Source organism: Pongo pygmaeus, chromosome 19, assembly GCF_028885625.2.
Source record: "Pongo pygmaeus isolate AG05252 chromosome 19, NHGRI_mPonPyg2-v2.0_pri, whole genome shotgun sequence".
In the NCBI taxonomy this organism is placed as follows: domain Eukaryota; kingdom Metazoa; phylum Chordata; class Mammalia; order Primates; family Hominidae; genus Pongo; species Pongo pygmaeus.
Genome location: NC_072392.2, coordinates 43,781,375 through 43,852,948, shown reverse-complemented (window position 1 = coordinate 43,852,948; position 71,574 = coordinate 43,781,375). Strand labels below are relative to the sequence as shown.

Sequence of the window (71,574 nt, the reverse complement as noted above, 5' to 3'; positions counted from 1 at the left end):
GCCAAGATGGGAGGATCACTTGATACCAGGAGTTTGAGACCAACCTGGGCAATATAGCAAGATCCTACCTCTTAAAAAAAAAAAAGAAAAAGAAAATTAGCTGGGCATGATGGTGCATGCCTGTAGTCCCAGCTACCTGGAGGTGAGGTGGGAGGATCATTTGATTCCAGGAGTTCAAGGCTGCAGTGAGTTATGATCATGCCACCATGCTCCAGCCTGAGCAACAGAGTGAGACTCTGACACTAAAACCACCAAAACCAACCAACCAAACAAACAAAAAAAGAATGCTGATAATGAGATCCATATTGCAGAGTTATTGTAAAGATTATGATATTGTAAGTGAATCCTCCAGGCACAAAGTTGTTGTTTAATAAATGCCAGTTTCCTTCTGTCTGACTGTAGACTTAACTGTAATTTTGAGGCTCCTGGAGGAAAAAGAAAATGTTTCAGGGATAGTACAAAACTAGAAGATGAAACTATGGTGAACATTTATTATTCTCTTTGGTAGCCCAGCTCCTGAACGCCTTTCCCATGTTTGGTGTGTTTTCTACCTAATGAGTTTTGAAGGAAGCGAAGGCTGTTATTTTCCTCTGGAAGCTAAAAATACCAGCTCCCTGGTCATCTCAGGTCAGTCCCAGGGTGACTTGGAGTCTCTCTGTGTAGTCTTCAAGTCTGGTTTTCTAGCCCCCCGCTCCTCCAGAGATTCTGTGAACTATAAATATCCTTAAATAACTTTCTCTCCTGCTTAAATCACTTAGAGTTGGTTTCCGATGCAACTAAAAATATCAACTGATATGAGGTCCAAAAGATGGAATTTTAAGCACCAAAGACGCTCCCTTATGGGCAAAGTCTCAATAGGACATCTGCATGTTCAGTTGAGATTCTGCTTTCCCCTCAGATGATAGAATTATTGGCAACCAGTTAAGTTGACGCAATTGGAAACCCAGAAACATGATCAACAAAGATAAGGAGATGGAGATACCAGTCACCCCTATCAAAGTGGCAAGTGGGAGGGGGATGCTGGTTGGTCTGTCGGAGCTGACGAAGGAATGGGACTGGAATGTTTCTTTTACCAATTGCGTAAACACAGCCTGGAGTTCCGAGATGAGTCCATCTCACTTGCTCAGAACTTTGCCTGGTGAGAGCGGTTACAAGTGAACAAGGTGGAAATGAAAGAAACCTTGACTTTTCCACTAGGAAGGAAGAGACTGTTCCTTCTTGTGATGTACTCTGAAGAAAAATTCTAGGATTTGGACAGATTTCTCAGGTTATAAAACACGATTTTCTTCTCTGTTTCTTGGGCTTTTATAATGGGTACTGTTGTTTTCTTGCAAAGCTTTAACGATTCCATAAGGATTTGTATAAAGTTTATGGGAGAATTTTCAATGTAGATGTGAATGGCAGAAACCCAAGAATCTGTGTGAGGTTGAATAAGATCCTGTGTCTCCAGAGAGGTCTGGTGGGGAGACACAGATCTAAATTTTAAAGGTGGTTTGGGCCTTCTCAATCATATATTAAGGTCCTTTTATGTTATAGATAAGTAAATTGAGGCCCAGAAAGATTAATAGCCCAAGGTCCCAAGACCTGCTTGAGACCTGTGCCCCATTCCTGACTAATATTCTTCATGATATTATATCACTCTGTATCAAAACCAACCAACAAATAAAACCAACCAACCAACCAACAGAAAACATTCAGGAGAGTGAAAATGCCGTCTGTGCAGACAGATTTTCCTTATTTTAGGAAATGGTTGGAGTCAGTGCATTTGAAGTTCAATGAGTGAGCCTTATCCTAAAAAAGCTGCTTCCAGGCCTGGTATGTTCCCTGAAACATAAGGACATTCCTCATTCAAGGCTGTTTGCAAAGATCTAAATGCAGGCTGTTATTAAACAAACAAAACCCCAACCTTTCACTAATGTCAGAAATCAGAAAATGAATTATCTAAGTATTGTCTACTGACTAGCTAGCACTATGCAGGTATGAGTATCAGAGTTCTTCTCTGCTCTGTAAGCTATAATCCTCCAGGCTCTTTAGCCTAGGGGTAGAAAATGGAGTCCTCACCGGGCGGGGTGGCTCACGCCTGTAATCCCAGCACATTGGGAGGCCTAGGCGGGCAGATCATGAGGTCAGGAGTTTGAAACCATCCTGGTTAATATGGTGAAACCCTGTCTGTACTAAAAATACAAAAATTAGCCAGGCGTAGTGGCGCCTGCCTGTAGTCCCAGCTACTCGGGAGGCTGAGGCAGAAGAATCGCTTCAACCCAGGAGGCAGAGGCTGCAGTTAGCGCAGATCCTGGGTGACCAAAAAAAAAAAAAAAAAAAAAAAAGCAGTTCTCTTACCAAGCAGTACTTCTCTTCTTGCTTTGCTTCCACTTCCCCCATTGTGATGAGAGTCCTTGGCAGTGGTGTTGATAGGTGTCCCCTAGTCTGGTCCTCTTATCTGTACCCTCAAGCCTTCCATCTCCAAATTCCTGCTCTAAGACTTCAGCTTGTCACCAGGTACTTCCTGCTGATATCAGCAGAAGATGCATGGCTGCTGGTACCCGCCAGCATCCATGCTAAGGTGGCCAGTGCCCATTGCTGACAACTTTTCTATCTGTGCCAAGGGTACTGCTTCCAGTAGCAGCCAGCCCCATTTTGGAGTCATCACTGGTTGTGGTCTAAGCTTCTGGAACCCAGGCTGGGATATCTTAGGCAATAGCTTTGGTTGGCTTCCTTCAAAAGCCATTGCAGCCTACTTGGCCCAACTCACTTGATCCCCATTTAGACTTGGGACCTTCTAGGTTACCAATTGAAGGACAATCTTGAAGACAGAGATTTGATGGTGCTCATATCATCCCTCAACCTCTTTGTCTTGGCACCAAACTCGGTTGCCTTATACAAAGGTGTTCAATATTTTGGCTTCCCTGGGCCACATTGGAAGAAGAAGAATTGCCTTGGGCCAAACATAAAATATACTACCACTAACAGTGACTTATGAGCTAAAAAAAAAAAAATCACAAAAAACCTCATAATGTTTTAAGAAAGTTTATGAATTTGTGTTGGGCCACATTCAAAGCCATCCTGGCTGCATGTGGCCTGTGGGCTGCGGGTTGGACAAGCTTGCTCTGGAATGATCCAACTCTCATTTGCTGGGGGACTTTCAGCAAACAGCTTACCCATTCTAGATCTTATTTTCTTATCTGTAAAATGGAAATAATACTTGACTCATTGGGTGGTTTTGAGAGTTAAATAAGATCAAATATTCCATGTGACAGGCATGGAGTAAATATTCGGTGAGCACAAGTTATTCCTAGGAAAGTCCTCAGCCCCTTAACCAGCTTTTGAAACACATCTAACTCCTAGAATCATTTTACTGTTTTTTACATATTTGTTTGCCTTATTGAGTGCCTTCTGTGAGCCAGAGATAGTGCTGAGTACCTGGCATTCATTATTTCATTTATTTCTCACAATGGCTCTGTGAGATAGGTACTACTAAAGCCTTGTGTTAAGGACGAGTAAGGTGAAATCCACTGAGATCAAGTGGACTTGCCCAAGGATATCCCTCTCTCAAGTGGTAAAGTCAGAGTTTGAACCCAGAAAAAAATAAACTCCAAAGCTTGTGACCTTAACTGCCCTGATATATTATCATTCCAAGGTGAAAATAGCTTAGTCGCAAGCTAGTCCCTTGTGGCAAGGTTCTTGTGTGTGTGTGTGTGTGTGTGTGTGTGTGTTTGGACAATTATTACTGGCAAAAATTCTGAAATGCCATAACCAAGAAATCCCCAAAGCCAGGGCTGCGGTCCTTTAGCTGTCTGGTGTGTTCTGTTTGTTTGTCCAGGAATGCTGGGACCCAGGTGCCTCTCTCATTCCCTGATTCAAGCTGGGAAAGGCATGTGGCCCTGGGAGAAAGGGTGTTCTTTCTTTACGCTTTCACAAGACTGGCCTGGGCCCTTCTCTTTTATATCAAAGGTACCACACCTTATTTAAAAAATTTTTAAAAACTTTATAGAGATACAATGTTGTTTTTGTTTATTAAATTGTCATGCTTTGATTTGTTTGTTTGTTTTGAGACAGGGTCTTACTCTCTTGCCCCGGCTGGAGTGCAGTGACACTATTAGGGCTTATGGCAGCTTGGAGCTCCTGGGCTCAAGTGATCCTCCTGCCTCAGCGTCTGGAGTTGCTGGGACTACAGATGAGTGCCACCATGCTTGGCTAATTTTTAAATTTTTTGCAGAGAAGGGGTCTCACGTGCCCAGGGCTGGTCTCGAACTCCTGGGCTCAGCTGATCCTCTCACTCTGGCCTCCCAAAGTGCTGGAATTATAGGCAGGAACCACCATGTCTGGGGAGTATTGTTTATTTTTGATACTTTTTTGTTTCAATATGATTTCTGACTTATAGAAAAGTTGCAAGAATAGTACCAGGCATTCCCATATAACCTGCTCTCAAATTCACCGATTGTTCACATTTTGTCCCATTTGTTTTCTCTTTTTCACTCACTTGCTCTCTCTGCATTTTTTCTAAGCCATTAAAAAGTTAGTTGATGCCTGTAGTTCCAACTACTCGAGAGGCTGAGGGAGGAGTCTCACTTAAGCCCAGGAGTTTGAGTCCAGGCTGGAAAACATAGTGAGACCCCATCTCTTAAAAAAAAAAGTAAATTGAAGCCATCATGCCCCCTTATTCCCAAATACTTCAGTGTACGTTTCCTAAGGACAACCATATAACCATAGTAGTTATCAAAATCAAAAAAGTTTTACACTTGATACTAGACTATTATCTAATGTACAGTTCATATTTAATTATTTTTTCAATTATCACAATAATGTCCATTACAGACATTTTCTGGGTCCAAAAACCACTTCAGGAATACATACTGCTTTAAATTATCAGGTTTCTTTAATTTTCTTTAATCTGGAACAGTTTCTCAGCCTTTCTTTGTTTCTTTTTTTAGACAGAGCCTCATCCTGTTGCCCCGGCTGGAGTGCAATGGCACAATCTCGGCTCATTGCAACCTCTGCCTCCTGGGTTCAGGTGATTCTCCTGCCTCAGCCTCCTGAGTAGCTGGGATTACAGGTGCCCGCCACCATGCCCAGCTAATTTTTTGTATCTTTAGTAGAGACAGGGTTTCACCATGTTGGCCAGGCTGGTCTCAAACTCCTGACCTCAAGAGCCGCCTGCCTCGGCCTCCCAAAGTGCTGGGATTACAGGCGTGAGCCACTGCACCTGGCCCTCTTTGTATTTTTTTTATCTTGACATTTTGAAGATTAAGACCAGTTATATGGTATAATGTACCTAAATTTGGACTTGTCTATTACTTTCTCATGATAAAATTCAGGTTCTGTATTTTTGACAGAAATACCACTGAAATGATACTGTGTCCTTCCCAGTGCATCATATCAGTGGACACAGGATGTCAGTTTGCTCTAGTAGTGGTGAGATTAGCTTTGGTTTCTTGTTTTTTCTCTACTATAAAGTTACTGTTTGGGGCTGGGCACGGTGGTTCATGCCTGTAATCTCAGCACTTTGGGAGGCTGAAGTGGGAGGATCACTTGAGTCCAGGAGTTCAAGACCAGTCTGAGCAACAAAGTGAGACTTCGTCTCTACAGAAAAATTTAAAATTGGCTGGGCATGGTGGTGTGCACCTTTAGTCCCAGCTACTGAGGAGTCTGAGGTGGGAGGATCTCTTGAGCCTAGGAGTTCAAGGCTGCAATGAACCGTGATCGTGGCACTGTATTCCAGCCTGGGCGACAGAGCAAGACTGTCTCAAAAAATAAATAAATAAAGTTACCATTTTTCCCTTGTAATTCATACATAATTTGTGATAGTCTTTTTTTGTTGCAACTTTTTCTTCCGTGCCAAAATGTCCACAGCAGCTCTAACATTAGACCTAAAGCAGGAACTGAGCTGGTTCTAAAAGAAAGAACCAGTCTCCTCCTCAGCCAAATGTCTTCTTTCTCTCCTTTATTTTCTCAGTTTTTTTTTTTTTTTTTTTTTTTTGAGACGGAGATTCTCTCTGTCACCCAGGCTGGAGTACTGTGGCATGATCTCAGCTTACTGCAACCTCTGCCTCCTGGGTTGAAGTGATTCTCCTGCCTCAGTCTCCCAAGTAGTTGAGATTACAGGTGCCCACCACCATGCCCGGCTAATTTTCTGTATTTTTAGTAGAGATGGGGTTTTGCCATGTTGGCCAGGCTAGTCTCAAACTCTTGACCTCAGCCGGGCGTGGTGGCTCACGCCTGTAATCCCAGCAGTTTGGGAAGCCGAGGCTGGCGGATCACCTGAGGTCGGGAGTTCAAGACCAGCCTGATCAACACGGAGAAACCCCGTCTCTACTAAAAATACAAAATTAGCTGGGGTGGTGGCGCATGCCTGTAATCCTAGCTACTCAGGAGGCTGAGGCAGGAGAATCACTTGAACCTGGGAGGTGGAGGTTGCGGTGAGCCGAGATCATGCCATTACACTCCAGCCTGGGCAACAAGAGCGAAACTCCGTCTCATAAAAACAAAAACAAAAACAACAAAAAGAACGCCTGACCTCAAGTGATCCACCTGCCTCGGCCTCCCAGAGTGCTGGAATTATAGGCGTGAGCCACTGCGCCTGGCCTGTTTTCTCACCTTTTAATTGAGGTACTATACACACATCTTTTTTTTTTTCCCCTTCTCTGAGATGGAGTTTCACTCTTGTTGCCCAGGCTGAAGTGCAATGGTGCAACCTTGGCTCACTGCAACCTCTGCCTCTAGAGTTCAAGTGATTCTCCTGCCTCAGCCTCCCGAGTAGCTGGGATTACAGGCACATGCCACCATGCCCAGCTAATTTTCGTATTTTTAGTAGAGACGGGGTTTCTCCATGTTGGCCAGGCTGGTCTCAAACTCCTGACCTCAGGTGATCCACCCGCCTCAGCCTCCCAAAGTGCTGGGATTACAGGCATGAGCCACTGTGCCCAGCCATACACACATCTTATGTTTATATAAATCTTAAGTGTACAGCTTAAAGAATTTCTACATAGATATATACCCCTGGAACCACCACCCAAATCCAAGATACAGAGTATTTCCAGCTTCCTAGCTGAGTTCCTTGTGTACAAAAATTAGCTGGGTGTGGTGGTGCACACCTGTAGTCCCAACCTCACACAAGAGGCTAAGACAGGAGAATCACTTGAACCCTGGAGATGGAGGTTGCAGTGAGCCGAGATTACACCACTGCACTCCAGCCTGGGTGACAGAGTGAGACCTGCCTCAAAAATAAATAAATAAATAAACAAACAAACAAAGCTGGCTGGGCGCAGTGGCTCATACCTGTAATCCTAGCACTTTGAGAGGCTGAGGTTTGCAGATCACTTTAGGTCAGGAGTTCAAAACCAGTCTGGCCAACATGGTGAAACCCCATCTCTACTAAAAATACAAAAAAATTAGCCATGTGTGGTGGTGGGTGCCTGTAATCCCAGCTACTCAGGAGGCTGAGGCAGGAGAATCACTTGAACCCGGGAGGTGGAAGTTGCAGTGAGCCGAGATCGTGCCATTACACTCCAGCCTGGGTGACAGAGCAAGACTCTGTCTCAATAAATAAATAAATAAATAAATAAAGCTACTATCAACACAAGTACTCATTTCTGTTGCATATCCAGGATGAAATTACTGGGTCCCTGTCCTCTCCTTCACTGATGAACTTCTTGAAAGAATGGCCTATCCTCTTACTGTTGCCACATCCTCATTTTCCATGGATTTCTCATCAAATTGTGCCTGGCTTCTGTCTTCCACTCCCTTCCTGTTGACATTGCTCCTGCTCATGCCATCAACGAACTCCCTCTGGCTAAATCCAGGGATCCTTTTGGACTCCACTCCATTGGACCCATCTGCAGCATTTGATAATGCTGACTTCTTTGACTTCTGCACCATGACTCCTCTTGGGTTTACCCCACCTCTCTTCTTGCTCCTCATCAGTCTCATTTGGAAACTCTTTATTCTATGCCTGCTCATTAAATGTTGGTGTTCTCAGGGCCTAGTAGCTCAGGGAAACTTCTCATTCTACATTAAAGGCCTCACATTAGTGGCCCACACAAGACCTGTTTTGCTTGGTTCCCATAGTGTTTAAATAACGTTTACTATGAAAGTCTTTCAAGAAGGGAGATATTATTTTGAATTCTCACTGCACTAACCACCACTCTTTATAGTTTTGATCTGAGCTACTTCACTCATCTAAATTATTTTCTTGGTCCCTGAAAGCAATTTACTTCGCAAACTTTTCTCTGATGTTTTCCTCCAGTGATGTCATTCTATTCCACAGGCTCAACTGCACATTGCTGACCCCTTCCAGATTCAAATCTTTAGTTTCCTCCTTTCTCTGATGCTCCAGATCTATATTTTTAACCCTTTGCTGTACATCTCCATTTGGACATTTCATGGACTTCTCACACACATCATGTCCACATGAACTCACCATCTTTCCCTCCAGGCCTGGCCCTTTCCTGCAGTCACTGTTGTGGTGAATGGCATCCCTATCCCTGCAGGCTCTCGAGCTTGGTGTCAGCCTCCATTCCCTTACCTTCTACATCTAATTGGTCACCTGATATCACTGCTTCCCTTCCCTGTATATTTTCCCAGTTGATCTCTTCTTCTCCATTGCTATTGCCATTGTCTTAATTTCTCTTATTCTCTTGCTTGGATCATTCTTCATTCCACAAACATTTATCAAGTGCCTACTATGTGTTGGGCAATGTTCTAGGCACCAGGGTCAGAACAAGAGGCATAAAATTAACACGTCAACAAATACATACCAAAGAGAGCTTTAGGTAGTCATCAGTGTTGAAGACTAACTGGGCAGGGGGTTGAGAACAGAGCTATTTGAGATTGGGTAGTCAGAAAAGGCTTCTTGGAGGAGGTGATTTTTGAGCTGACACTTGAATAACATTGACAAGGAGTGAGCCACCCAGAGATCTAAGTGCAGAGGAGTTCTCCAGGAAGGGGAAAAGCAGGCACACGAGACTGAAGGCAGGAAAGAACTCAGTGTTTGAAGGACAGCGAGATGGCCATTGTGGCTGGAGCAGAGGGAGTGAAGGGAGAGGTAGAGCAGGGGCCAGATCACAGAGGTTGCACAGAACCTCACAGTCCATAGGAAGTGTTTTGCATTTTTATTCTTGGAAAGTTTTGAGGAAGGATATGATCTGCCCTGATTGATGTTATCAAAGGACACTCAGGGCCGGGCACGGAGATTCATGCCTGTAATTCCAGCACTTTGGGAGACCAAGGCAGGACAATTGCTTGAGCTCAGGAGTTCAAGACCAGCCTGGGCAATATAGTGAGAGCCTGTCTCTATTCTATTTTCATATAAATAAATAAATAAATAAATAAATAAATAAATAACAAAGACCACTCAGGCTGCCGTGTGAAGAATCAACAGTAGGAGGTCAGAGAGATAGGCTGGAAATGTTTTAGACTGTCACAGCCAAAGTCAAGCATTCAAGTGCAAGTAATTTATTGGGAAACACCAGTAAAGACATAGGAAAGTGGGACAGGGAAGGAAAAGCAGCCATTAAGACATGCATTATCAAGCAAGTTACCACTGTGGTCAACTGGAGCTTAGTTTTCCTGGGGAAACTTGAAGGCCCATGTAGAAATGTTCCTTCAATTGACCTTGTCTTAGGGATGAGGAAGGTGGGGTATTTATAGCAACTCCTTCAGTCATTGGCTGGGGGCTGCTGCTGGGGCAGCTAGAGGGGGTGTTAATTCTCCTGCATCCTGCTGTGTGAAGAGGGGGTGGGGTCCCATCATCACAGAAAGCCCGCAGGCAGAGAGATATAGACATGGCCTGCAGTGGGAAGGCCTGGGAGAGATGGTGAGCATGGCAGAGGGTACTGCAGCCATCCGGGCACATGGCACCTTGCCTGGGTGCATAGGAGGCAGGTGGTGCATGGAGAGGCAAGCAGTGCCGAAGCATGTGTTCGTTGGGGCCACAGCAGCCATCTGTGAGGCCATCCCTTGAGAATCCCTCCGGATGCCTGGAAGTGACTGGAAGGTGGGGCAGGAGTGGCTGCAGGGGCCTTGTGGCTCTGAAGGAGTTGACAGGGATAAGAACCAATGAATGAAATGTGTGTGACTATTATTCATATGCTGCATTTTTTTTTCCATCTTCAGGCCTGGGAGTTGCATTTTGATTCTGTTCCTCTCTGTGACTGGCCTGTCTGTCATGCTCAGACCACACCATCATACCCAGTATGGATTTCTGAACACGGACTCCAATTCACCTCCCCAACTTCTGACCTTAGCTCAGTCCTCTGAACCCAAAGTTCCATGTATGTCCCTGCAGACACCTCATTTCTCTATCGTCTGACCCAGTCGTGACCTGCTAGCACATTGCCCTGTCTGCCTCATCTTGCCAGCCTGGCATAACTCCCAGAAAGGCTGCCCTTGGCTTGTCCTATTTTGTTTCTCTCCCTAATTTGATGCTGACATTGACAGATAAAGACAAGGGAGACAGCCAAACCCCAGGGCGTAACCGGTAGATATCACTCAAACACCACCAAATTAATCCTCAGGATCTGGGATCATGCCTGGCTGAAATGTTAATCTCCACCACTTGGTACGGAATGGGGAATGGCTTTTGAAATTTGCCTTGTAGAGGAGCCATTGCCCAACCAGAAGATCCCAATCTCTAGACCTGGGGGCCCAGTTTCTGGGGAGGATAGAAAAAATTTGATATCAAGAAGGAGCAAGGAAAGATGGAAGGAAAAATCAAGCTCTAGCAAGTTTAGATTTTTGTACTTCACAGTTTTACCCTAGCACGCATGGCCCATGGCCTGTTTGAGATGTTCCTTATTATAAGAGGAAGTCCCACCTGGGGGTGTCTTCCTATATGTTTATGATCCCATACCTGTTACATTGGAATTATTTTCCACCCAAATAAAAGCAGTCACAGTTAGAAATTCCTTGACTCTTAATTTTATTTTATTAATTTTTTATTTTTTAAATTATTTTTTCATTTTTTGAGATGGGGTCTCACTCTGTTGTTGCCCAGGCTGGAGTACAGTGGTGCAATCATGGCTCACTACAGCCTCGACCTCCTAAGCTCAAGCAATCCTCCCACTTCAGGCTTCCCAGTAGCTGGGACTACAGGCAAGTGCCACCACGCCCAGCTAATTTTTGTATTCTTTTTATTTTATTTTTTTTGAGACAGAGTTTCGCTCTTGTTGTCCAGGATGGAGTGCAGTGGCGTGATCTTGGGTCACTGCAACTTCCACCTCCCAGGTTCAAGTGATTCTCCTGCCTCAGCCTCCTGAGTAGCTGGGATTACAGGCGCCCGCCACTGTGCCCGGCTAATTTTTGTATTTTTAGTAGAGACAGGGTTTCATTATGTTGGCCAAACTGGTCTCAACTCCTGAGCTCAGGTGATCCACCTGCCTCAGCCTCCCAAAGTGCTGGGATTACAGGTGTGAGCCACTGCGCCCTGCCTAATTTTTGCATTTTTTGTAGAGATGAGGTTTTGCCATGTTGTCCAGGCTGGTCTCAAACTCCTGGACTCAAGTGACCAGCCTGCCTTGGCCTCCCAAAGTGCTAGGATTATAGGCATGAGCCACTGCACCTGGCCAGATTTTAAACATTATCATGGCACTCTATTTTACTGAATATTAAATTTCCAGCATGGTTTTGAAAAGGAAAAAAGAACACCTGCTGTGGGAGAGGATTCCCGCTAACTGCAAACTGATATGGGAGCTGCCTGAATGCTCTTAGGTGGCCATGGTGTAAGTAGGATTTGGGGGCCCCTGAGAGAGCTAGTGGACACAAGGGGGCATCCCTGGAGTTCTGGACTTGACTAAAATTGGGCAACTTTCCACTTGCTGGCTGCCTGCCCTGAGCAGTAATGACTGGCCTTGGGAGAAGCACCCGTGGTCTTACGGCCTCCTTTTATTCTCATGTATTTTTCTAACAAGACTTTGTCTAAACGCAAATGTGATTCCAGCTTTTTGATTAGAATATTATATAGTCATCCGTTCCAGGAAAACCACAATTAGCACATGATTTTATTTCTGACTTGCTGTTTCTTTGTTTGGAAAGTTCGTTAGTTGTACGACGCTCCTGATAGAAGTGCGCAGAAGCAGCCATTCTTTATGTGTGGGGAGGGACCTCCGCCAAGTTTTCTTAGATGGAAAGGTGTTGGCTTTTTCTTATCATGGGGAGATGGTGGAGTGGAGGGGGGAGTGTGGTGGGGGTGTGATATTCTACCCTAAAATATTTTTCAAAAATATACTGGCAACTAAATCTGGCAATGTTTGTGGGATTGGGTGGAGTTTTCCTTAAAGTGACAGGGCAGGGCACACTTTATCTCAAGGTTTTAACTGGAGTTGACACTTGGGAAGACATTCTCTTGGGTAATACATGCTGCAGAGACCACTCATGGGCAGCCTGATTCAGAGAGGCAGTTACTTGCCTACTGGCATACCACAGGCTGGCTGTGTCACCTTCGGCAATTTACTTAACCTCTCTGTATCACTATTTCCTCATCTAAATAAGATTACCTAACTCTTAGGGTAGTTGGGGGATTAAATAAAATCAGTTAATATCAGTTAATATTTATAAAGTGCTTAGGATAGAGCCTGGTTTCCAGCACATTGCATGAATGCTATTATATTATCCTTTCCTGCCTCTGCTAATAGAAAAAGCCTTTCTAACAAAGGCTTGTTAGAAAACAGTCTACTGCCTATTGCATTCCTATAACTGGCAGGCACTGTGCTAAGTACTTTATAAGCATTTAGCTTGTTTAATACTCAGGGATACAAAGTAGTGTTATGATCTCTGTGACGATTAGTTTTCTTAGTCAACTCCGTTAGGCTATAGTACCTAGTTACGTAATCAAACATGAATCTAGGTGTTGCTGTGGAAGCATTTTGTAGATATGGTTACCATCTACAAGTCAGTTGACTTCAAGTAAAAGATTTCAGATTTACTGGCCCCCTGAATCATGTAAGCCAATTTCTTAAAACATATCTTTTATTTTAAAAATGTGGGCCGGGAGTGGTGGCTTATGCCTGTAATCCCAGCACTTTGGGAGGCCGAGGCAGGCGGATCACAAGGTCAAGAGATCGAGACCATCCTTGGCAACATGGTGAAACCCTGTCTTTACTAAAAATACAAAAATTAGCTGGGCGTGGTGTAGCGCACCTGTAGTCCCAGCTACTCAGGAGGCTGAAGCAGGAGAATCGCTTGAGCCTGAGAGATGGAGGTTGCAGCGAGCCGAGATTGTGCCATTGCATTCTAGCCTGGCAAAAGAGGGGAGACTCCGTCTCAAAAAAAAAAAAAAGTTTGTGTGTGTGTGTGTACACTTATGAGGAAACTGATGATCAGAGAAACTAAGTAATTGCACAAGGTCATACAGCAGGATTTTGAATCTGGATCTCTCTCATTACAAAGCCTGCTTTCTACCGTGGGATCTGTCTCTCTTGTAACATTTCAGTTGTGGCTGAAGGGACCTCGATTTCAGCCTGTTTATGGAGCACGTGCTGCTTTCTCACTTCAAACTCTATAGAAGTGCAATTCTTCTGACATGTGGTCTGTTCGGTATTCTGGTGGCATTTGGAGGAAAGCCTGGAGTGAGGAGCAGGGGAGAAAGGAAAGGAAGGAATAAGAATTTTATCAGTGGGGTTTTTCATTGCAAGCAACAGAAATGGACTCTCACCGACTTATAACCAAAGGAAAAAATTAGAAGAATATTGTTGACGTGGGGCAGCTCACAGCAAAAAGTGCTCTGAGGGCTGCCCCTGTCTATACTAGGACAGGCAGAGAGGAGCTGGGCTTATCCAGGGAGAGGAGCTAGGAGTTACCAACTGCAGAAAATGAGGGAGGCTTTATTTCCCAAAAGGAAATTAGGATGCTATTCTTTTTTCTTTGAGACAGAATCTTGCTCTGTTGCCCAGGCTGGAGTGTGATAGCACAAACACAACTCACTGCAGTCTTGCCTTCCTGGGCTCAAGCAGTCCTCCTGCCTCAGCCTCTAGTGCAGTTGGGACCATAGGTGTTCACCACCACACCAGGTGATATGGTTTGGCTCTGTGTCCCCACCCAAATCTCTTCTCTAATTGCAGTCCACATGTATTGAGGGAGGGACCTGTCATCCCTATATATAGAGGGAGGGAAGTGATTGGATTACGGGGATGGTTTCCCCCATGCTGTTCTCATGATAGTGAGTGAGTTCTCATGAGATCTGATGGTTTTATAAGGGGCTCTTCCCCCTTCACTCCTCACTCTTCTTTCTCCTGCCACCTTGTGAGGAAGGATTTTTTTGCTTCCCCCTCCACCATGATTGTAAGTTTCCTTAGGCCTCCCCAGTCATGTGAAACTGTGAGTCAATTAAACCTCTTTTCCTTTATAAATTACCCAGTCTCACGTAGTATGTCTTCATAGCAGTGTGAAAACAGACTAATACACCAAGTTATTATTATTTTTTTTGTAGAGACGAGATCTCACTATGTTGCCCAGGTTGGTCTTGAACTCCATGGCTTAAGTAATCCTCCTGCCTCAGCCTCTGAAAGTGCTGGGATGACAGGCATAAGCCAACATGCCCAGCCTGGGATACTATTTTGAAGGGAAATGGATGCTTGACAAATGCCAAAATGATAAATGACCACTATCACAGTAAAGATTCTTGGATTGGATCCTATTTTGCAAAATAATTCAGAACAAGCCCATGACCAGTACCCAGAAATGGCACTTAGGACTTGTGAGGCCATATGGAGCACATCTCTCAGCTTTAGCTTAAGATTTTTGGCTGTAGGCAAAGCCTCCTTTTATGCAGACATTCCCATGTGAAACATGAATAGCCATCATAATAACAAATCTCCATTGAACACTAGCTGTATGCTGGGCACTGTTATAAGTGCATGGCTTGATGCTCGTCTCGTTTTTCCACCAACTCCATGACGTAGGTACAATTTTCATCACCACGTTACGTATGAGAACACTGAGGGCCATGGAGGTTAACTTGGTTAACTCACTCATCCACATGGCCAGTGAGTGGCAAGCAGTACACAATAATGTCTTTTTACAATTTGAATTCTAGAATGTTAAATAGCACTGGGGACTGTCTATAATCACAAACAGCAAAGGTCCTAGAGGCAAGACTTCCTCCTAGCTGGAGAGCTCGCAGGGTCTGATGCTAGCTTTATAAAAATTCTGCCTTGATGTCTGATCTGAGATGTTCAATTCTATTTTCTTAATGACTGTCAATCAGTTCCCCACTGTGTCCCCTGAGGCTGGACCCAGCAGGGGTGTCGTCAGCACTTAGGAATAGCATTAAGAACAAAGCCTGATTCGGGCTGTTTGTTTTTCCCCAGTGAGATTGCCCACCCCTCAACACAGTCAGGAATGAGCTCAGATGTCGCTCAGTGCTAAATGAATTGCTTCTCAAAGCGCTGGGCTTTCCCGAGGCACCCAAGTCTACCAGAGCAAACAGAAATGACATGTGAGTTCCAATGTCTGCAATCACTTTTGCTTCCAGGTGCTTCACCTGCAATGTCTGATGGAAATATAACGTAAACTGCCTTTGTCATTTTAAATTCCTAGGAATCATATTTTTAAGAAGGTGAGATTAATTAAAAACATTTTTTTTTGAGACAGTCTTGCTATGTTGCCCAGGCTGGACTGGAGCCTCTGGGCTCAAGTGATTCTCCTGCCCTAACCTCCTGAGTGGCTGGGACTACAGGTGTGCACCACCACGGCCAGTGCTAATTTAAAAAATATATTTAGCCAGGTGCGGTGGCTCACGCCTGTAATCCCAACACTTTGGGAGGCTGAGGCGGGCGGATCATGAGGTCAGGAGTTCGACACCAGCCTGGGCAATATGGTGAAACCCCATCTCTACTAAAAAACACAAAAATTAGCCAGGCGTGGTGGCACACGCCTGTAGTCCCAGCTACTCAGGAGGCTGAGGCAGGAGAATTGCTGGAACCCAGGATGCGGAGGTTGCAGTAAGCCGACATTGTGCCATTGCTCTCCAGCCTGAGTGACAAAGTGAGACTCCATCTCAAAAAAATAAATTAATTAAATAAAAAATATATTTAATTTAACACAATAATCAGAATATTACCATTTCAACACGTAATCTATATAAAAATTTATTTGGGCCAGCTGCTGTGGCTCATGCCTGTAATGTCAGCACTTTGGGAGGCCCAGGCAGGCAGATTGCTTGAACTCAGGAGTTCAAGACCAGTTTGAACATCATAGTGAGACCTCATCTCTACAAAAAATACAAAAATTAGCTGGGCTTAATGGTGCATACCTGTGGTCCCAGCTACTTGGGAGGCTAAGGCAGGAGGACTGCTTGAGCCTGGGAGGTTGAGGCTATAGTTGAGGCCATCCAGGGATGGCACCACCGCACTCCAGCCTGGGTGAAAGAGTGAGACTCTGTCTCAAAAAAACAATTTTTTTTAAATTAAAGAGGTACTTCATATTCTTTTTTCATATGAAGTCTTTGAAATCCAGTATGCACTGAGCACACAGCTCGGTCTGGAGTGGCCCCCTGTGAGACAGTGCAGCTCTAGACTGTCACACTTCCAACAACTTTATTCCTTGCACCAATGACTGGGGAGCTGAGTAGGCAGAGGCCAGGTTGCCTACTCTGCGTTTTGGATTTTGGCCTAAACATGGAGAAAAGCCACTGACCCATTTTAAACAGGACAATAGCGGGATCTGACCTCAGTTTTAAGATGATGGCTCTGACTGGTAACAGGATAAGTAAGTTGGGCCAGTGGGGGACTCTTTTCCCTCCTCCTCTCCTAACTCCACCATAAACACATAGAAATGGCTTTCATTTTAAAAACTAAACTAGGCCAGGTGCGGTGGCTCACGCCTGTAATCCCAACACTTTGGGAGGCCGAGGCAGGTGGATCACCTGAGGTCGGGAGTTTGAGACCAGCCCGACCAACATGGAAAAACCCCGTCTCTATTAAAAAATACAAAATTAGCCAGGCATGGTGGCACATGCTTGTAATCCCAGCTACTCCAGAGGCTGAGGCAGGCAAATCGCTTGAACCTGGGAGGTGGAGGTTGCGGTGAGCCGAGATCAGGCCATTGCAATCCAGCCTGGGCAACAAGAGTGAAACTCCACCTCAAAAACAAACAAACAAACAAACAAACAACACTAAACTAAACTAAATCAAGCAATGGGTCTGAGTTTCATAGAAAGAAAGGCAAATAATCCTGGGGCAGAGATTAGGAGAGTTTAAAGACAGAGCAGAAAGATCCCAAGTGGATTCTGTGGCTGCTGAGAGGTGGGAGTGGGGTGGGGGGAGTTCCAGAATACAAACACTAATGGCTTGTGGCTGTAGTTTTCATGCCTAGGCTGGGACAGGGACAAGGCTTGGGCTCACTTGAAAAGGGGACTTGGAACTGAAACCCTTTCATAAATGCAGGACCCTGAAAAGAATCCCACAGCCTCCAGTGAAATGACCTAATATCTTCCCTCACCTACTCAAGGAGGAAACAAGAAATCTTGTCTTTATCTTGTGGATAAAATAATCTGTAAGAAATTAGAACAGCAATCCTGTGTCATGTAGAGAAGTACAGTGGAAAAATGGCACTATCTGAATAGTGTGGGAATTCTCAAGTTAAGAGGGCAAATTGAGGCTGGGCACGGTGGCTCATGCCTGTACTCCTAGCACTTTGGGAGACTGAGGCGGGCGGATTGCCTGAGCTCAGGAGTTCGAGACCAGCCTGGGCAACATGGTGAAACCCCGTCTCTACTAAAATACAAAAAATTAGCCAGGCATGGTAGCGTGCACCTGTAGTCCCAACTACTTGGGAGGCTGAGACAGGAGAATTGCTTGAACCCGGGAGGCAGAGGTTGCAGTCAAAAAATAAATAAATAAAAAGAGAGCAAATTAGTCCCAGACCAATGAGTTACTGTGAGGCAGCACTAGGAGGGGGAAACTGGTTAGGAGGCTCCTGCAGCATTCCCATTCTTGAACTTTGAAGTGCAAAAGAGTCACTGGGGATCTTGTTAAAATGCAGATTCTGATTCCTTACATCTAGGTCTGGGGTGGATTCACAGATTGCACTTCTGACAAGTTTCCAGTGATGCTGATCCCCAGTCTACTGTTTGAGTAGCAAGGCTCTTAGTGACAGACAATGGTGGCTTGGACTAGGTTGGTGGTGGGATGGAGAGAAGAGGATAGATTCAAGACAGAAGCTGGGGAGAGAATCAACACGCCACCGTTAAGGGGAAGGGAGCGTCAGGGATGGCTCCTGGGTTTCCAGATCAGGGCAGAAACAGGCTTTTTTAGGGGAAGGTACTCTGTGTGTGTGTGTGTGTGTGTGTGTGTGTGTGTGTGTGTGTGTGTGTGTGTCGGGACGGGAGGGATCAAAAATTCATGGAGAGGCAATTCCAAATATTGTGCCTTATCTCCTTTCTATGCAAAAATGTTATGAGCCATTCAGGACATAAATGATCTGTTTTCCCAGTTTGGGTTCCTGACAGCAATCTTTGCTTGGTGGCCCAATCTGGCAAGTCTTAAGGCTTAATGAATAGCCAACTTTGTAAATGAGGTCCAGAAATGGCCAGCACACTCCCCCCTCTGCCTCTCATGCATTCAACACGCACCTGCCCTGACTAGCAATGATCATGACACTTAAACTAGTTGAATGTGGGCTCTCTCTATTAGAGTCTTCCAAACTCCTCCTCATGCAGTCAACGTGAATGGGCAGAGGGCGTGAGCATTGCAGTTTCTAATAAATGATACAGCACCCAGAGTTAAGGACATGTTTTGACAAATATGAATTTTTTTTTTTTTTGAGACGGAGTCTCGCTCTGTCTCCCAGGCTGGAGTGCAGTGGCGAAATCTTGGCTCACTGCAACCTCGGTCTCCCAGGTTCAAGCGATTCTCCTGCCTCAGCCTCCCTAGTAGCTGGGACTACAGGCTCGTGCCACCACACCTGGCTAATTTTTTGTATTTTTAGTAGAGGGTTTCACCGTGTTAGCCAGGATGGTCTCAATCTCCTGACCTTGTGATCCACCTGCCTCAGCCTCCCAAAGTGCTGGGATTACAGGCGAGAGCTAATGCGCCTGGCCTAGCTTTCTCATTGTAAAATAGGAATAATCATGTTCACCTTATAGGATGGTGATGTTACTGGAAAGAGATCCTGATCCAGACCCCAGGAGAGGGTTCTTGGATCTTGTGCAAGAAAGAATTTGAGGCGAATCCATAGAGTAAAGTGAAAGCAAGTTTATCAAGAAAGCGAAGGAATAAAAAAAAAATGGTTACTCCATAGGCAGAGCAGCAGCTTAGACTGCTGGACTAAAGATACTTAAAGTTATTTCTTTATTTCTTTTTTTTTTTTTGAGACAAAATCTCGCTCTGTCGACCAGGCTGGTGTGCAGTGGCACAATCTCAGCTCACTGCAACCTCTGCCTCTGGGGTTCAAATAATTCTCCTGCCTCAGCCTCCTGAGTAGCTGGGATTACAGTCACATGTCACCATGCCTGGCTAATTTTTGTATTTTTAGTAGAGGCTGGGTTTTGCCATGTTGGCCAGGCTGGTCTTGAACTCCTGACTTGAAGTAACCCACCCGCCTTGGCCTTCCAAAGTGCTGAGATTACAGGTGTGAGCCACCACATCCAGCTAGTTATTTCTTGATTAAATGCTAAGCAAGGGGTGGATTATTTCTGAGTTTTCCTGGAAAGGGGTGGGCAATTCCCAGAACTGAGGGTTCCTTTCCCTTTTAGACCATATAGGGTAATTTCCTGACATTGCCGTGGCATTTCTAAACTGTCATGGCACTGGTGGGAGTGTCTTTTAGCATGCTAGTGCATTATAATTAGCATTTAATGAGCAGTGAGGACCACCAGAGGTCACTCTCATCGCCATCTTGGATTTGGTGGGATTTGACTGGTTTCTTTACCGCAGGCTGTTTTAGCAGCAAGGTCTTTGTGACCCCCTATCTCATCCTGTGACTTAGAATGCCTAACCTCCTGGGAATGCAGCCCAGTAAGTCTCAGCCTTATTTTACCCAGCACCTATTCAAGATGGAGTTGCTCTGGTTCGAACGCCTCTGACAGTGAGTACAGAATGAGAAAACAGTTGTGATTACGCCTGACATAGTGTCTGGCATACAAAAAGATGGCCAAAAGTGTTAGTGTCCTTTCTTCCCTTTCTTTTCTGGAGATGTCTAGACAGTTCCCCATAATATCCATATGATAATATGCTTGATCTATTTTTTTTCCTTCCGAGGTATAGTTGTTATTGAATTACTTGCAATTGTCGAATCATAGGTGGTCATCTTATCTTTCCTCTGAGAGTAAGAGTCCTTTCATGGCAGAGGCTGTATCTTGCACAACTTGGATCTTATAGCATGGCTTGTACACAGATGTTCAATCAATAGTTGCTAAATGAATACACGGGTGAAGAAGAGAAGAATCTTTTCATCATGCCATCACTGTGTCTCTATGGAGTGGGATTTATCAATTACACTGAGGCAACAACACGAATGTATTATCCAGGTTGTGGTCCCACAAAATGTTGGTGCAGTATGGAATATGCACACTCTTATCCCTGCCTTCTGGTGATGCACTGGAGCCAGGGAAGGGTCAGATCTGGGACAGGGTGACTCTCTTCCCAAAACACATGTCACAGCACAACTGCACCACAACCATCTTCTCCCTCTTTCCTCTGACTCTCCATCATAAGGAGAACTCACTCTCCCCTTCATAATTCCAGACATACTTCTTGAAAGTTAGAATGCAAGTATTTGGGGAAGAAGAAAATGGCCATGATGGTCAACATTTTATAGAGTCTTGAATCTGCTCTCCTGGCATCTTTCGGTCATCTGGTTTGGGTGTAGGGGGGAAACTGCCCCTCACCTTGTGAAACAGGGTTACAATTTGATGATGCCAAGCCAGCTGGCCCCAGAGAGATGTGTTACCATGACAAATGTAAGACCACCTAGTGGTTAGCCACTTGACCTGAGCTTGTTATGTCTGGACACTCATGCTGAGGGCGATTGCACCCCGGAAATCAGAGACTCATAGACCCGCCTTAGTTGCTGGTTTGTCCCATTTTCTTCAGTCTCCTAGACCTAGACAGGGTTATCAGCTCCTTTCCTATTCATGCCAGGCATTTCCTTGCTGTATGCTCTCCTGGGGCTGGGATGCTTTCAGCAGATCCTGCCCCTCCCTCCCCAAGCCAGGAGGGGCCCTGGCCTCTATGACAGCAAATCCATTGCACCACTTAAGTTTAATTAGAGCACAATGACGGATGATTAGTTTACACATCAAAGCACTGAAACAATTCAACAAATTGGCCCCATCCCAAAGCCCAGCGCAGGAGCTGGCCTTGAACTCAGAGGCTCTGCCTGCTGGGGCAGGGGAGCTAGCAGTGAAAGCTTGGGGGCCCCATGCAGAGGTGCACAGAAGGAGTTCTGCTTCTCCAGTGAAGAAATGGATCCCAGCTGTTTCCAACCCTAATTGTGCTCAGCATCTCTCTCACCTTGGCTTTCCACCTCCATGCCCTCCCTTGGCTGTTGCTTAAAGTTTATGTGTAGTTGACTCTCAATTATTTGGGGACTGATTATTCAGTCCATGGGTTATCCAAACCCTTTGCTAATCCTCTCTTTTTTTGCCCTGTTACTCTCCAAGTGGGATTTTTGACTGTTCATTAGGACACCTACCAGGGAATTAGAGCAAAACGCAAATGAGTTAATCTTCTTCAAACCAGGCCACTTGGCTACCAGCCATTTTTTTGTTTGAGGTTTGGTGGGGGAAGGAGATAGAAATTATAGGTTGCAATGAGGTAAATGGATTATTTCTGGGTCTCCTTCATGCATACTCTACCCATTCCACGTGGATGACCAAGAGGCAGCTGTACACATGAAAGCACTCTGCATTAGACTGTCTTTGCCTTTTATTACATTTTTCAGATTTCTTCTTGTCATGCTGGGGCCCCAGAGACGCTGCCTGTGTACTGGGAGAGGTAAGCAGTTTGGTTCCTCTGGCTCAGAAGAATAGTTTGTTCACACTAATGATCAGTGAAAAAGCAAACAAACAAAAGTCCCTAAAGGTTCACCCAGTATCTGGGCCAAATTGACCTTCATACCTGGTCCTGCACACATTCCCATCAAAACAATTGGTGTCCTGCTCCAAGGTCATACCGTCAAAGTCGATGGCAGAGGAGACTTAAATCTAGGTCTTCCTCGTAGCCCTTATCCCTCAGGACTATATGATCTTTCTCATTGTCGGAAGAGAACAGAGCTGTGGCTACATGAAAATCTCATGGAGCACAAAGGCTCAGGCCTCCTTCCTGAACAATTGATGGCGGCGTGGTGCATGGTGGGATTCCAGTTCCCTTGCTGTGGGCCTTGGGGGTGAGCAGGCATCAGCCTTACTGCTGTGATGTGGGCAGACAGATGAATGCTGGCTGCCTCTAGCACAGGACAGTGGGCAGGAGCTGAACTGGGTTTGGGCTGCAAAGCACTTCAGAAGGAGGGTGACTCTGTGTGATTAGCATAAACCAGGGGTCTATTGATCTGGATGATTAGAAAGTCTTCCAAGTCACCAGGGTAATTAGCACAATGTACAGAGTAGCAGTTATCAGCTTCATTGCTTAATTAACAATGTAAATATCTTTCTAAATGACATTTTATAATCCTGATTAGACCCTCTAGCATTTGCCCTGTTCACTGCTAATTCCTTCCCAGATGTACGGATAGTCAGATAGTCGTCTTTCTTCCATGCCTGACATCACATTTCTGCATCACATACAATAAAGCAATTGTACACGCCCCACATCTCCTCTTTTGTATCTAACTAAGGGGTCTGCTCTGCCTTCATCTCCCCAGCCCGAAATATACAGTCTGCCAGATGAATTGCCAATTAAAAGTACTTAATTAAATGTGAAAGGGGAGTTCTATCATGTTCTGGATTTTGAACTATTTTTTATTTATGTGCTTAGCAGGATAAGTCATCTTAAATTAGCATCACATTTTTTCCTCTGAAGAGCATGTGAGAAATGAGGCTATTAGGAGGAGAGGTTTAACACAATATTTGTGTATACTAGTCATGGGTGCAAAGACTCATCCCAAACGCATATGTTGCTTTGGCAAGCAGAGTTGTTCTTCATATTTATTTTATTTCCTTATCATTTCTGGTTGAATTAATGTTTCCCATAGAATATTTGGCCTGCCTAATCAGACATATGTGCAGGGAACTTGGTTGTTTTATTTAATTTTTACTTGAACGTCACCTATTATTTTCAGTATCAGAGCCATACTAAAAGATTATTGTTCCATGTCTAAGTTCCAAATGGCATACACACAAATCCTTATGGAGCTCTGGAGGTGGAAAGTTCAGAGTTCAGAGGCTCCTACTCTCACTGGAAAGAATGTCCCAAAGCTTTCCATTCCTGGAGGCCTGATGATTTCAGCTGGTGGATTATTCACTTGTGGTCTTGTTGCACCCACTAACTGCATGATGGCCAAGGCAGTTACACATCTATAAAGTCTGGGCGGAGAGTAAAAAATAAGGAATTTAGTATAAACCAGTGCATATTATACTGGTAAACTAGTAGGAAAGGCAAAAATGAATTTTGGAGGAATTTGCTGTAGGTTTTAATTAACCATCTTGCCCTTGTTCCCCATTATCATTGATTTGTGTGATAAGTGCCAATTATATGTGTCATAAGTATACTCCTTTCTGCTGAAGACAAGAGATCTTATGTGTGATGCAAATAAGGGTTCTCAGAATGCTAATTTTGTAATGAGCCAATGCATTCTTCAAGGAGTTTATAGTCTAGAGGGGGAATAAAACATGTGCATAAATAATTATAATGCAAAGTAGAAAACTGGCATGTCATGAGACAGCACAGAGAGAATTATGGCCAAAAAAAAGGGTGGAGAAATAAATTATAGTTGAGAGATGTGGGAAGGCCTGTTTGAAGGTTGAGGGAAATTGGCATAAAAGCAAATTGAGAGTATTAGGTGTGGTTTCCAAAAGAGGAGAACAGCAGGGAGAAAACACAGAGGTGGGACAGCAAGACATTTAAGTGAGGAACAAGAAGAGGTCTGCCAGGGCCATTGTGGGAGAGATGTGAAGCAGGAAAGCCCCGCAGGTAAGGCTGCAAAGGTAAGTCAGGATGCGGTCACCATCATGCAGACCCTGGAATCCAAGACTAAAACACCTGCACCGCTGGCTGCAGACCAGGGATCCACAAACATTTCTTTTGGAAACAGTCAGACAGTAAATCTTTTTTTTTTTTTTTTTTTGAGGCAGTCTCCCTCTGTCACCTAGGCTGGAGTGCAGTGATGGGATCTCTGCTCACTGCAGCCTCCGCCTCCTGGTTTCAAGTGATTCTTGTACCTCAGTCTCCTGGGTAGCTGGGATTACAGGCATGCACCACCATGCCCAGATAATTTTTGTAATTTTAGTAGAGACAGGGTTTCACCATGTTGACCAGGCTGGTCTTGAACTCCCGGGGTCAAGTGATCCTCCCACCTCGGCCTCCCAAAGTGCTGGGATTATAGGCATGAGCCACTGTGACTGGCCCAGAGAGTAAATCTTTTAGGCTGTGTGAGCCATATTGTCTCTGTCACAGTAACTCAGCTCTGCCATTGTAGCACAAATGCAGCTATAAACAATACACAAATAAATGGGCATTGCTATGATAAAATGTTATTTGTGGATACTGAGATATGAATTTTATATATTTCTCACATGTCACAAAATGTTCTTTTGATTTTACTGTCTTCTACTATTGGAGTAGGCAGGAGCATGAAGCTGTAACCATCTCTTAACGTCTGAGTTTTCTTTATCCTTGGCCATATCCCCATCACCACAGAGGGCCAAGTGTTGACTGAGCTTGGATCCAGTGGTTAAAGCTGCAAAGTCAATGCGTTGAGGGACTATGATGGTGCATGCATACATCAGTGGTTGTTACCAGGACCAAGCTTCAGTGCGCAGCACTAGGGTAACATTCAAGCTGCGTGCTCTTGACAGACTCTAATGCTATTTGATATTTAAAAAGAAATACCTGGCCAGGTGCATTGACTCACTCCTGCAATCCCAGCGCTTTGGGAGGCCGAGAAGGGGAGATCAATTGAGATCAGGAGTTTGAGAATAGCCCGGCCAACATGGTGAAACCCATCTCTACTAAAAATACAAAAATTAGCTGGGCGTGGTGGTGTACATTTGTTAATTCCAGCTACTTGGGAGGCTGAGGCAGGAGAATCGCTTGAACCCAGGAGGCGGAGTTTGCAGATTGTGTCACTGCACTCCAGCCTGGGCAACAGAGCAAGACTGTCTCAATTAAAAAAAAAAAAAAGAAAGAAAGAAAAAGAAAAGAAAAGAAATATGTAAGTCATGAGTTTTGACAATCCATGTGTAGTAAATGAGGTATGCAGCCCTCTATTTTATGAAACCCAAGCTTTGGTACAATACATACTGGCATCCCTAAACCACCTTCCCTGGGCTGAATTAGGTCTTTCTCTACATCAGTAGGCTAATAATAACTTCCATCCATTTCCTGGGTAAGGTTCTGTAGTTCCCAGCAAATGGTTTTCTTCTTCCTCACCTTCTCTACCCCCTCACTGCTCCAACCTGCTTTGCAGGGGAAAAAGGTGGAATGAGAGTGGGTTCAGGCTGGTGGGCCAGTGGGAAGCCTCTTAGCCCCCTCCAGCTCTCCTTCCAATTCAGATACCCTGAGAGTTAACACAGAGGTCAGGGAGGCCAGTTGACCTCCAGTTGAAATGTTGAACCAGCTTTTCCCTTGGTGAGCTGGATCAAAGCAGTTATCTCTCTCATTTCCAAATATACCTGAGGTAACAAAGGGTTTGTTAAAAACATCAAATAAAATGTATTTTTTACTAAATTTGAAATGATATATTTATGCTTGAGTAAAATTTATCTATCTCCTTCCCTTTCATCTTTCCTGCCACCTCTTCTCTTATCCAGAAAAGTCTTTTCTTTTCTTTCTTTTTTTTTCCTTGAGACAGAGTCTTGCTCTGTCACCCAGGCTGGAGTGCAATGGTGTGCTCTTGGCTCACTGCAACCTCCGCTTCCTGGGTCAAGCGATTCTCCTGCCTCAGCCTCCTGAGTAGCTGGGATACAGGTGTGCACCACCTAGCCCGGCTAATTTTTGTATTTTTAGTTGAGATGGGGTTTCACCATGTTGGCCAGGCTGGTCTCGAACTCCTGACCTCGTGATCTGCCAGAGGCCTCTCAAGGTGCTGGGATTACAGGAGGGAGCTACTGTGCCCGGCCTCTTTTTCTTTTTTTTGTTTTAAATTGAAGCGGGGTCTTCCTCTGTCACCCAGGTTGGAGTGCAGTGGTTCAATCACAGCTCACTGCAGCCTTGACTTCCTAGGTTCGAGTGATCCTCCTACCTCAGACTGCGGAGTAACTAGGACCACAGGCATATGCCACCACGCCCAGCTAAATATTTTAATTTTTTGTAGAGACAAGAGTCCCACTTGGTTGCCCAGGCTGGTCTTGAACTCCTGGGCTGAAGTGATCCTTCTGTCTCAGCCCCACAATGTGCCGGCATTACAGTCATAAGCCACCTCGCCCAGCCAGAAAAGTCTTTAATTTTAACATTGAACAATGTATGGCAAGTAAGAGGTTAATCAGGTGACTAACTCACTTTACAACACTTTAAGGGACAGAAAATGAGCTATTGCTTGTGACAACATGGAAGCCATTGAAAACCTTGTTAAGCAGTTTCAGTGGCACGAGATGGAAACCAACTGTATTGGCTGACGGGTAAATGGGGGAATGGTAAGTGAGAAATTAAGGCTTCCCGCGTAGACAACTCTAATGACGGCTTCTTGTCACTTAGATCTCAGTTTAAATGTCACCTCTTTGGAGTGATCTACAGTAGCCATCTGGTGAAGACCACATGGCCACATTTTATTTCTCTGCAAAGCACTCACTTATGACCTGATCATGTCTTCTTTTTTCTTTGTTTTCTCTGCCCCTAAGACACGACACATGCACACTGATCAAATGGGTTTTATTTATTCTGTCTCCCCAGAACCTAGAAAACTGCTTGGTACCTGGTAGGTGTTCGTTTTTTGAATGAAAGGATAAAAGCTTGGCTATAAGGGAGTGTAGAGAAATAGAAATCTATCTGGTAGGGGATATGGAGCAATCTCATATGGGTGTGGGATATGGGTATGTGTGCTTTTTGTTCATTTGTTTTAATGGGAACCCCTAGCCCATTGCTTGTCTGACTTTGATGTGCCTGGGAACCATCTTGGGATCTTGCTAAATGCAGATTTTGATTCTGCAGGCCCAGGTGGGAGACTCTGCATTTCTAACAAGCTCCCAGGTGAGGCCCAGGCTGCTGATCCATGAATCCCATTTTGAGTAGCAAGTCCCTGGATCACTTTGGTATGTTGCCTAGAATGAACAGGTGGAAAGGGGGTGGTTAATGAAGCAAGAGAGAGGGGATAACTCTAGGAGCAAAGATTTGACGAACACACAGGGATCGAATCCAGAGAACCAGCAGAAGGACCGGTTTTTTTTTCTTTCTTTTTTTTTTTTTTGAGACGGAGTTTTGTTGTTGTTGCCCAGGCTGAAGTGCAATGGCGTGATCTCAGCTCACCGCAACCTCTGCCCACTGCAACCTCCGCCCACTGCAACCTCTGCCTCCTGGGTTCAAGCGATTCTCCTGCCTCAGCCTGCCGAGTAGCTGGGATTAAAGGCATGCGCCACCATGCTCAGCTAATTTTGTATTTTTAGTAGAGATGGGTTATCTCCATGTTGGTCAGGCTGGTCTCAAACTCCTGACCTGAGGTTATCTGCCTGCCTTGGCCTCCCAAAGTCCTGAGATTACAGGCATGAGCCACCGCGCCCAGCCAAGGACCGGTTTTTCAAAGGCAGAAGGAAACTTTCCACAGCACATCAGGAAAGAAGGGGAAGGAGTGAGAAGAAGATCTGATGATGTCTATCTTTCAGTGAGGTCCTCAGCTGAGAGTGAGGGTGGAGGTGGGGTGTAGGAGTTCTGAGAAACAGAGTTATTTTCTTCCCAGGCAACATCCATTATGCCTTTGAGGATTGGATCATAAATTTAAAGTAAAACCCATCAGCTCTGTTGTGTAATTTTCTCAGCATTAATCTGCTTGGGTGCAGGTTGGAGAAGGAGGATGGTAGATTCACCCAGAGTGAGTGTGACAGAGGCCAGGAGGAACCAGGGAGTTGAGGGTATTGGTAAGAGAGTGATTTTAATGGTGGACCACAGGAAGTGAGGCCTAGGCACTGGGTGGGATACTGCTACTCAGTCCCAGCTCTCACTCATGGGGCTCTAGTGCAGGGAGAGATATGACTGATAAAATCACACAAATGCATATCTATCTACATGTACCCACACATATATATGTATGTATTATGTGTAAATGTCCATGTATATGTAACTACCACAACTGTCAGTGCCCCACCCTTGTGCCTTACCACTGCAGTATACCCAGCTGATTTCCAACTGCCAGCATCTGTATCTCTTTGCCTGAGATCATGGCAGGCCAGAAGTACCAGGGAGTTAGTGCCCCCGAGAGCATCGTTTGACCTGTAACAAACAGGAATTGGTGTATAAATACCCCAGGGTGGGATAACCAATGTGTGGGTTCCACACTGTTTCCCCAGCAGGATGAAGCTCAGTGGTCCCTGGTGGTAACTTGCTTGGGAAGGCTCTCTTTACAGGCTGCCTTCTTTTCCTTGCCTCACTTCCCCCATTCCTTCCTTCCTTCCTTCCTTCTTTCCTTCTTTCCTTCCTTTCTTTTTTTTTATGATGGAGTTTCACTCTTGTCGCTCAGGCTGGAGTGTAATGGCATACTCACTGCAACCTCTGCCTCCCGGGTTCAAACGATTCTCCTGACTTAGCCTCCTGAGTAGCTGGGATTACAAGCTATCACCACCCTGCCTGGCTAGTTAATTTTTGTATTTTTAGGAGAGATGGGGTCTCACCATGTTGACCAGGCTGGTCTTGAACTCCTGATCTCAGGTGATCCACCCACCTTGGCCTCCCAAACTGCTGGGATTACAGGTGTGAGCCACTGTACCCAGCCTCACTTCCCTATTTTCTCACGTAGTGTTTTCTAGAACCACCTTTCAAATAAACTAGTTGCTCTCAAATCCTTGCTTCAGGGGCTTCTCCGGGGGGAATCCAAATTGAGGTATATGTAACTATAAATTGTGATGCATGCCATGGAGAAATGTACAGTCTACTCTTTGGGTTGGGGGACCTGCTCCATTATGGGGTGGGAATGTGGATGTCAGGGAAGGCGAGGAAGAGATCTATTAGCTGGGATCTAAAGGAGGAGCAGGGCAGAAGGACATGATACGATGAGTGTCTGAAAGGCCACTGTGGCTGCCACAGAGGACGGGGACATGGATGGAAGCTTAAGAGGCCAGACCCTGGAGGACCTCATAGGACATGGTAAGGGGTTTCGCATATGTATTCAGAGAACACTGAGAAGTCATTAAGGGGACTACAGCAGGACAGCGTCAAGATTATACCTGTCTCTAACCATAGTGGAGAAGGACAGGAGAGCCCACATGGCAGGGATAGAGTTCAGAGGCTTCTGCTATGACCCAGGGTCTTGCATGGAGTTTTGCACATGAAGGAGTCTCAACAGATGTTTGCTGAAGTGGAAGGTAACTATTAACAATGTAGTTGACTGACCAGAACACCCAATTTCCTGGCCAAGCCGATAAATGATTTCCCTTCATTAATGTTGCCTTTTTTTTTTCTGGGCTGCTACACTTAAAACTCTATCATCCCTTTCTCTTGGGGACAGCATCAACAGGATAACTCCCTTCTACTTTTGCTTATTCTCCACTTCCCTCCTTTTCACTCTCTTCTTTCTCTCCTTCTCCTCTTCACCCCTTTGTCTCTCCTCTTTCTTCAAATAATCCTATTTAATAAAGTTGATTATTTCTTACAGTCTCCATTTCTATTAATGGTGGCATGTAATTCTTGTCTCTGGACATCTCAAGACACTGCAGATATAGTCAGTGGAAACAGAATTACACTTTGTGAGCGAGGTAATTTTAAGTGGATCTTTAGTCAAATGCTGTCAAAATGCAAAAAAGAAGAATGTTCCCAAGTACATTCACTCCTTTGGTAATATTGCCACATACACATCCAGCATGCACTTGAAATTTTTATGAAAAAGAAATTCCATTCCAAAGGTGATTCATACAAAACATTATGTGTATGTGTATGTATGTTATTTACAATTTGAAATCATGAGACATTGAACATATTTTCAAGAGATAAAAAAAGTGGGGACATATTCAGAGATAACATACATCTGATCACCAATGTGGTTTCACATGTGGTCACTGTTAATAAATTACTACAGAACACACTAGAAACAGAGAATGACATCTACCAGTCAGCAAAGTTGGATTTATGGTGCTGCAGAAAGTAACATAGTACGGAGGACCAGGAAGGCTGAAACCCAGCCCATAAATTAATCTCCAAGTGTATGTTGTAAATAGTCACAATTGTACCCTTTTTCCTCTTGTGTTCCTTTTTATAAAAATATTGAAATCCTTGCTCATCCCTTTCTTTCACCCAGCAATTAAAGAAAAACAAACTAGATGTCTGAGATTTCACATAACCTTTCATACCCAATATTTTTATTGTCTTAAAACAAATCTTGAGTAGTCAGCAAGAGTTGTGTTTTGCAATACGCTGGGGTAAGGAAGATCTGTTCACCCCATTTTCCATTTTCACCCCTGGTGTCCTCTTCTGGCATATTCACCCATCACCCCATGCCCCTCACCCTGTGTTCTGGCAGGATTTGAGACATGCAAATTGCAAACTGGTAAATAGCAACTTTGCATATTTTGAATAGAAGAGAACAACGTGGTACCACTCATTCTGTTCTCAGGGAAATCTGAGATAATGGGGAGCAAGATCGAGGGCAGATCGAGGGTCTTAAGTATTTTCTTCAAAGTGTTTATTATGCTTATTAAACCTATTGTACACTGATGAATTAATTTGAATTATTTACATGGTCAACCTTGGAGACAATAACCTGATTTAATCAGAGGATGCAAATGTTATCATTTCTTTTTGAAATCTAAAAACAGGTTTAAACTGGAAATGTCAGGACTTCTTGTATCTTTCCCTACAAATACTGGTTACAAATCTGCAGTTGTCAGGCTAAATGACATAATGTCAGAAATCAAGAGAATGTGGTGATGTATTTCTTAGGAAAGTCAATAAACTCCCCTGTGCGAACATGTCCCCTGGACAGTGGGTGACTAATTTCTCAAGTAAAAGGTCTTTCTATTTTGTTTATCTGTAAATATCATGTACTGTCTGACATAAGGGTGTTCATCTGCTAAAATTTCAGTGTATAGGAAAATGACATGGTAAAAATGGTTGGGGTTTTATTAGATTATGAGACTGGTGTCATTTTAAGTCAATGTTTGGACTAGTAAAAATTACTTCATTTTACTATTGAAGCTGTAAGAACTTAAGGTTGCTGTCAATTTAAAAGGTTCAAATTCAATTATTTTCAAATCTAGGTTTCCATTGTGACTTGGAAAAAAAATTAGAGATTATTGTTCAAATCTCTCCTACTTTGGATTTTTTTTTCTTAGTGTTGGGATGTTTATAAGAAATTTTGTGAAAGTTGAAATCTTGTGTGTTTGTAAAATTGGAAGAGGCACAAGTGATTCTGAAGGTGGAGCCTTTCAGAGGTAAAGCAAACAGCTTGCATCTTGAATATTTTATGAGATCTAGGTATTAGAACCATGTTTCTGATGCAGGAATACAGCGATCTAGGAACAAAAGGGAGATGAGACTACAGAACAGACTGTGAAATTTCTTAAAATTATTAAATGATCCTAAGACTGAGCACAGGAGTGGATGATGTTACTGCAGATTGTTCTTAATAAGGGCTTTAAAAGCTTAATGATTTATTGATTGGCTCTGCACTAATGACGTGCCCTTGATTATGCATGTGTAAATAAGAGGGCTGATTTATGAGGGTACAATTGTATCTTTCAGATATATTTGTCCAAGTCTACGTCTTTAAAATAAATGGAAGCAATTATCTGAATATTTCAAGGGAGGGAACCCCACCTTCCCATCCCCCACTCCCGATTTGAGGGAAGTCTAGTATGTTAGGTGAAGAGACAAAAAAAGAAAAGAGGAAGCTCTAAAGGGAGGTAGGAACAAAACAAAACTTCCGTTGAGAAATATCCCTGCTTCTCTTATCCTAAGAGAAGAAAAATAGATTCCCAGGTGACACCGGGGAGCAATGTTTTATTAAAAAAAAAAAGAAAAAGGAAAAAGAAAAAACTGTAAGAAGTTGTCCTGTTAAATCAACGACACATGGAGTCTGAAGGAAATCAGCCTTTTCGTTACAAATAGGTTTTAAAAGCCCTGGAGAAGAGAGACGTGAACAGAAGCAATATCCACTAACAACCTAACTCCCGCTTAGACATCAGCTGAGAGATCAGCAGCATCATTGAACAGGGGGTTTGTCTTAAGATAATGACTCATCTTTATTTCTTTCAGGATATAAAACTTGTATTTAAATCAATTCAGAGAAGCACTTGAGCTTTAAACGTTAGAGAGCAGGGAGAGCCTATTTAATAAAACAACATTATTTCATTTTCAAAGAATGATACTGGCAGTAGCTCTAAGTTTAAATTTTGTATTCTTTTCCTCAATTATAATTATAGATGGGTCTGAAAGGAAGCATGCTTATTACTGTCATATTTATTCTTTTGACAGGTGTTATGGGACTGTAATTTGGTGAAATGATTCAAAACGCAGATTCCTATCCAAACACAATTCTTGTCATCAACACAAGAGGTTCAGGAAAAGTCCTCCAGCAAGCCTTTCAGAGATCTTGAACACCCCATATTCATAGCACAATCCATATTCAGGAATAAGGAGGAGAGAGTGCCTTTAGGGCTTATATCCGGCGTAGCAACAGCCAGAAAGCAGAGTGGGTGTTTGAGGTAACAGGTAACGAAGGTTGTTAGTGGGGACAGCTTTCCTTTTCAACTGGGTGGGGTCGGATCTAGGAAGAGGCACCCAGTAGGACCCCGAGTCCCGCGCGCGGCCGGCAGAGGGCGCTGGGCTCACCGTCGCCGGGCAGGGGTGGTGCCGCTCAGTCCCCGGAGCGCAGGCGCACTCGTCGCCGCGGCGGCGTCCGGGGCTGGCGTTTCCCTGGAGGCTGGTGGTGAGCCGTGCTGCGCAGGCCGAGGGCGGGGGCGCGGGGGCAGCGGCGGCCAGAGCCACTGGGTGGCGGGGGCGGGCTAGGGATGTGGAGGCCTCGAGCGTCCTCGGACCTATAGAAGACCTAGGGGCGACCCGCGCCGGCACCTTTTCCCTTGCGGTCCGCGCTCTTCCACCGGAGAGCTGAGTGCACCGGAGCGCGGCGCCTGGGCTTGACGCAGGCCTGGCCGGGCGGCCTCGGAGGAGCAGGAAAGGCCTGCAGCGCGAGCTAGGGGCGCGGGGTCCGGGGCAGCACGGGGGCCAGCCTCTCAGAGGCTCACGGCCTGGCCACTTTTAAAAGGAGAATGTCCCCTCCACCGTCCCTCTGCCCCGCGGCACCCGGTGGCCGGAACAACCTTGTCATGATGATTTATGCTTCTGCGTAAGAGCAAGTTGCTCCGTGGCCGAAACCCTTTCGCTCCTAGGATTGATCCTTTTTGTGGTTATTGTTTTAAAAACAGTTTTATTGAGATGTAATTTACGAAGCATACAGTTGACCCATCTAAAGTGCACAATTCAGTGTCTTTTAGTATGTTTGCAGAGTTGTGCAGCTGTCACCTTAATGTTTTAGAACATTACCCCCCAAAAGAAACACCTCCTTTAGCTGTCACTCCCCCCTCCCATCTCCTCCCATTCTCCCAGCCCTAGGCAACCACTAATGTACTTCTGTCTCTGTACTTTTGCCTATTCTGGATGTTTCATATAAATGGAATCATACATTAAGTAGCCCCTTGTGACTGGGTTTGTTCACTTAGCGTAGTGTTTTCTGGGTTCCCCTGCCATAGGTTCTTGACTTCAGGACAGTTTCCTGCTGGCTTTAGTTTCCTCTGGTAACTTGGGAATCAATTGACATCTATGGTTCAGGTACTATAAACTGTGGAGGAGTGACTAATAACCGTATATATATTTTTCTTACTAATTTCCCTTCATTTCACAGGTGTTGAACTAATACAGTATAGTCTCTTGTCCTCCAGAAGCTTACAGTCAGCGAGGAACAGAAAGCCAAATAAAGTAGGAAAGGGTAAGATGTTCATCGCTGGGTGCAGTGGCTCATGCCCGTAATCTCAGCACTGTAGGAGGCTGAGGAAGGAGGATCACTTGAGCCTAGAATTTCGAGACCAGCCTGGGCAACATAGTAAGACTTCGTTTCTATAAATAATTTAAAAAATTAGCCAGACATGGTGGCGTGTGCCTGTGATCCCAGCTACTTGAGAGGCTGAGGTAGAATCGCTTGAACCCGGGCAGTTGTGATTGCAGTGATCCCTCATCACGCTACTGTACTCCAGCCTGGGTGACAGAGTGAGACCCTGTCTCAGGACAAAAAAAAAAAAAAAAAAAAAGATGTTCAAGCACTTAAGATGTGCCAGCCCCTGTGCTAGGCACTTTCCATAAGTTAGCTAGGTTGGTCTTTACAAAACCCCTGTGAGGTGGGTTATTCTTTTCTCCAGTTTACAGTGGGGGAAGCAGAAGTCCAGAGAAGTCAACCAGGTTGGCCAGGATTACACAGCTAGTAAATAGCAGAGGTAGGCTTTTAAACTAGGGTTCTTTGTCTCCAAAACCTGCTCTAAGTTCTTCTGTCACATCGATTATAATCACAATAAGTGATTACAGAGCAGTGTGATGACTGTAATAGGGGTGTGAACAGCATGGGATGAAAGCCTGAAGGAGGTGACAGGGAACTGGATCTCTAAGGATGAAGAGGAATTCTTGAGGCAGGTGAAGAAGTCAAGGTAGGGGAAAGCACAGCATGTTTCAGAGATGATATTAACAATAGCAGTTAGTAGTAAACATGTAGTGTGTGCCAGGCATCATGCTTAGTAGTCTAGGAGCGTTATTTCATCCTTACAACAGTCTTATGTAGGAAATACTATTTATTAGGGACCACATTGACAGATGGGGAACAGACTTCGAGATGGAAGTTAAGAAACTCGTCCAGGGTCCTAAAACTAGCAAGTGATAGAACCAGGATTTGAACCCAGACTGTCTGATCCCAAAGTCCTCCAAGTTCAGTCTGTGGCTAAAATGCAGGAAGTGTGGGAACGACAGCAGGAGGGGAGACTGATGAGAGGGATTGAAACAGATCGCAGAAGGCCATGGGTAGAGAACTCTCTACAGAGGTTCTGAGGAAGGGGAGTGACAGGGTGTGCTTTTTAGGAAGTGTTCTTGGGTGGCACCATGTGGATTGGGCTGGAAGAAGGGAGACAGATCAGGAGGTATTCGGATAGTCCCAGCCAGGTATGGGTATAAAGCTGGGAACCAAGGTAGTGCCAACAGGGATGAAGGGGGCAGGGAGGGGGTGAGGGGACTTGAGAGCCTTGGCTATGTAGGAGTGGGACTGGGGGAGGCAGGGATTGCTGCCCCATTGCTAGCTTGGGAGAACACAGATGTGCAAGATGGAGCCCTGGAGTGGGTGGGGGTGGGAAGCAAAACCACTCCATTCCTATTTTTCAACTTTTCCGTTCAAGAAGAGTAATTGCATATTTAAAAAATGGCCTGTGCAGGCTTAATTTAGCGTGTATCAGTGCTCAATAGGGCATAATTTCTGGTTATTTTCTGCAGTTCCATTCTTTCGTTCCTTTTTTAATATATGACTTTTTCCCACTTATTTTTAGGTGCCTATATCAGGACATAGATTAGGGAAAAGGACAGTGGGGTTAAATGGGACTGTGGGCCTGCTTCTCAACATCTGTGCCAGTGATACCACTTGGCTTCCAGGAAATTCCCTTTGTAGCTTTATTTTCTCTTTTTAAAAATTCTGTCATATTCTCCTTTGGATTTGCTAAGAGCTTTGTTATTAAGCATTTCTTTAGTTGCTCGTTTCCTTTATCTGTGTAATTGATGTCAGCCTGGTGACTCTTTCTTTTGATTTTTTTTTTCCATCTATATGCAGGGGGAAGCTGCAGATGATGTCCTTGGGTTTCAGAAAGGCATGGAGCAAGGTTTTGTAGAGAAGATTGAGGAGTACTGGATAATAGTGCAGTCAAGTGCCTTTATAAGTGCTTGAACCTGGTCATGCATGAACCCTGCCAGAGTTCTTTGTGGGGTCCTTAGCCCTGATTTGGTCAATATTTTTATGAGTGGCTCAGACATAGCAGGTGGTTTCACGAAGCAGATGAGGGCATAGTCTTTGGAATCAAATAGACCTAGGTTCTATTCCGGGCCTTGCTCTATACTAGCCTTGTTGCTCCTGGCAAATTACTTAACCTCTCAGGGCCTCAGTTTCCTCATCTATAAAATGGGAGTAATGATACCTATCTTAAAATATTGTTGTGAGGATTAAATGAGGTAACATGAAAAGGTCTCAAACTTGGCATGTCCTACTCATTCCCTGGATGGGAGCCATCGGCTTTGCAGAAGGCTGTGGGTCAGAGAGCTAGGTACACCAGACTGTTCATCTCTGTGGTCCTAGGGCTGGGTCCAGAGTTGTACAGGTGCTAGATGCTCTGAATGGCACGGCGTGGTTGACTGATGCTTACAGTATATAGGGTTACTCTCTTTCTCTTTGTCCTTACCCTGTGTTTACCTGGCGTGTGACTGTTTCTGTGCTCTTATTTTGTTGAATTGAGTTGGATAACATTGAGTCATATAACAGACCCCCCTAAGGATGGTGGCAGATTGTGACTCTGGAATGACCTCATAAAATAAAAGACGGGGAAAGATACTTAAGAACAGCTTATGGAGCCGGGTGCAGTGGCTCACGCCTATAATCCCAGCACTTTGGGAGGCCAAGGCGGGTGGATCACCTGAGGTCAGGAGTTTGAGACTGGCCAACATGGCGAAACTCCGTCTCTACTAAAAATACAAAAATTAGCCGGGCATGGTGGCATGGACATGTAATCTCAGCTACTGAGGAGGCTGAGGCAGGAGAATTGCTTGAACCCGGGAGGCAGAGGTTGCAGTGAGCCAAGATCGCTCCATTGCACTCCAGCCTGGGGAACAAGAGCGAAACTCCGTCTCAAAAAAGAGAAAAAAGAAAAAAAAGAGCAGCACATGGAAAAATGCCTTTGAGCCAAATGCCAGGGCCACATGAGGGCCCCAGCAGAGAATCAGTCTGAGCTGCATTCCTTGAATTCCCAGGCCAAAGGAGGTGACAGGGCCACTGCCTGTGGAGTTGGTCAGAGCACAGCCAAACTGTTGTTTTCCCATGGGACAGCATGTTTAAGAGTGGTATCAAAAATAAAGGTACGTGTGTTGAGAGGAGGGCAAGTGGGACGGAGACACTTTGAGAGGCGACAGCACCTCCCGGTTGCTTACATTGGAAAAGGGACTAGGGAGGGGCTGGGATAGTTGACTGTGAAAAATGAAAAGCTGGGCTTGGGAGTAGGTGAGGGAAGATTTTGTCCCAAAGAGTAGAGCTCTTTGTAGAGTGAGTAGAAATTTACAGCGGGGAATTTTAACTCAGAACTGGAGGGACTTTCCAATAGCTTGAGCAGAGTGAAAATGGGGGACTTGTGAGTTCCCTGCCACTTGGAGCACATGTAGGGAGAAAAGCTGGGTGACTCCCTGCCAGGTGTGTTTTTAAAGCGATTTTTTATTAGGAAAATTTTCCAAACATATGGAAGTTAAAATAACAGCGCAGTGTTCACCCTTAATGCCTACCATCTAAACGTGATCTGAACATTCTGCTGCATTTCTTTATCTTCCTTATTCTTCTCTCTGTGCTGTCTTTTGCTGAACTATTTGAAAGGAGGCTGCAGACCTGATGACATGTCACCCTAAATCCTTCTGCCTACATCTCCTGAGAGTGAGGTGATTCTCCCACATAATGACATCAGTCTTATAACCCAAGAAAATTCATAATTCACACTATCGTTTCATGTCCAGTGAAGATTTTCATTCAGGAAGTTGGTAAATCACTGTGACCACCATATGGAGAATGGCTGGTGGGGCCTGAGGGCAGGTGGATACCCTTCCAGCAACCCCAGCAAGAGCCTGAACTAGAGGCCTGACCTAGAGTAATAAGGGGTGATGAAAGCTGTTTCAAGGTAATCACAGCCCTCCCACTGAGCATGGTGGCACTGAGGAGGAGATGCCAGACCACAGAGCTGAGTGTGGAAGAGGCAGGAGGTGTGCAGGAAGCAGAGAGGAGCACTGTAGGCAGAAGTAGGAGGATTCGTTCAAAATAGAAATTGAGTGTCTACCAGGATAGTTAATTTTATGTGTCAACTTGGCTGGGCCACAGGAGGCCCAGATATTTGGTCAAACATTATTCTGGGTGTTTCAATGTGGGTGAGATTAACATTTAAATTGTTCGATGGAGTAAAGCACACAGCCCTCTATAATATGGGTGAGCCTTTTCCAATCCACTGAAGGCCTTAAACAAAAAGTCTAAGCCTCCCCTGAGTAAGAGAATTCTCTTGCATGTGGCTTTCGAACTGGGACATCAGCTCTTCCTGGTTCTACAGCAGCTTCCAGCCTTTGTACTTGAACTGGGACATTGGCTCTGCAGATTTTGGACTTGCCAACCTCCATAATTACGTGAGCCAGTTCATTATAATAAACCTCTGTCTCTCTCTCTCTCTCTCTCTCTCTCTCTCTCTCACACTCACTGTCTGTCTCACACACACACACACACACACACACACACCCTCCCTTCTATAGGTTCTGTTTCTCTGGAGAACCCCAACGAATACATCTACTCCATGCCAGACATTCTGCCCCAGTGCTGAGACCGTAACAGGCAAACACAGCATGGGCTGTTGTGGAGTGTACCATACAGGGCTTGGTTTGCCTGGACTAGGCTGTGGGTGGTGAGAGGTGCAGATGAGGGGTAGGTAGGGGCCAGATCGAGAGGGGCCTTGCAGGCCATGGACAGGAGCCTGGATTTTATTCTGTAGACCAGTGCTTTCCACACTTCAGGACCCTCATGATTTTTGCCAGGTCCACATTTCAATTTGATACATAAAACAATCAATTTTATGTGCATTTGAAAAAACTGCTTTAGGCCATTAATACCTATGAAAATGTGTTTTTCCCCCTCATTACACATGAAAATAAATATAAAATCATTACAATAAAAAATACTGGCCATATACTACTTAAAGTAATTTCAGGTATTTGTTCTACATTTTGGGAAAAGTTGCCATGAATGATGGGGGCAGGGGTGGATATTAGGGGTTTTAGGAAGTACAGGACACTTTGAGATTTATGTTTTAGAAAGATTCACTCTGGCTGTTGGGCAGAGTAGGATGGCAGAAAGTGGACTGGAAGACAGGGAGACCAGCCTAGGGGCTGTTGCAGTTGTCTCAGAGAGTCTGAACCAAGGGTATGCAGTGGAGTAGAAAGGAAGGGAAAAATATGAGGGGCATTCAGAGGTGGAATTTGATAGGACTTAGAAACCAGTGGCATGGGGCCGGGTGCAGTGGCTCACGCCTGTAATCCTAGCATTTTGGGAGGCCAAGGTGGGTGGATTACCTGAGGTCGGGAGTTTGAGACCAGCCTGACCAACAAGGAGAAACCCCATCTCTACTGAAAATACAAAAATTAGCTGGGTGTGGTGGCATGCACCTGTAATCCCAGCTACTCAGGAGGCTGAGGCAGGAGAATCACTTAAACCCAGGAGGCGGAGTTTGCGGTCGAGATTGCGCCATTGCACTCCAGCCTGGGCAACAAGAGCGAAACTCAGTCTCAAAAAAAATAAATAAAAAAAAAAGAAAAGAAAAGAAAAGAAAGAAACCAGTGGCATGGGGATTGAGGAGAAGGAGGAACCTGGGTTGACTGTGATGATTTGGTTTGGTTGCCTGGGAAGATGGAGGAGCTATCACAGAGGCAGGGAGCCAGGATGCAGAGGCCAAGATCAAGTCCAAAGGGCAGGGCAAGGGAGGCAAGTGTTGCCAGTCCCAGAGGCTTTGACTGCAGTTTTAGCAATGATATGAGGTTCATTGCCCCTTAAATAATAGCAAACCTACGCTTTAAATTAAATTAAAACATTTTTAGTTTAGCTCTTCTAAGTGGACCCACACGTGTATTCTCTACTAGTTATTACTGAGAATGACTAAGTATTATAATTGAGCTGAAAATAATCTGCCGCCCATACTTGCTGGGTTGGTTACTAAGTATTGCTTGAGTTTTTAAGTAATGAAACAAAGTTGTGCTCTTTCCAAATGTTAATTTTGAGGACTACAGATGGTAACCATCTGTTCCGCGACTAGCATTTTACAATATTTGATTACTACTTTATATAGTTTGGGGAAGCCTGCCAGTGGAGTCTACCCATCAGGTTGGGGACTTTGGTGGTATGTCTCCTGTGGTTGCTCCTAATGGTCTTGGCCACCCTTGAACGGGTTCCCCTCTGATTTCTGGGTGGTGAGTCAGACTGGCACGGTCATGATTGATAGCAGGAGGAACTTGAGAAGCCCTGTCCTGTCCGACTCTTCCTTACAGCTGGAATCATCAGATTGCATTGTGTAAAAATTTGTGAGGATCTGTCCATCAGTTAGTACCCTTTGGGATACAAGTGACAAAACAACAAACCCCAGCTGCTTTGGTGAAAGGGGATTAATTAGCCCAGATCATTGAGAAGTCTAGGGGAAGGACTTCCTTCAGGTAGATGGTTTTAGGGCCCAAATGAATTCTCTTTTTTTTTTTTTTGAGACAAGAGTTTCACTTTGTATCATCCAGGCTGAGTGCCGTGGTGTGATCACAGCTCACTGCAGTTGAGGCTGAAGTGATCCTCCCATCACAGCCTCTTGAGTAGCTGGGACTACAGGCGCGTGCCACCATGCCTAGTTAATTTTTTATTTTTTGTAGAGACAGGGTCTCCCTATGTTGCTCAGGTTGGTCTCAAACTCCTGGCTTCAAGCAGTCCACCCATCTCAGCCTCCCAAAGTGCTGGGATTACAGGCGTGAGCCATCACCCCTGGCCCAAATACATTATTTGGGCTTGTTTTTTACTCAGGGTCTCAGCTCTGCCTTCTGCTATGTGGCTATGGTCTCAGGCTTCTAGAGGAGGTAAGATGGCTTCACTGAGAGAGGATCAAATCCTCCCAGCATCAAGTTTAGTGGGAAGGAGCTAGAGTCCTTTCACGCCACTTCTGCAGAGGTGTTGTGATGCACTCTGGTTGGACTAGCTTTTGTCACATGCCCATGTGTGAGCCAGTCCTTATACCCATGTGGATGCAGGGCTCTGATAGTCCCACTCAGACCTTCTGGGCCAAGACCTGGGGAGGGGTGCACCCCAGATCACATATTGGGGCTGTTACTAGAAGGGAGAATAGATGGTAGGGGTCAGACAACCACCTATCCACTCCAGCATCAGAGCAAGAGTCCAGGGAACCAGGAGGAATTGGCTAACATAGCTGAGGAGACACATTTATTGTTGCCGAGGAGATAATGGGATGTAAATGGAATGAAGGAGCCTCTGGAACCAGCTACTTCCTAAGCTTCCCTTCTTAGTTTAAGGGCGTCTGATAGATTTAGTTTCTGGTTCTTTTTGCAAGGTGAGGGGAGGGTTTTTTTTTTTTTTCCTTAGATGTTCCTTTAAAACTAAGGCCAGTCACTAGATCTCTTTTAGCTCCTTCATCTGGAACATAAGGGGCGTCTCTCTGTACAGAGGAGATAGTAGCTTCATTCTGTTTAGTTGACAGTGAGTGAAGCCCATTGCGGGCCAGGCGCTCAGCCCAGGGAGAGCCACAGGCGAGGTCGCAGATGAATCCCTGGCAGCACCATGAGTGGGGCACTGCAGCCCCACAGAGGACAGGGTGAGCGCCTCTGTCTCCAGAGAGGGACCGTGAGGAAGGGCTTCCTGGAGGAAGGACACTAAGCTGAGCCTGGAAGGATGAACAAGGTTCCTCACACAGAGAAAATGGGAAGGAGTCCACAGCCAGGGAGCTGCATGTGCACTGAAAGATGCCACATTTGGTGGTTTGAGGGATCTGGGAGCAGTTCCTGTGGCTGACTGGGATGCACCCAGGACACTGATTCCAGAGCTCACGTGGTGTCAGTGTGGAGGAGACTGGAGTGACAGGCTAGGTACTGGGACACCAAGCAGATGCTGTGGCAGAGGTTCAGGCAGGAGCCTGATGAAAGCTTTACAAGCCCATATGTTCTAGAACCTACCGTTTAAAACAATCTATACTCTCATAGTTCCTTTAAAAAAGAAGAGGTTAGGCTAGAGTTGTGGGTTCTTTAGAGAGAGTGTTAATACAGAGAAGAATGTGGGTTCTGCAGACACAAAAGAGAGCTTGCTGTATAATTCCATTTATACAAAACTCTGGAAAATGCAGCGGTTGCCTGGGGATGGGGACATCGGGAGGGAGGGATTACAAAGGGTATGCGGTAAATTTTGGGAATGATGGATATGTTCACTCTCTTGATTATGACAGTGGCTTCTCCGGTGTGTACCTGTGGCAGCACTTATCAAATTATATACTTTAAGTATATGAAGTTCATTATGTATCAACTATACCTCAATACAGCCTTTTTTTTTTTTTTTTTTTTTTTTTAATTTAAGAAAAAGGCTCTGGAGCCAGACCAGAGTTCAAATCCAAGCTCCAGCTTTATTAGCTGTGTGATCTTGGGCAAGTTATCAGACCTGTCTGTGACCGGTTTTCTTATGTGTGCATTAATCACATGTAAAGTGAATAGAGACAAACAAGTGCTCATTGTGATTCTCTCTTTTTTTTTGTTTTTTGAGTTGGAATCTTGCTTTGTCACCCAGGCTGGAGTGCAGTGGTACTATCTCGGCTCACTGCCATTTCCACTTCTGGGGTTTAAGTGATCCTCCTGCCTCAGCCTCCCAAGTAGCTGGGATTACAGGCATGCACCACTAAGCCTGGCTAATTTTGTATTTTTAGTAGAGACGGGGTTTCACCATGTTTGCCAGGCTGGTCTCGAACTCCTGACCTTAAGTGATCTGCCCCACTTACAGGCGTGAGCCACTGCGCCCAGCCCATTGTGATTTTTATGATAACTCATAGTGAAATGAAATCACGTGCCCACACTGTGGTGACTCTGTTGAGCAACTTCTCTGCAGAGCCCCCTAGATTCATGCTTCTCAGACTTTAAAATGTGCCTGCAAATCTCCTGGCATCTTTGTTAAAATGCAGGTTTGATCTGGTGGGTCTGGGGTGGGGCCCAAGACTGCATTTGTGATGAGCTCCCAATGCTGTGGGTTTTGCTGGTTCAGGAGCACACTTTGAGTTTCAAGGCTCAGGCTTGAATGCATTCTCCCCTCTGTGGCTTGGTGCCCTTGCCAGACCATGGCTGATGTCAGAGCTGGTTTCCTAGTGATTGCCCTTCAGGGTCTTCCTGCTTATCTACCCTACCCTGCCTGTGAGGGACACCTACTCATGCACCACTTGAAGTTGAGTTCCAGAAAGAAGACGCCAGGGATGAGGCTGTACATCTCCCTCCACACTCACCCTTGGTCTTGTGGGCCTGCTCTGGGCTAGAGCTTCTGTTGAACTGAACGCCCAGCCCACCCCAAGGTGCAGGCTCCATGGGATGGGACAGGAGGGGCCTCTGCACTGCACCAAGCCTGCTTCCCAGAGTACTGGGAACTGGGGGTCAGGGCTGAGTATTGAACTTGGCTTGATGCCATAGAAGTGATCTTGCTTGTTTTCCAGGGACAGAGGGTCTCACGGATGGCCCCGCTGCCAGGGGCAGAACTGGTTCAGAGGCCACTGCAGCTCTACCGATACTTGCTGCGCTGTTGCCAGCAGCTGCCAACCAAGGGCATCCAGCAGCATTACAAGCATGCTGTCAGGCAGGTGCGAGCTGGGTCTACCGGGTCTGGGGGCTGCCTCTAATGGCAGGCTTAGGGGCGCGGGTCAGAGGCCAAGGCCAGGGCACAGAGCTAGTCTCTGAGATGGTGGTGAGGTGGCAGTGTGGTAAGAGCCACAGGAAACCAGTGCTGGGCAGCCCAGCTCCTCTCTGTCCAGGAAACAGAGGGTGCATCACCCAAGCACACCAGCTGTGCTAGGGCATGCATGAGGCAGCTAAGTGGGTAATTAAAATAGACTGTGGGGCACGACATCATTTAGGCAGGCATCCCTGCCAACAGTGCACAACTTGAATTTAATCCTGAGAAAACATCAGGTAAAACCAAATCGAGAGGCCATCTACCACATAACTAATAGGACTGTACTCATCAAAAATGTCAGTGTCGTGAAACACAACACTGACATTTTTGATGTTCTGGATTAGAGAACTCAAGAGATATGGTGACTAAATGTAATGTATGATCCTAGACCAGAAAAAAAGTGCTGTAAAGAATATTATTGGGAACCAGGCATGGTGGCTCATGCCTGTAATCCCAGCATTTTGGGAAGCTAAGGCAGGCAGATTGAGCTCAGGAGTTCAAGACCAACCTGGGCAACATAGCAAGACCTTGTCTCTACAGAAAAATCAAACAATGAGGTGGGAGGATTGCTTGAGCCCGGAGGTCGAGGCTGCAATGAGCTGTGATTGTGCCATTGCGTTCTCACCTGGGTGACAGAGTGAGACCCTGCCTCAAAAAAAAAAAAAAAAGAATATTACTGGGGCAGTGCATGAAATTGGAATATGGGCTATAGATTATAGAGTTGTATCAATGTTGAGTCTTCTGAATTTGATTACTGTGGTTATGTCAGAGAATGCCCTTGTCATTAGGAAATACACATGGGAATGTTTAGGGGTAAGGACAGGGTGTCTGCAACTTACTCTTAAATGCTTCTGAAAAAATTTATACATACTTATATAAAGAGAATGATAAAGTGAGTGTAGCAAAATGTTAACAATCAGTGATTCTGGTAGGAAATTCTTTGTATTATTATCGCAACTTTCTGTAAGTGAGAAATCATTTCCAAATAGAAAGTTAGCTAAAATTCATACACATATAATATGGAAAGTAAAAAAAAAAAAATTAGAGGTGGCGATAGCCACAGAGGGCTGTGGAAACATGGAAAAGGGAGCAGTTAGCTGTCTAGGGAGTCAAGGAGGGCATGCCAGAGGTGGATGCTGAGGGGGAGCTCCTAAAGGTGAGCAGGAGGATGTGTGGAGCTGGGAGTGACAGGGGAGGGAGGTGCCAGTTCTTTTTTTTTTTTTTTTTTTTTTTGAGTTGGAGTTTCACTCTTGTTGCCCAGGCTGGAGTGCGATGGCGCGATCTCAGCTCACCACAACTTCTGCCTCCTGGGTTCAAGTGATTCTCCTCCCTTAGCCTCCTGAGTAGCTGGGATTACAGGCATGTGCCACCACACCTGGCTAACTTTGTATTTTTAGTAGAGATGGGGTTTATCATGTTGGTCAGGCTGGTCTTGAGCTCCCGACCTGAGGTGATCTGCCTGCCTCGGCCTCCAAAGTGCTGTGATTACGGGCATGAGCCACCACGCCTGGCGCCAGTTCTTTTTGAAAAGCAAAACCTGAATCTTAGGTTGCTTCTCAAGGGTGAATATCTGGTCAAAAGCAAACAGCATCCCATGCTCTGCATTGGGCCTGGGTGGATTTCCTGAGGCCACTCTCTCTACTACCTCCCCTCCCTTCCCTGTGTAGCTCTCCTAGCACTGGGCCGAGAGAAGTCCTACTTCTTCCTCCCTGCTGTGAAGCCTATGCAGAGATCTCACCCTGGGGAAAGCAGCTTCTTCTGAGGAAGAGAGATGGGAGTTTCCCCTTGGCCTCTACTGCCTGATAGCCTTTGGGCCTAGCTTGATTTGGCAGTAACTTGGGAGCCAGTCTTTTTGCACCTACCTTGGTGGCAGGAGTACATGCTTTGCAGTCACATAGACTAGGATTCAAATGCTATTGTTCAGCAGCAAGTGAGCCTCTGTTTCCTCATCTCTGTGTGGGATAATTCTAACAGTCTATGGAGGATGAAGAGAGCTGCTGGGTATAAAGTGCCCACCAGTGTCCCTGGCCTGTGATTGGTGCTCTGAAGCTGCCTGTCCTGGGAATTTTGCCTAGTCATCTTTCTTTATGCTTAAACTTGCAGAGTTTTCGGGTTCATTCAGATGAAGACAACCCTGAGAGAATCCAGCAGATTATTAAAAGAGCCATTGAAGATGCTGACTGGATCATGAACAAAGTAGGTGCTTGGCCCCTGGGCTCTGCCTGCGAGCTGGGGTGATGATGGCTGTGATCCCCATGACCACTAGAGGCCACTCCTGCCCCACAGTTGAGAATAGTCCCTGTGGAAGAGGCCACCAGCCAGCTGCTTCCCTCCTCCAGAAGCTGAAAGGTGAAGGCAAATCCCTTCTGGTTGCATTTATATTCTGCAAGTGGGGAGGGGCTCTCACTCTTCGTCCTTAAAGGCAAATTTCTGCCCAACAGTGCTGATCGAGCTGAGAGGGGGCAGCAGAAAGAAGGAGGGGAAGCTACAGTGCCAGAGCTGGCAGTGGCACTGTGATGCTGCAGAGAGGGAAGCTGTCCTGGCGGGGGACTCCCTGTCTCTGGGGGGTATTCACACTGGGGCAGAATTATGGAGGAAACATTCAGTATGTTTTGGTGGAGGAAGGGAGTGAGTCAGGAATGTAGACTGGCGTCTTGGCCCTTAGATGCTGGTATCAGAAGGACCTAGAGAGTTGGAGTGTGCCCATACCTCCCTGTCCTTCTAACTCACTCTCCAGAGTGAGTTATCACTATCCTCCCTCCCCAGCCCTGTCAGCTTCCTTTTTCACTAAAGAAGAAAGGGAGTCCAGGCATGAACTAGAGATTTGGCTGCCCAGTGCCTCCTGCCTGGGTTTCACCACCTCCAAGAAGCCCCTGCAGGAGGCAGGCGAGGTCCAGATGATGGAGGCTTGAGATTTCTCCAGAGTCCTCCTGCCCCTGTTGGCTTCCCTCCTCCACTTCGAATCTCTCTGTCTTGCAGTATAAAAAACAAAACTGAGAGCTCCGAGGGTGAGCCTTCCTGGCCTCTGGAAGTTGAGAGGCCCCTCTTCTGGAGCTCAGCAGCAGCAGCAGCTGGTTTGGAAGATCCATTGGCCTTGTTGGCTGAAAGCCAGAAATCAGGGGAGAAGCTGACCTTGCTCCGGAGGCTGCTCTTGCTGTGGCCATGTTGCCAGCATCCTTTATGTTTGCACTTCCAGCCACTTACGATGTGAAATTTGGGGAGAATGTGGTATTTTTTTGTTTCTTTTGTGTGTTTTTTATTTTTGTGTTTTTGTTCTTTTACTTTTCTCTGAAAGTGATTCATTTATTCTGGAGATCTCTTTATCATTCTCTGAGTCCCAGAGCAGATGTCCCCTCAGGTAGCAACCTGTACAGAAGAAAGCACATGGGTTTTAGAACCAGACAGATCTGGATTTGAATCCCAGATGCAGTAAGATGAAGGTGAAGTGCCTCACACAGGATGTGGCACATGACAGTGCCTGAAGGGCTCCCTTCAAGGAAGCCGTCCTGCCCCGCCCCCTCCTCTGCTCCTGCAGTGCCCTGCACAGCTCCGCTCCCCGCACGCACCGCGTCGGGTCTCAGTTATTTGTTTGCGAGCTTGCCCTGTCCCTGCTTGTAGCCCCTGAGCCCTCAGAGTTGTCACACACCCAGCAGTCTGCCAAGGAGCTGCTTTTCCTGACTACTGTCTCTCCATGCCTAGGGAAGTCAAAGCCTTGGGCCTTGCCTTCAGGGAGTTGACAATGTCCTTGAAGTGGTGAAGTGCCCACCACATGAACCAAGGAGAGACGCCAAAGCAGCTGCCATGGACTCTGGCCTGTCCAAGCCTCTGCGCACCTGCAGTCTCTTTCCACTGGCCCTTCCCTGCTTTGCCACCATCGTGGAAGAATAGAAGGGAGGGGGAGAAGGTGGGTGGGCTCAGGGAGAATGGCCAGAGTGGCCAGAAGATGCAGAGAGAAGCCCCACTGGGATCTGAGTATTCCCCAAGGGCACTCAGCCACAGGGATGAACTAGTGTTTGTTTGTATCCTTGCAGTGATGTGACTTAAAGTGACTCAGAGATATCTATGTGTGCGAGTGTACTCCGCTGGCAGTGAAGTAAATATACCAATTTGTGGAAGCTCGTGTGTCTTCTCAACTGATAAACCATACATTCCCTAAGCATACGTTGTCTCCTTCCTGAGTGTCATCCACTGTTGAGAACTTAGAGTCAAGTCAGACAAAGCTGCCCAGGAGGGGTCATTCTTCAGAGAAGGTGACTGGGATTGGCCCCACTGCTAGACAGCAGTTGATGAGGTCAGATCTGCCCCACCAGGGTATGGGCAAGCTGAGGGGTTTCAGGCTAGGGCTAAAGCTGAGCCAGGCCCCTGTCCGCACCCCTGCTGTTGAGCTGGGGGCCCCTCCTCAGGTGGCAGGGCTGTATTGTGATCATAGGAGTGGGGGCAGCTGTATCCCAGATGTTTCCCCAAGAGGAGAGAAATGATTGAAGGCTGACAAGGGTTCAGGATAGAGTTAGTGTCGCTTGCTCTTGATCAGCTCCTGGAGTGGTTCTATGACCTTTGGTTCCTGGGTAGGTGCTTGGTCCAGCTGTGCTGACTTGCCACGTGTCAGACAGTGGTTGCCCAGCTCCAGCATGTGGCTGGCCTGTGAGGGAGCCAGCAAGGGGTGGGGTGGGTGAACAGTGTGTTGGCTGCTCTCCCCCAGCCCCTGTGCTGCCACAGAGGGTAGTGAGCCCGGTCATGCAGGGGCCCACGGTAGGGGAGGCAGGATGCACGCGGCACTGTGCACACAGGGGCACTGTTGAAGCCTGGGAGAGCCTCCCATCCTCAGCAGCAGACTTGCCTTCCACCCTGCCCTCTGACTTCCACTACTCCAAGCCCCGCGTGGACCATGTGTATGGGTCCTTCATTTCTCGTCTCAATTCTCAAACGCACAGAGTTGAAGGTTTACAGAGTAGCCTCCAAGCAAATGGAAAAAGGAGATGAAGGTCTGACCCAGAGTCAGCCAGTGTGGCCTGCTGGAGGGGGCTCTGGAGATACAGACACCTGAATTTGAATCCCAGTCTGTCACTTAGTGGTAGTGTGATTTGGGGCAGATTTGTTAACCTGTCAGGCTCACTTTTTTCACTGCTACAGGTTGCACATCCCACGGGCTGGTGAGATTATGGCAGTGCACACAGATGGGCTGTCAGCCATGTGGCCTCCATCTCTGGTCTTTGGTTTACCTGGTGATGACACTTCTCTCCTTTTTCTTTTCTTTTCTTTGTTTTTTTTTGAGATGGAGTTTTACTCTGTTGCCCAGGCTGGAGTGCAGTGGCACAATCTCAGCTCACTGCAACCTCCGCCTGCCGGGTTCAAGTGATTCTCCTGCCTCAGCCTCCTGAGAAGCTGGGATTACAGACACATGCCACCACACCCAGCTGATTTTTGTATTTTTAGTAGAGTCGGGGTTTCACCATGTTGGCCAGGCTGGACTTGAACTCCTGACCTCAAGTGATCTGCCGGCCTCGGCCTCCCAAACTTCTGGGATTACAGGTGTGAGCCACCGCGCCCAGCCAACGCTTCTCTTTAGGTGGGTCCTTACGGCTCTCCCTGGTGTCCACTGTACAAGCAAAGTATCAGCAGGAAAGGATTTGACACATGTTGTCCACACTTAGATACTCCTTTGGACTCACATTGCCTTTCTGGGGTGCATTTGCATTATAAAGTTTCTGGGTTTATCTGTGTAGCGAAAGACAGATGTTAAAACCCTCAAGGGCCTTGTTTGCAAGACCCTGCATATCTGAAGCTGACTCCTGGGGCAGTGCTAGCCTTGAGTCCTACACCAGCACATGCTTCCTGGGGCAGAGCCTGTCCTGCCCTACGCAGTTCCATTTCTCGCCCCTGTGCCCACCCTGTCTTCATTGAACATTTACTGCGCAGTCTTCCCTCCATGCAGGAAGGGACTCACAGTCTAAGGGAAAGACAGGCGTGGGTTGCCTGGAGGTTGAGCAATTGTGGCTCGTAGGATGTGATCATAACATAGATTTATCTTTTTCTCTCACAATTCCTTTGTATTTTTTTTTCTGGAGGTTCCTGTTCTCCCTGTCCCTGGATGAAAACTGAGACAAAGCCTCAAAAATTTCTGGCTGGACTTAAATTTTAAAAACCCAAAGCTATGGCTACTTTTAAGTCACAAAACAGTTTCAATGCATGAAGTGAAATGTCCAGTCTCAGGAAAATAAAATTTCAAAACTTGAATTAAGGTTCAGGCATCTCCCTTTTTCCATTTGGGATCTGCTGCAGAGAGGAAACCTCTGTCAGAGAAGGGGACAGAGGCATCTTTGCTAGCTTGGGGGAGGGGCATTTCAGGCCAAGGAGCACCACTTGTTCAGGGACTTGCATGCTGCTTGGTGTGGTTGAGACATGGTGGTGGGTGGAGAAAATAGGGGTGGAGGTAGAGGGGATGAGGCTGGAATACGTCACGGGAACCAAATTGTGCAGAGCCCTGCAGGCCTTGCTAAGGAGTTTGGACCTTCTCCAAAGGGGCGATTTTGTAATCAACTCTTTATGTAGTTGTCTTCTCCACCAAAGAGTGAAGCCGTTAAAGCCAGGAACCAGGTATTGGTCGTTGCAGAACCCTCCAGGCCAGTTGTGTGTCTGCTGCCCAGGCTGTGAGCTCTTAAGTGTTGGCTGAATGGAAAGAAGGATGATCGCAGGCAAACTGTGATGTCTGTCTTTCATTTGTTTGTTTCTCACTGCTTTCTAGTAATGAGAAAGGCTGGGAGATGGTGAATATTTCTTGGCTAAGTCTTACTGCCGATAGTCGGGAGCTGCTTTGGAGGAGGGAACACTTGCCCTCACTGCACAATTGGCAGGCACTTCCTCCAGGAAGTTTGTCTTGATGCAGAGAGAGGATTTCCCCCAAAGTGAAGGTTACCAAGTGCTGAAACCCAACCTTCCTCCCATCCTCTTGAAATGAACCTGTCCATTTTGCCTCCCTAGTGGGTGGGGATTAACTCGAGCATCCAAAACAAACAAAGCAGACACCCTTTGTGCGATGATGGAGAACCATGGCTGTGGCCAGTTTGACCTGAGGGAGTAAACTCATTCACTTGGGGTGGGTGACTGAAGTTCGAGATGATGAGAGGCTTTAGCACAGTGCCATACGGGGTTAAGAGCACCGTGTGGAGCAGGCAGGCACAAGGTCACCCCAGAAAGGCACATGGTTTTAACAAAGAATCAAAGAAGCAGCGTGCAGAGTTGGAGCCGGTTAAAGGAATCTGCTAATGAACTGCTCAGAGGCTGCAAGATTGCTTTTGAGCTTCTCTGAAGAAATGAAAAAATGTTTTTCAGTGGAACAGCTTCAAATCTTTCCTTTAAAGATCTGGTGAGCAGGCCGGGCGTGGTGGCCTGTAATCCCAGCACTTTGGGAGGCCGAGATGGGCGGATCATGAGGTCAGGAGATCCAGACCATCCTGGCTAACACAGTGAAACCCCGTCTCTACTAAAAATACAAAAAAATTAGCCGGGCATGGTGGTGGGCGCCTGTAGTCCCAGCTACTTGGGAGGCTGAGGCAGGAGAATGGCGTGAACCCGGAAGGCGGAGCTTGCAGTGAGTCGAGATCGTGCCACTGCACTCCAGCCTGGGCGACAAAGCGAGACTCCATCTCAAAAAAAAAAAAAAAAAAAAACAAATCTGGTGAGCAAAGGAGGAGGAACACTTACTAGCGTCTACTGCATCGCTGGACTGAGCAGGTGATGAGGACACGAAGAATCAGTCCATAGACAGTGAGCTCCACAGGAAGGACTTGGTTTAGTTCGCCACTCTCGTCCTGCCAGCACCCAGCATAGTGTCTGGCACGTAGCATGAGCTTCACAAGCATTTGTTGAATGAATATGTCACAGTGCTTGCCTCTGGAACTTACTGTCCAGTGGTAGACAGACCTTTAATCCTGTACACACTATGCAGTGTGAGAAGTGCTAGGGCTCTGTATGGGTTGCAGTTGGGCTCCAAAGGAAGGGTGTGCCCATTTCCTCTGCAGTGTGCCATTCATTCACTTACCCATTCATTCTTTAATTCAACAAATGTTGAACACCTCCTATTTATGGAGAATCCCATCTATATCTCCATCTGGACTGGGTTATGAATGGTTTAATTTGCTCTTTTATTGATCTGTATGGCTTCTGGAAATGGGTGGCCCCATCAGTTTTAGGCGGCTATGATTACACACAGTAATCCAGAAGCTTCTTTCATGTCTCAACTTTTAAAGTATTATTTTTCTAAAAGTTGTTTCCTACTTACAGACGTTAGTTCACACACACACACACACACACAGATACACCACTACCTATAACTTTTGTTGCTAACAAGTCTGGCTGAGAAATTGTGAATTCCTTGGCATGTTTTTCTGATACCGTCATCTTTCTATTAACATGACTAATCTTTGAAGTTTTTGAGTAAGAGAAGGTAAGAGGAATTGTCCAAGAGGACAACTTGCCAATCCAGCCTTAGCCTCCAGGCCTGGAGGTAAACAAACATCCTCATCCTTGTCTTCATCTTTGCTGCAGTGTTGACTTCATGCTATCTCTGGCACAAGCCCCTATTTTTTTCTCTTGCATACTTAGCTGGGTCAGAAAACAACCTGGGTCAGAACCCTGGCTTAAAAGCGAACAGAGGGAGAGCACAGGGAACACGGAAAACACCCCAGGCCTTCATAGCCAAACAAAAGCTTCTCCAAATGTAGGGAGCCATTCTCATCCACTCGTGTTAACTCAAGCATTAATCAAGCACTATCCACCTTCCCAGCTTAACCCTCCCATTAAAAGGGCAAACACGCCATGGAAACCAAACGCCAAAATAGGCAAAGGACCTGAATGGGCATTTCACCAAAGAGGATATACAAGTGGCCAATATGCACAGAAGAGATGCTTCTCAGCCATCAGGGAAACGCAAACCAAAACCACAATGCGTTACCACTTCACACGCAGTAGAATGGCTATAATAAAAAAGAATAACAAGTGTTGTGAGGATGTGGAGAAACTGGAACCCTCATCCACTGTTGGTGGGAATGTAAAGTGGTGTGGCCACTTTGGAAAATAGTTTGGCAGTTCCTTAAAATGTTAAACATAGAGTTATTATTTAACCTAGCAAGTCTGTTCCTACGTATATACCCAAGGAAAATGAAAACACATTCACACAAAAATCTTTTACACAAAAGATTATAGATTTATTCATAAAAACCAAAAAAGGAAACAGTACAAATGTCCTTCAACTAAAGAATGGATAAGTAAAATGTAATATAGCCACGCAATGGAATATTGTTTGGCAAGATAAAGAAATGAAGTATTACGTGTGCTGCAACATGAGTGAACCTCAAAAACATTATGCTAAGTGAAAGAAGCCAGTTACAAAAGTCAAAAGATGTAGTGCATGATTCCATTTGTATGAGGTGTCCATAGCAGGCAAATCTATGGAGAAAGAAAGATTAGCCAAGGTCTAGGGATGGCTGGAGGTAGGGGTGGTGAGAAATGAGAATGACTGCTAATAGCTATGGGGTTTTTTTCTCTTTGAGTGATAAAAGCATTTTAAAATTAGATTGTTGTGATGGTTGCACAACTCTGTGACTGTACTAAAAATCTGTGAATTGTACACTTCAAATGGGTGAATTGGATGGTATATGAATTATATCTCAATAAAATGGCTAAAAAGCAAAAGAAAGCAAATATCAGGAGAAAACCAAATAAATTCCAATGCATCTGGAAGGTACCACCCAAACCGTCACTAATGTCTAGAAAATTCCCTCCTCTTTGACCAGTTTATTTTCTTTTTCTTTTAATTAATTAATTCATTTTTTTCAAGACAGGGTCTGACTCTGTCACACAGGCTGGAGTGCAGTGGATCGATCTTGGCTCATTGCAACCTCCACCTCCCAGCTTAATGCAGTCCTCCCGCCTCAGCCTCTCAAGTAGCCGGGACTACAAGCGCATGCCATCACACCTGGCTATCTGTGTATTTTTTGTAGAAGTGGGGTTTTGCCATGTTGCCTAGGCTGGTCTTGAACTCCTGGGCTCAAGCGATCCCCCTGCCTCAGCCTCCCAGCGTTGGGATTACAGGGATGAGCCACCCAGCCTGGCCGAGTAGTTTCTATTGAAATAAACAGTTGTCTTTGTCTCCAGGGGTATCTGAGGCTGCCTGAGGACCGATCCCGATGCCATCTTCACCTCCTGCCCTTATAATCCTGAGGGGGAGTTCTCACCTCTGCAGAGAGAAACAAGCCAAGAGAGGCTGTCATTTGTCCAAGGTTGCATCTCAAGAATGAACATGGCCCAGGTTGGGCCCTTTCTGGAGGTTGAAGTCTGCTCTTCCTAAGGTGCTAAGAGACAATAGCCTATCTCCATTAAATTATGTTTAAATTTTTTTTTTTTATTCTCACCCCCTCTCAGAGGTCTAAGAGATTTAAAAGGATTTAGGAAAATGCATTTTGGATTATAAGCAGCTTAACAGATTTTCCCAACTGGGAACCTCCACCTCAACTCCTTGTCTCAGTGTACCCCAAATTTATTGTCACTTTTTATGTGTGCCAGGGCATGAAACAGGTTGGGAAGCACAGGGTTAAAAGACAAAATTTTCCTGGGCATCTTTTTTGGCTAAAGGACTGGACTAGACGGAGGTGTCTCCCTCTGGCTCATATATGATCCCCACAAACCAGAAAATGAGTTAAGACAAATGTTAACTCATTGTTAACTCAATGTTAGGATAGCTGTCTCTCAGGGAAGTTGTGAGAACCCGGTAAGATGATACCTATAATGTGCTTAGCTAGTGCCTGGCACTCAGCCACGGGTCAATAAAATGTAACTGCCATGCTTGTTAACTGTACATGGTCTTGTTATTGAACCAAACTGGGATCCACTCACCTGGTGCAATAAAGTCCAACCTTGGCATCAAGATTGCAGGGTGTCAAGCAAGGAGAATGGGGCAGCTCATGCTTAAGACCTGAACTCCTCCATGGCTTACAGACAAGGGTTTTTAAAGGTGAGGAGGCAGAGGTTGCAGGCAATGTCATAAATCAGTGCATGGAGGCTATACATGAGTTTGACCTAAAAAGGAGCGCCATCTCAAAGCAGGAGGGAGGGGGTAGCCAGGAGTCATAGATAGATTCAAAGATTTTCTGATTTGCAATTGGTTAAAGAGGCAAAGTTTTGTCTAAAACTTTGGGATTAGCAGAATATTAGTTTTGGCCCAGGGGCGTGACCTCCGCCAGGCCCCTCAGGAAGAAATCTAGAACAATGAAGAACAGTGGTCAGAGTTTGGTCCTTAGTCCTCCCTATCTGACGTCTTTGAGCCAGTGGATCCATTTGGTGGAGGTCCAGGTTTCTGCCAAACAACTCAGGGACATGTGTTAAGATGTGATCTTTAGTTTCTACAGGGGGACCAAACATCCCATGATTCTCACTTCCTTCGCTACTGTTTTAAGCTACTATCACCTTCTTGCTTATCCAGATGCTCATTTACTTCTCAGGGCTAGCTACTTGCCTGGAATTTCCCTTGAAGGAACTCAAGATTTTCTTCTATTTCCATGCTTGGGGGATCCCTGCAGGTCCCTAAGAGGGGTCCCTGCTCTTAGTCTCCCTACCCTGGCAGTTGTCTGGGGCCAGTTTGGGCTTGCAGACTGACCGCTGCCCCTTGTGCATTATTTCATTGATTAGGAAGAACAAACTCATTTTGACATCTTCCTAAAATCTCCATCACAACTGAGAAAAGAAATCTATGGGGAGAAAAAAGGAGTCACATCGTTATGTCACATGTGGGGATTGGCATGTCAGGGCATGTGAGAGAAGTTTTCAGGGATTCTATTTGCATGTAAATTCTTAAAGTTTTCTGGGAGCCACGGAGGCAAGTTGAAACATGGTTGGCCCTGGGCTGAGATGCTGGAGCAAGGAACAGGGCAACAGCTGCTTCTTGAACACTTGGAGGTTTGTCTCCCAGGGTTCCTGTTATCTATTGCTGGGTAACAAGTTACCTCAAAATTTAGTGGGATAAAATATCAATGACTTATTGTTTCTCATGATTCTGGGGGTCATGAATCCAGAGCTTGACTGCATTGGCTCTTTTCTTCCATGTAGTGACAGCTGAGTCACTGATCTGCTGCAGATGGATGGTGGCTGTGCTGTGCTGGAAGGTTCAGGAAGGCTTCACTCACATGTCTGGCACCTTGATCTTCCTCTGTGTGGCCTTTCTCTCCACCTGGTTTCTCATTCAGAAGTCTAGCCCAAGTTTCCTTACAGTATGGTGGTTGGCTTCATTAGAGAGCATGAGAACCTAGACCTTTTCACATCCTTGATGCAGGAGTTTCAGCTCCTTAGCTCAGCTAGGTCTGGGTTCTTGTCTCATGACCAGGAAGAAGTAGGCATGCAGATACACGAAGAGTGAGCAAGGTGGGAAGTTTTATTGAGTGATGAAACAGCTTTTAGCAGGGAGGGGACACTGGGGTGGTCCCCCTACCTGAAAGCAGGAGAGTTCCCAATATGGCTGAGCCTGGGGCTTTTTATGGGCTCAGAATAGGGAGTACATGCTGATTGGTTTGTGAGTATGCAAAAAAGGTTAAAGCAAAAACACCACTCAAAGGTGGGCATGATAGTGTAGAAAACCAATTAGGAAAGGGTGGGTATATGTAAATAGGTGAAGGATGGGGATCAATCAGAGGAAAGCGTGCCAAATGGGAAGGCCAGTTCCCAATCTGGTTTGAGGATTTACTGGGATTGTTTCCTGCTTGAAGCTTGGGTTTCACTGGAGACCCACCCTATCTGCCTAGGCATTTTTCTGCCTCCTGCCTCTATCATTCTCATAAGGGCTAGGAATGGAGAGGAACTTCTGTCTCATTCTATTTGTTAAAACAAGTCACACAGCTAGCCCAGATTCAAGGAGAGAGGAAGTAGAGTCTGTCTCTTGATGGAAAGAGTGCCATGGTTATAAAATGAGGGGAGGCATTGATGGTGGTCATCTTTAGAGACCATTCACTATACACAATGAGCTGGGAACACATATTTTGGGAAGAGAGAAACAAGATTCTTTAATCAGTCAGTCTTCGGGCACTAGTTGAAGGAGGGGCAATTTTGGAAGAAACATTGAGGTGTAACACTAAAATTGTTCCTTGACTCAATTCCAAGAGAACATATTTTTGGAAATCTTTGGGTCAGGGACTGAAAGAAAGCAAAAAATCATGGAAAAAAATATATTTTTTTGTAGAAACAAGGTCTTGCTATGTTGCCCAGGTTGATCTCGAACTCCTGGCCTCAAGCAATCCCTCCAATTTGACCCCTTAAAGTAATATTCCATGTTTAGGCTATTCAAGTTTAGGCTTACAGGTATGAGCCACTGTGCCTGGCCATGGAAAAGATTTTAAATAACAAGGGTGTTATAATGACACTGTAAGAGCAAGACCCCTTTCTGCTGGATTCTGATAAAACAATTATAACTGGTCAGCAGACGGCCTTCTTCTGTCAGTGAATGCCACGGAATCATGTCAGGAGAACCAGCGGCTACAGGAATGAATGGGCTGATCCCAGTGAAATCGGAGGGAGCACTGTGCACATGGCAATGAAAAAGCCCAGGGCCGTGGCAAGCCCTCTTCAAGTGGGGCAGTAGGAGAGTATCAGTTACTGAGACCAAGGCCACCAGATGGAGGCATGGAGTTTGGCTTTGGAGGCTGTTGCTGAAGATCCACATGGCCTGTAGACCACAAGAAGCAGCCCTGAACCCTGCTAGGGGCAGGAGGAACAAGTGGGGCTAGATGCCAATGATGGCTCCCTGTACCCCTCTCCCTTGATTATCTCCCAAATGGGGCAGCACAGCCCAATTAGGTTATATGCTTCTGGGGGGTCACCCTCTCCTAGAGTAAATATTTTAGAGCTGAGCATATGGCTAAATATTGTTATTATTTTGAGAGAGAGAGTCTCGCTCTGTCACCCATGCTGGAGTGCAGTGGTGCAATCACAGCTTATTGCAGCCTCCACATCCTGGGCTTAAATGATCCTCCTGCCTCAGCCTCCCGGGTAGCTGGGACTACAGGTACACACCACCATGCCCAGCCAATATTTTTGTAGAGACAGGCCCTGCCTATGTTAGGCCCATTGCTGATCTAGAACTCCTGGGCTCAAGCAATCCTCTCACCTCCACATCCCAAAGTGCTGGGATTACAGATGCGAGCCACTACACAGGGCCAAAAAGTTCTTTTAAAATACATCTTTTGCTATTCTGAATCAATTGCTTTGAATTTCACCAAGGCGGGCTTCACAAAGGAACAGCATGAAGGATGTTTGAATATTTTCTTCAGACAGCCCAAACATGGAATACTATTCAGCTACCAAAAGAAACTCACTATTGATACCTGAACCAACTTGGATGAATCTCAAAGGCATTATGCCGAGTGAAAGAAGCCAGTCTCAAAAGGTTATACACATAATGGAGCCATTCTTGACCGTCTCATGAAGACAAAACTACCATGTTGGAGAACAGCATGTTGCCTGAGGTTAGGGGTGGAGGTGGAGGGGGAGGTAACTATAGAGGGATTTCATAAGGGAGTGTTTGGGGCTGTCTGTATCCTGATTGTGGCAGTGACTGCATGAATCTATGCATGTGTTAAAATTCACAGGCTTGTCCACTGCCCCCGGAAGTCAATTTACTGTATAATTAAAAAAAAATGTTCCAAATGTCATCAATAGGATTTTGGCTCCTTTATGCCTTAGCTTTTTCCATGGCCAGGGGAGGGCAGTCACCCAACTTACTCTACTTTCAGAAGCAAAATGAAGAAGGGTCAGACATTGCTGCAGACATGGATTTTTGAAAATGTCACCTTTTCAGGTTTTGAAAGGAAAACAAAAGTTAGCAGGTAGCCCCCCTCTGTATCATTTCCCCTTAATGGTAGAGACAAAGAGAAGGTGGGACAGGTGCTTTGGAATGATTTGTACAATGTTACTGTATTTTCAGTGCTTACTACATGCCAGGCACTGGGCCTTAAGTGCTTTGTTTACTTCAATTTTCTCTGAGAAGTAGGTGCTATTATTAGTCCCACTTTGCAGATGAGGGAATTAAGGCCCAGAGAAGTAAAGCAGTTTGCACAGCTGGTGAGCAGGGGAGCTGGGGTTGAATTAAAAGCCAGTGCCCTTAATTCCTATGCCATTCGCCCGACCTCCCAGTCTCTGTCATCTCCACCCTAGACCTTGGAGTTTCTTGCTGTCTGGGCTTGAGATTGGTATTTGGGTACTCTTTCTCTTGATCCTCAAGGATTTAGTCTTGGTCATGCCCTCTGGGTCCCCTCCTATCTCCCTCTCTTGCTGGGCAGTTCCTCCTGGGCTGGCCTCTCAGGGGGCCCTTATGTGAGACTTGGGAGGTGGCGGCAGCAGCAGGCAGAGGTGTGGGCTTTGGCAGACAGGAGATGTGGCATCTCTCCGGATCCCATGTGGCTCTCCCGCCTGGTGATCTGGGCAGCCGTCATCATCAGGTATGGTTTCCTCTGGCCCCTGGCCTGGACAGCAGGTGTGGCTTCTTGAAACCTAGCATTGGCTTCCCTGACCGTTGCTTCTCCAGCTTTCTGATGGGTTTTTATGAACCTAATTTCCTGGAGTGAGCCCCTTCTTGAAATGCCTAAAGTGGTTTCTGTTCTCCACACCAAACCCTGGCTGATAGAGAGTCTAAGGGCTCTGCCCTCTCAAGAACCTCTTTTTGAAGAGAAAAGAGAATGTAAGAAAAAGGGGGTGCAAGAGGGGAAATACTAAACAGTGGTAAGGAAGTTGGGGAGAGAGGAGAGAAAAAAGGAAGGAAAGAGAGGAGAAAGGCAAGGGAGGAGAGAAGGGGAGAGGAGAAGAGAGGTAAGAGAAGAAAAGAAAAGGGAGGGGGATAAGGGAGGGGACAAGAGGCAGGAAAGAGAGGGAAGAGGAATGCCAGCAAGAGAGCCTCTTAAAGGATTTTTTGGTAAAAGACTATAATTGAAAACTGAGGAAAGGGACTTGGGACAGGAGACCCTATGATGAGTGTCCCTGGGGTGTCCCTTCTTGGAGTTGGTTGGCTGAATCCTCTTATCCGCCCAGCATTGACTAGGGGGCCCGGCCTGGGGAACAGGAAGAAATTCTCAAAGGAGCCTCCCAGCTTCTTTTCTTTTCTTTCTTTTTTTGACAGAGTTTCACCCTTGTTGCCCAGGCTGGAGTGCGATGGCATGATCTCGGCTCACTGCAACCTCTGCCTCCCAGGTTCAAGCAATTCTCCTGCCTCAGTCTCCCAAGTAGCTGGGATTACAGGTGCCCACCACCACACCCAGCTAACTTTTTTTTTTTTTTTTTTTTTTTTTAAGTAGAGACAGGGTTTCGCCATGTTGTCCAGGCTGGTCTCGAACTCCTGACCTCCGGTGATCCACCCACCTCAGCCTCCCAAAGTGCTGGGATTACAGGCATGAGCCATCATGCCTGGCCCCTTTTGTTCTGTTGACTGCCTGTCCCTTGTGTGAAGGAGGCAATGGCAGTTATTGTCCCCAGTGCATAGTGAGGGACACCACAGCATAGACAGGCTTGAATGGGGTGGTATGGGGCAAATCCAGGAGGAGCACCAGTGTTCATCATCTCAGCACCAGAAAACCAGAAAGGCCCTAAGGGAGGAGAGGGGTGGGAGGATTCATTAAGCATCTGTTCTGTTCAAAGTGTCAAGCATTTTTCATGCCATAGTTCATTCGACTGAATCTTTACAAAGTCCTGGTTTATTATTTCCATTGATAAAAAAAAAATGAGGCTCAGAGGTTAAACAAATCACCCAATGACATACTAGGGTAAATGTGAGATTCAAACCCAGCACCATCTAGCTCCAAAGCCTGGTGATTCCTCCTACACCACTACCCTTGGAATAGCTGCCTAGAAAGTGCTATTCATTCTTTTCAGGGCTCTCACTCCAAAGGAACCTGTTTGTGCCTGTGCCTGTGTTTGGTTCTAAATTATATTTACAGCCATCCCTGAGGCATGGTTCCAGTAGCCCCCACAGATACCAAAATCCACAGGTGCTCAAGTCCCTTACTAAAAATGGCATAGTATTTGCATTTGACCTATGCACAACCTGCTGTATACTTTACCTCATCTTGAAATTACTTATAATACCTAAAACAATATAAATGCTATGTAAATACGGCTGACCCTGGAACTGTGTAGGTCCACTTATACATGAATTTCTTCAGCCTCTGCCACCCCTGAGACAGTGGGACAGATCCCTTTTCTTCCCCCTCCTCCTCAGCCCACTCATCATGAAGATGGTGAGGGCGAAGACCTTTATGATGATACACTTCCACTCAGTGAATAGGAAATGTATTTTCTCTTCCTTATTTTCTTAACTATTTATGCCCAGTGTTCCGTTATTGGAACGCTAAGCATGTGGGAGTTATTTATATCCTACTGCTCAAGGTCTGATTGCAAAAATTCAAAAAATTGCAACCTCAGGCATAAATGGGTTAATAACATTTTCTTTAACTCACGGTATTGTTTGAATTCAGTATGTGATACATGCAACATACAAAACGTGTTAATTGACTGTCTCTGTTATTGGTAAGGCTTCTGGTCAACAGTAAACTATTAGTAGTTAAGTTTTTGGGGAGCTGAAAGTTACATGTGGATTTTCCACTGCATGGGGTTTTGGTGCTTCTAACCCCTGTGTTGTTCAAGGGTTAACTGTCATTGTTATACTGCATTGCTTAGGGAATTATGACAAGAAAAAAGCCCATACGTCTTCAGTACAGATGCAACCATCCATTTTTTTCCCTAGATATTTTCAGTCTGAGGTTGATTGAATCTGCGAATGAGAACCTGTGGATATGGGGGGCTGACTGTAATTGCTTAGATTTGTGTCTTGGCCAATTGGTCTCTTTCAATTTAAGACGCACACTGGTCACTTCTAGTAATCTAATTTGCTTTATTTAGTTGCTTTACATGTATTAAGTTCTGATCCTCAAAAAAGAAAAAAAGCATGGAAAGTGATTATGATATCTTTGTCTTATGGATGAGAAAGCTGAGACTCAGAGAAATGGTGTAACTTGTTAAAAGCTACACAGCTAAGTGTCAGAATAGGATTTGGAGAGGATGGGCATCTGCCTAACCACAAAACCTGTGCCTGCCCGCCATGGGACACTACACAGCTCTCAGTGCAGCAAACGTACAGGACCCGTGGACGCCGATATAACTGTGTGATAAAATGTCATGAGGCTCGTAAGGCTGATAATTTCAAAATAATTTTTAATAAAAAGAAAAGTGTCTATGACAAGATGCTCCTGAGAAAAGGTAGTACACAAAGTTGAATTGAATATACAGTGTGATTATTTACAAATAAAACATCAAAACAAACTTGCTTATGCAGAGAAAGAGAAACTAAAGAGAGATCCATCAAAACAGTGGTGCTAAAATTATGGGTAATTTTTCCTTCTGTTTTTCTGGATTTGTTCAATTTTCTTTTCTTTTTCATTCTTTTTTTCTTTTTTTGAGATAGAGTCTTGCTCTGTCACCTAGGCTGGAGTGAGGTGGTGCCATCATAGCTCACTGCAACCTCCACTTCCTAGGCTCAAGTGATCCTCCTACCTCAGCCTCCTGAGTAGTTAGGATTACACGTGTGCACCACAAACCTTGGTTAATTTTTAAATTTTTTTTTGTAGAGACAGGGTTTCACTATATTTCCCAGGCTGGTCTTAAACTCCTGGGCTCAAGCGATCTGCCTGCCTTGGCCTCCCAAGGTGCTGGGATTACAGGTATGAGCCACCACGCCTGCCCCAATTTTCTTTAATGAAAAACAGCTCTATATTTATATATTGTTATAGACAGCCACCAGCATGGGTAAAAATGAAGTGTGGCTCTGTATAATAACAAAGGAAAGCCCCCTAGGCATCAGGACAGCGGAGAGGAGGCACTTGGGCCCAAGGCCCCCCGCCTGGAGGGTAGTCACCCTGCTTCTGGTTTTTGAGAGCCCCACCCAGCCTCTCCTGCCCAGCCTGTGCTGGTCTCTGCCAGTCTTCGGGCACTCACTGTGGGTGCCAGTCTGGGCCAGGCACTGAGGCTGCACTGTAAGTTCCTGTGGGAAAGAGGCTGACTATGCTCTGTTCATCTTTGTGCCTCTCAGGCCAAAAGCAAGGTCTTACGTGTGGTAAGAACACAGTAAGGGTTGAATAGAGAGAATCTCCAAGGTTGTTTTTTTTTTAGGACTTGTGACTTTACTTTGAGGCCTGACTTGGCAGCCAAGCCTCTAGGACTTGATGGGACCTGGATTTCACAGTGTCCTTGGCGCATCTGTATAAGATGCCTCCAGAGGACTCAGCTCGCCTAACTCAGCCTCAGCATTATTTCCCTCCAGGGCTGCCTCCTTGTCTGATTAAGAAACCACCTCTCAGATGACGTAAAGGTCTCCAGCAGCCCAGAGAGCCTTAAATGGTGGAGTTTGAAAATATGATATTCGTTTTTCCATTATCTAATTGCTGTTGTAGTTGATTTATCCTGACATGACCCTTGCTGACAAGACTCTGGCTATATTGTACATCCCTACAACTTAGCAGTGACCCTGCAGGGCCCTTCCGACCCATCTCCTTCTTGGCCCCAGCCTCCTGTCCTGAGGCTCCCACCCACTGCCCACTGTGCTTCAGCTGCATTGTGTTACCTGCCCAAATGGGTACGGCTGCTTTGAGCTCCATTCCTAGCATCTGCTTGTGCTGTTCCCCTGCCTGGCATGCCCTCCTCCCCCAGTCCATCTGCCAAATGCCTCGCCCCTGTTTCAAGGCTCTGCTCAAATGCTGACCCCTTACAAAGCCTTTCTTGAACTGTATCCACAGGTCACATGGATCTCTCCCAAAGAATTCTGCCATCTCTTGGTGCAAAATTCCTTGCACTTATTTCATCGAATGCTCACTTTTTCTACATATGTTTAGTGGATATTACTCTTAACATGGAGCCAGGTGCTGGGTGGGTACTTGGTGTATATTACCTCAAATTCTGGCAGCAACCACGTGAAGAGGTGCTGTCATTTTCATTTTCTGATGAGGACACTGGGGCTCAGAGAAGTGAAGGACTGGCCCAGTTTCTTACAGACATAAGGTGGTAGAGCTGGGATTGACACTGGGTCTGTGCGATTCCAACACTCTCATTTTGCTGCATATGAATCAGATTCTTTGACCAGGTGGTGGCTACTACGGGTGGCGGTGGCTCTTCATTCTCAGCAGTTCTGAAATGACATCACTGATAGTGCGAGGTAATACCTTGTACCCAGGGCAGAGTTCAGCACCATCTGCATTGGCAAATCAGAGATCAGTCACTTGCCTGCTGACATATGACTCCTGATAGAAGGGACTTGGAGTAGCAGTCAGGTTGAAAGGGGAGCAGCAAGTTCATTTGGGCAGCACTCATATTGCTTTTTATTTTCATTTTTTTGAGACAGTCTTACTCTGTTGCCCAAGCTGGAGTGCAGTGGCTTGATCTTGGCTCACTGCAACCTCCGTCTTGAGGGTTCAAATGATTCTCCTGCCTCAGCCTCCTGCGTAGCTGGGACTACAGAGTGGTCCCACCATGCCCAGCTAATTTTTGGTTTTTTTAGTAGAGATGGGGTTTTGCCATGTTGGCCAGGCTGGTCTTGAACTCCTGGCCTCAAGTGATCTGCTAGCCTTGGTCTCCCAAAGTGCTAGGATTACAGCATGAGCCACTGTGCCCGGCCTCTTATTGCTTTTTATGGACTGCGTATTTATATGAGGTTGCTTTGGAGTGGCCTGATAGAATTATGGGTGGCTAAAACCCCTTACACAACCACTGTGGATGAAGTAAAAAGAAAAAATTGAGGGGAAAGGTTCTGGCTCTGGGAAGCAGAAGGCAGAAATACATTGCAGAAAGTTGTGTGTCTGCATCAAAATAATCAATCACCCAATTGTGTCATCCAGCCTGAGTCAGACCCCAGAGGGCACCTCATAGAGAGTAGATGATGCTGCTGTCAGTGGGGAAAACTACTAGGAACAATCAGGACTGATGGATGTTGTGGACTGAGCCCTCAAGTGCTCATCATCTAAATTAGAAGTTACTCAATGAACAGCTGTAGGCAGAGAGAGGGACTGGGTGGGTCCCTGTTGACTGGAAGTGAGTTGAACCTTGGGCTCTGGAAGACAGAAACTATCACTGTGAAAAGGCGGGTTAGCTGTTGTTCCCTTTACTTTCCTTGTGCATTGTTTCACATTTGTTTGGGTTGGTGAAGACAATCTCAACACTCCTCAAATGGCAGCACTGATAGTGCCAGGCAATATCTTTATGTACAAGGCAAAGTTCAGCACCTTCTGGATTGACAAATCAGGGATGAGTAACTTGCTGGTTGTCATTTGATCCCTGATAACTGGGACCCTCATCTCTCCCTTTCAGCTTTAATGAATGAAACGGTAGCAATAGTTATAGATGCTGTTGCCCAAAGAAGTATTGATTTTATAACTTGTTTCCTCCATTCTTCACCCTTTAATTACTGATTGGATTCAAGGTTCTGGTTTTCAGCAGGTCATGGCAAATCTAGCAAATAAATAATAGTGCAGTAAGCTTTAAGTTCATTATTTTCATTGGCATCAATGCCACCATCATTCCATCTTGATTCAGTTCAATACAATTCAATATGTTTTTGAGCCCTTAGTCATTCTAAACATTGTGGCAGGCACTGAGGAGACAGTAATGCATCTTTAAATACGGTTCCTGTTCTCATGAGGCTTACAGTCCAGAGGGAAGACAAACATGAAAGAAGCAACTATATGTCCATTTAGAATAATCACTAAGGGACACTATAGGAAAGTGTAACATGGAGATCCAACCTAATCTTGATGGATGGAGTGGTGAATGGACACAGGGAAGACCTCCCAGGGGAAGTAAGATTCCAGCTAAGAATTGGACGATGAGTGTTTTTGGGCAGGGGGATGGAAGCAGGATGGGGACAGGAAATGAAGAGTATTTTAATGGAGAAAACAGCAGGGCAAAGCTCTATAGTGGAGAGAGTGTAGCATCTTCATGGGCCTAAAGGAAGTCGAGGTATTTCACAGCACAAGGAGGAGAGTCATGGATGATGACCTCAGGGAGCTCAGCCAGAGCTGTGCAATGGTTTGGGACTTTATACCGAGGGATTGGGAAGCCTGGATTAAGTGTTTGGGTTGTAGTATTCTAAGCAGGTATAACAATAGCAAACACTTATATTGTGTGTATATGTGCCAGCCACTGTTCCAAGCACCTTGAAAACATTAATTAATTTATGTAAAGACCCATTGCACCCTGTTTTCTGGTACCAGGAAGCAAGACCAAGCCAGAGTCTATCTGGAAAAGCCAAGAGTCAGATGCTGGAGAGACCAGAGAACAGAGGCAAGCTTGTTTTAGCAAAAACTTGGAGTCAAGTTCTTGGGGTCTGGCTGAGATTGGCCTGAAGGAGGGCAGGTCAGGAATCATCCAAGACAGCCAAGTGACTAGAGACGGACAGTTTGGGGTTTCTTGGCTCAGCTTAGATAGCAGAAGGTGCATGGTACCTGGAGCCTGGTGTGCTGGGCTGGTCCATCTCCTGCTTTTGGTGTGAACTGCAGGAAATAATTGAGGTGAATCTGATACTCCTGTATAGGGTATATGGACAATAGAATACTAATGCGAGACCAATATGTGAATGAGTAGGAGTATTTCTGTGTTATGGTCAAAAGTCGGAATTCTAACTGGTACCAACATTGACCAGCTGGTCACCTGTCAATTGGTAATATAGGGAATGCCCACTCTGTGTACACTTCATGGGGGTAGAGTTGGGGATGAGCATGGATGGTATCATGAAAAGTGCCCTGGCCAAGGGCTGAAGAGGTTGGACTCTAGTGCTAGTTCTGCTGCCTTTTAGCCATGTGAACTGGCACAAACCACCCACTCTGCCTGAGTCTCGGTTTTCTCATCTATAAGATGGGCTTTATGGAGTTGTTATGAGGATAAAACAAAATCTTATATGCGAGTGCATCTTTCAAGTGGTAACATATAACTGTAGCAGGGTGATTGGATGCTAGAGAAGCTAGCTGTGCTGCAAACCAACATAAAATGAGTGTGCCTCAGAGTGCCAACTTCGTGATTTGACACTGTTTGGGAAATGTAGTTGGCAAATATGTATGTGTGCTTTCAGGACCCCTCTTCCCAGAAGAGCCCATCTGGAAGGTAAATGTGGGTCAAATGATTGCATGTGGCAGACTCGAGGCAGACCAGACAGTTGTCATGTGACTGGTGTGGCATGCTCACAGCAGTGTGGACAGTTGTCTTGTAGCTAGGCTAGGCAAGCTAGGCTCATGGCATAGTGGACAGCTGTCACGTGGTTGGTGTGGCAGGCTCACGGCAGAGTGGACAATCATCATGTAGCTTGTGTTTCAGGATAGATAGCTATGATAGTCACTCCTTCTCTCCAGTGCCCTTTCCCTCTCTCTGTGATAACACCACCCCCATCTGGCTTCCCAGGTACCAGCTACCCTCTACCCAGATGACCATGACTAAGGCCCAGACTACCTAGAATTCCAAGAGGGGCAGATTGATGTGGGCTGGAGTGGTCAGAGAAAGCTTCAAGCAGACACAGGAACTTGAGCTATACCTTGAAAGGCAGACAGGATTGAGGCAGTCCTGTCTCACCTGAGGAGAAGGCATTTCAGATGGTGGAGTCAGCTAGAAGTATAATTAAATGTGGGCCTGGGAGGAGACTCAGACTAAATGGCAGGGTGCTTGCAGGAGATGGTGAGAGATAATCAACAAATCAACTCAACCTCAATCTGCTAAGTCTAGACTACACGCATGGCACATTCCCAACTGTATTAGTCTGTTCTCATGCTGCTAATAAAGACATGTCCAAGACTGGGTCATTTATAACAAGAAAGAGGTTTAATGGACTCACAGTTCCTTGTGGCTAGGGATGTCTCATAATCATGGTGGAAGGTGAAAGGCATGTCTTACACGGCAGAAGAAAAGAGAGAAAGTGAGAGCCAAGCGAAAGGGGAAACCTCTTACAAAATCATCAGATCTCGTGAGACTGATTCACTACCACAAGAACAGTATGGGGGAAAATGCCCCCATGATTCAGTTATCTCCCACCAGTTCCCTCCCACAACATGTGGGAATTATGGGAGCTACAATTCAAGATGAGATTTGGGTGGGGACACAGCCAAACCATATCACCAACCAACTTATTCCAAGTCTGTCCTTCCTTAATTACCCATATTTTGATCCCACATCCATCACTCATTGTCAGGAAGTTCTTTGCTGTGTGTAATCCAAGTCTGCATGGCTAAGGGTTGTTTTCCCCAGTTTTGTCTTCAGGTGAGGCAAAAGACACGGTTTATAGAAAGCCTCAGCAAGGAAAATATACTGGTGTTGACTCCAAATGTTGTCCCTGAGGAAAGCTTTTGGCATCTAGAATGGCCCAAGTGGCTGCAGCAGTCTGATCCTGCCTCCAGAGGAACTCTGGCTGTACTGGGGATCTTGGGTATTTCCTTTTGTCTTGTCAACTGGTAAAAGGACTTGAGTTTCCCCCTCCAGCTCATAGGAGAGGCGAGAAGGAAAGAAAAAAACAGGAATTCATCTTCTTTGTTTTTGCGGTGGAAATTATTTGCCTGTACCAATAGCATATTAAGATGTAATATTTAAAAGGAAAATGGCACAGTTTCTTCAGAGCTAAATGTTTATTGTCGACCCAAACATGGGTTCTTCTGATTATATTAAAGTTGCCCTGGAAGCAAGAGAAGGGATCCTGGCATCAGAGTGACCTGGGCTCATATCCTGACCTGGACACTAGTGAGGTGTGAGACCTTAGGCAAGCTAGTACACTTGTCTGAGCCTCAGTTTCCTCATCAGTAGAATGGGGATGGGGTCTGAGGAGGACAGTAATCCTTCCTCCATAGAGTTGTGATACAAATGACCACTTTATAGAACAAACAGAGGCTGCAGGTTGAAGATTCCCATCCTTCACTTATTCTCACTCTTTTCTGTTGCTTTGTCCTTTACTGGTCCCTCCTGGGCCCTCTCTCCTGGTCTGTGCCTCAGACTTCCTAGAGGGGACTCCAGGGCAGAGCTCACAGCAGCCTCCCTTCATCAGCACCGGGAGCCTGCCTCCCCCACCCAGAGGGACAGGGAACTCCTTCTGGAGGTGAGCGCCTGGTCTCTCTTTCATCCTCTGTCATCAAGCCAGGGTGATGAAATTGAGTGGCCCTCGCTGTCAAGTGCCCTTTTTACTGGAATTTAATCAGAACTCACAGACCAACTCTTTGGTCATTGCAGTTGAGAAGCTCAAGACATTCCAGCCTTACCCGCTCTGTTCTGCTTTTCCTGATGTTGCAAATACTTTTGGATGCTTATTTTTATTCAGGAAAGCACTGAGTATCAGACTTTTTAATGAGAGTTCCCTGTGGAGAGATGATTGCATCTCTAGAGGCCAGTTACTGCTTTAGAGACCCACAGCGCAGCTTTTCAGCAAGAAGCCTAATTAAACAAGTTTGGGAAAGTCCCCGAACTATGTTTCTGTGGGGTCCTGAGACAGCCTGATTTCAAGGGAAAATGGGAGGCCCTTTCCTGGAAATGATGCAATTGACCAAAACAAATACTTTCATCCAACCTCCCTTTCCAAAGGCCCCTCTGTTGGTGGATTCCCTTTGGGGGCTGTGTCAGGATTCAGAGAGTGGGGTATAGGCCAGGACTCCCTAAATCCTTTCTGTCTGAATAGCAGAGGGGAGTCTTGGATGAAAGCCGTTTAAAAGATAAATAAATTTTCTAACTCATTAGTTTATTTAATCCATAAATTCCTATCATGTAAATTTATTTTGTTATAGAATAGGTAAGATATTTGCCTGGTTCAGAATTCAGTAAAAGTATCTCCTAACCCAGTCCCAATTGTCTGATTTCCCTCCCTAGAGGGAAGTAACAGACCAGTTTCTTATGCCTCCTTTCAGAGATACGGTATGTACAGAAAAACTGTACATCTTTTCTTCTGGTGCCCTCTTTTTTGATTTTTAAAAATGTAATATATCATGGAGTTCTTTTCTAAACAATGCATACAAGTCTTCATTTTTTTATGATTCATATTAGTTCACTGCATAGAGATATCACAACTTTTTCAGTAATCTCCTATTAAGGGACAGCTGGTTTATTTACATTCTTCTACTATTATAAGCAACACAGCAGTGAATAACCCTGTACAAATGTCTTTTCATACATGGGCAAACATCTTTTAGAATGCCTAAAATAACAAATATTGACAATACCAAATGATAACTAGGGTGCAAAGTAGCCAGAACTCTTATACATTTCTGGTGGGATTGCAAAAAGACTACAAACACTTTACAAACCACTTGGTAGTTTCTTGTAAAGTTAGCACACATCTACCATACGGCCCAGCAATTTCACTCCTGGAGAAATGAAAGCTATGGTCATGCAAAACCTGTACATGAATGTTTATAGTTGTTTATAGTTTATAGTTACTTGTAATTGCCCAAACTGGAAGCTACCCAAATCTCTGTTAGTTGAGGAATGTATAAACAAACTGTGGCACACCCAAACAATGAAATACTACCTAGTGGTAGAAAGAAATCGACCATGGATACACACAAAAACATGGGTTATTTTCAAAGACCTTCCGCTAAGTGAAAGAAGCAAAAATACCTACAGAAGTAATAGGCTACATACTGTGTGATTCCATTTATTTGACATTCTGGAAAAGGCAAACCTAGAGGGGCAGAAAATAGATCAGCGGTTGCCAAATATACCTGAGATTAAAGTCAGCCACATGATCTCTTTGAATTTCTGTTTCTTGATCTATAAAATGGGAGTAATTTTAGCTACCTAAGGGAATTGTGAGCACTTAGTGCCAAAATATATAAAAAATCTAGAAAATTGTGCTCAGAAAATGTTAGTTTTCTCCCCTTTCCTTTCTGCCTCATCGGGCAGATCACTTCTACAGATGGCCAGTTTCATCTATGAAGTGTTCACTTGTATGGGTTTTCCTCTGACAGGGGAGCCTTATCTTTAGATTCTGGATGCACCTTGCTTGTCCTGTAGGTGCCGACTGCTGCCACTGGTGTATCTACTGTGACTTGAGGGGTGATCTCAGCTTGAATCCAACCCAAGGCTCAGACATGTCTGGAAAACCCATGGGATGGCTTTCCAGACCTGATTTGTATTAATGGTGGAACCTCCCCTCAGAGAACTCATTCTAAGCAAAGAAGGAGCCACAGTTGATGAATGGGCAAGAAGGGGCCCTTCAGAATGACTGAGGCAGGGAAAGAGGGCAGCGACTCTGATGATCTCTCACTCAAATTCACACACCTACCCAGCTTCGGTGGACTGTTCAGGGATCCCCTCTCAAAAGAGTGTGATGCAAGGAGGGCTCTCTTCCACTTTGCAGACTTTGCAGAAAGCCCTGCAGCTTTGCTATTTCAAGGGCCCCAGGGTCATGATATGATGGAAGATGGTGGTATCTGGTGGCCATGGGGTGCTCTGTGCCAAGTCTCTAGAGAAACCAGGGCTCAGCAGGAGAGGACTCAAGCACAGGCATACATGAAATACCTCCAGGGAACTCACAGAAGTACGAGCATGTGGGACAAAGCT

General features: G+C 45.5%; 1 protein-coding gene across 9 annotated transcripts; it reads left to right on the top strand.

Moving 5' to 3' along the window:
* The first annotated feature begins 33,086 nt into the window (after nt 1–33,086).
* On the top strand, nt 33,087–54,836 carry LYRM9 (LYR motif containing 9). 9 transcript variants are annotated; one of them, XM_063657076.1, is made up of 5 exons: nt 33,091–33,147; nt 34,123–34,206; nt 43,751–43,894; nt 46,090–46,182; nt 54,139–54,836. In XM_063657076.1, exons 3-5 carry the CDS (start codon nt 43,769–43,771, stop codon nt 54,196–54,198), a joined length of 279 nt encoding a protein of 92 aa, XP_063513146.1. In that variant the 5' UTR covers nt 33,091–33,147; nt 34,123–34,206; nt 43,751–43,768; the 3' UTR covers nt 54,199–54,836. The 9 variants fall into 9 exon arrangements, with proteins under 9 accessions (XP_054315821.1, XP_054315823.1, XP_063513146.1 ...); XM_063657075.1 differs by having other exon boundaries at nt 33,109–33,150; XM_054459846.2 differs by lacking the exon at nt 34,123–34,206 and having other exon boundaries at nt 33,087–33,150.
* Nucleotides 54,837–71,574: the final 16,738 nt, after the last annotated feature.

Bases quoted from the DNA above. Each gene is read 5' to 3' on its own strand.
- LYRM9 (XM_063657074.1), top strand. The intron at 43,895-46,089 runs GTGCGAGCTGGG...TTAAACTTGCAG, and splicing joins ACAAGCATGCTGTCAGGCAG to AGTTTTCGGGTTCATTCAGA. The intron at 46,183-54,138 runs GTAGGTGCTTGG...CTTTGTCTCCAG, and splicing joins CTGACTGGATCATGAACAAA to GGGTATCTGAGGCTGCCTGA.